Below are 67,596 nucleotides of genomic sequence, written 5' to 3'. Positions count from 1 at the left end.
GTAAGTGTTAAGGGCCAGTGTTTAAACAAAATTTAGTATGAATTGAAAGATTAATGACTAATGTCTTTGAATTTAATCCTGGATTAACTGCAGAAGTTCACATACAGTTGAATTCATAAGTTTACAATCACATTAGCCAAATAAACTCGGCAAAAAAAAAGAAACGCCTCTTTTTCCAGCACTCTATTTTAAAGATACTTTAGGGTTTAAACAATGTTTTCCATGCTTGTTCAATGAACCATTAACAATTAATCAACATGCACGTGTGGGACGGTCGTTAAGACACTAACAGCTTACAGACGGAAGGCAATTAAGGTCACCGTTTATAAAAACGAAAGAAACTTAGGACACTAAAGAGAAGTAAAGGAAGTAGGAAGATGAAAATAGTCCCATGGTGGAATAAAAATTGTGATGAAGCTATTAGAAATAAAAGGAAGGCATTTAGAAGAGTAAGAAGAACACTTAATTTTCAACATTTGATTGAATATAAAAAGGCCCAAGCAGAAGTTAGAAGGGTGGTAAGAAATGCTAAAAGATATTTTTGGAGATCTTTTTGTAGTGAAATAGGGAAAAACACTCCAATTGAAGAGGTATGGAGTATGATTAAAAAGATGAAGGGTATACTGAAAGGAGTTTGAATATCCAGTTTTAAAGATGAGAGAAGAATTAGCTGTAACGGATGAAGAAAAGGCAACAATGTTTCAAAAGGCATTTGTAAAGGTGAACTGCTCTAAAAATTTGTCAGATGAGAGTAGGAGAGTAAGGGAAGAGACTCTTAAAAACACCCGCTGTTAAAGGATAGAAGGGAGGCTATGGACAATTTGATTGATGTTCCTTTTGAAATGAATGAATTAAAGAGAACATTAAGTAGAATGAATGAATCAGCAACTGGAGAAGATGGAGTAAGCTATAGTATGTTGAAACATTTGAGTGAAAATGCATTGGGTGTGGTTTTAGAATTTTTAAATAGAATTTGGATAGAAGGGATTTTGCCTAAAAACTGGAAAGAAGCGATGGTACTGCCTATAAAGAAACCAGGGAAGGATACAAGTGTTCCATTAAACTATAGGCCAATAGCTCTTACATCTCATCTATGTAAAGTAATGGAAAAAATGTTAACTGACAGATTAACGTATTATTTGGAAAAAGGGAAGAGTTTTACACCAAATCAGAGTGGATTTAGGGCGGTAGAGGAACAATGGATCCAGTATTATGTATAGAGTCTGACATAAGGAAAGCATTGATGAGTAAAGAAACAGTGGTGGCAGTCTTTTTGATATAGAGAAAGCTTATGATTTGTTATGGAAAGAAGGATTGCTGGTGAAATTGGGACAATTAGGAATAGGAGGGCGAATGTTTAATTGGATTAAAAATTTCCTTGTAGAAAGAAAGATTAAGGTGAGAGTGGGAGAATGCATATCAACTAATGGAGCATTAGAAAATGGAACTCCACAGGGAAGTGTTATTAGTCCATTGCTCTTTATAATCATGATCAATGATGTGTTCTCAGGGGTGGACAAAAGTATTTGCAGATCATTGTTTGTGGATGATGGAGCTCTATGGTATAGAGGTGCCAATATAAAGTTTATGGTCCAGAAAATGCAAAGGGCATTAAATGAGGTGGAGAAATGGTCATTTAAGTGGGGATTTAAGTTCTCAGTGGAAAAGACCCAGTCCATGTTCTTCACAAATAAAAGAATAGATAACGAATTTAAATTAAAACTGTACAATCAGACATTAGAAAGGGTAAATAAGGTAAGGTTTCTTGGAATATGGTTAGACAGCAGACTCACATGGAAGGGGCATATAGGAAAGATGGAAGAGAAATGTAAAATAGTTTTGAATATAATGCGGTGTGTGTCCGGTCAAGACTGGGGGATGGACCGATTGGCTTTAAAAACCATATACATAACACTAATTAGATCAGTGATGGATTATGGAAGTATTGTTTATGGATCTGCAGCTAAAACTCATTTAGCTAAATTAGATAAAATCCAGGCAAAAGCATTAAGGATTTGTTGTGGAGCATATCCATCATCGCCAGTTTCAGCATTACAGGTAGAAGTAGGTGAAATGCCTCTTCAAATAAGAAGACAACAGTTGATGGGGGTCTACTGGGCAAATCTTAAGGGACAGGACAAATCACATCCCACCTTAAAATTATTAGATCAGTGTTGGGAGTATGGGAAGAAAACAATTAATAGTTTTGGATGGGTGGTAGGGGATCTAGTAAAGGAGATGGGTATAAAGGATTTTAGAATTACACCAAGAGTGATCCTGCCGGCTGTTCCGTTGTGGATATTGCCTCAACCTCTAGTAGATTTGACATTACTGGAATGCAGACAAAAAGAAGGTCAGAGTGAACATGAGGTAATCCAAGTAAGGGAGTATTTGGGTAGAAGGTATGGACACATTATTCAAATATTTACAGATGCATCAAAGAATATAAGTAGCGGACAAGTAGGTATAGCATATGTTATACCAACATTGCAAATCTCAAAGAAGGTAAGGATATCAGATAGGCTATCAGTGTTCACGGGGAAATGATGGCAATTGTGATTGCTTTAAGATGGATTAATGAAACAGGAGTGAAGGATGTAGTAATATGTTCAGATTCCAGTGCAGCCCTCTCAAGTATCGATGCCCAACAGTCTGACACAAGACAAGATTTAGTAATGGAGATTCTCCATGAATTATATTTGTTGCAACAAATAAGGGTGAGGGTACAGTTTTTGTGGGTTCCTGCACATGTGGGTGTGAAAGGGAATGAGGTAGCAGATAAGCTGGCAAAACAAGCAGTTCAGGATACAAAAGTTGAAATAGATATACCATATAGTAGATCAGAAATCAAAGCAATAGTTATAAAGGAAATGTATCAAAGATGGCAGCAGTATTAGGATACTGAAACTAAAGGTAGACATTTGCATGCAATACAGCCAAAAGTAGGGAAAGGAAGGCATTCTAGTACAAATAGAAGAGAGGAGAATATTTTATCAAGACTTAGACTGGGGCATACAGGGCTAAATAAGACAATGCATTTAATATCCAAGCATCCAACAGGGCTTTGTGAATTGTGTGGAGTTAGTGAAACAGTAGAACACGTAATTATGCATTGTGGAAGATATATAGAGGAGAGAGTAATTCTAGTAGAGGAGATAAGGAGAAATGGGGAACAAGATATTTCATTAAAAAATATTTTAAATCCGAAGATAGGAGGGAATGCAATAACAATATTGTTCAAGTTTCTGGAGTGTACAGGCCTAATAGATAGGATATAGGAGTGTGAGGGATGTATACGTGTATGTGTGTATGTATGCATGTGTATATATACTGTATGTGTGTGTGTGTGTGTATATATATATATATATATATATATATATATATATATATAATATATATATATATATAATTTTTATTAAAATGTTTTCCCCTCTCCCCCATCCCTCTGGTGTAGGAAGGGTTACGAGCGAAAGCTAGAGGAGCTGAACACGCAGCGCTGGCTGAAGCAATGACTCTTGTTGGGCTGGAGGATGGGGGGAGGGGAGGTAGTGGTTAGAGTCTCTGGTTCATGATCACAGAAGGTGGCAGTAATGCACGAGTTTTGTTGCGATCTGCCATAAAAAACGAGGAAGAAGAAGAAGAAGACACTAAAGAGAGCTTTCTACTGACTCTAAAAAACACCAAAAGAAAGATGCCCAGGTAAAGATGCCCATACAAAATATAAGTAACTGTATTCCACTACAGTTACAATACAAATCATTGGTAATTAGAATATAGTTACATTCAAAATGTATTTTGATTACTGAAGAGGTTACTTTAAAATTGTATTTTCATTTGTTTAATTTCATATTTAGTCATTTCAGATGGAAAACATTTATTCAAATAAATGATGCGATTCAAAGTGTATTTGAACAGCGGTGAAACGCTTTCTTATGTGTTACATTCATACGAGGAGACCGAGAATTATGTTTGAAGTAAGTTTGGAGCAGAAGAAATAGAAATAAACCTGGTGTTAATTGTCAGCTTTACGCTAAGCTAAAATGCTATTTCTAGACATTTTACATTTAGGACAAAATCATATATATATTTTTTAATCTTTTTTTTTATTGTTTTACTGTAAAAATATCTAAAAATCCTTAAAACAAGATCAATTTTATTTATTTTGTTTTAGAAACAACACTGCATAAGATATTTAGGTTTTTCAGAGAATGTATTTTTTAATGTGTATTTTGTCTTACTGTACTGGCAGAGTTTTTAAAATCTACCAGTGCTGAATAATTAATCCAAAGTATTTAGAATACGTTACTGACATTGAGTAATCTATCGGAATACATTACAAATTACATTTTACAGCATGTATTCTGTAATCTGTAGTGGAATACATTTCAAAATTAACCCCCCCCCCCCCCCCCCCCAACCCTGACAGTGAGACGCCTAAAACAGCACTACAGGGAGACCGGAAGGACAGCTGATCGTCAGTGGCAGACCACGAGTAACAACACCTGTACAGGATCGGTACATCCGAATATCACACCTGCGGGACAGGTACAGGAGGGCAACAACAACTGTCCGAGTTACGCCAGGAATGCCTCAGACTGTCCACAATGGGCTGAGAGAGGCGGGACTGAGGGCTTGTAGGCCTGTTGTAAGGCAGGACCTTACCAGATTTGACCAGCAACAGTGTCGCCTATGGGCACAAACCCACCTTCACTGGACCAGACAGGATTAGCAAAAAGTGCTCTTCACTGATGAGTCGCGGTTTTGTCTCACCAGGGGTGATGGTCGGACTCGTGTTTATCGTCAAAGAAATGAGTGTTACACTGAGGGATCGATTTGGAAGTGGAGGGTCCGTCATGGTCAGGGGCGGTGTGTCACAGCATCATCGGACTAAGCTTGTTGTAATTGCAGGCAATCTCAATGCTGTGCATTACAGGGAAGACATCCTCCTCCCTCATGTGGTACCCTTCCTGCAAGCTCATCCTGACATAACCCTATGGCCACCAGCCATACTGCTCGTTCTGTGCGTGATTTCCTTCAAGACAGAAATGTCAGTGTTATGCCATGGCCAGCGAAGAGCCCGGATCTCAATCCCAGAGGGTGAGGGATGGGGCCATTCCCCCCAGAAATGTCTGGAAACTTGCAAGTGCCTTGGTGGAAGAGTGGGATAACATCTCAGTCAGAACTGGCAAATCTGGTGCAGTCCATGAGGAGGAGATGCACTGTACTAATGCATCTGGTGGCCACACCAGATACTGACTGTTACTTTTGATTTTCGGATTGAGGTCAGGGCTTTAGTGATGGCCACTCCAATGCCTTGTTTTTGTTTTCCTTAAGCCATTTTAACACAACTTTGGAGGTATGCTTGGGGGGTCACTGTCCATGTGGAAGGCCTATTTGTGACTAAGCTTTAACTTCCCGGCTGATGTCTTGAGATATTGCTTTAATATATCCACATAATTTTCCTTCCTCATGATGCCATCTATTTTGTGAAGTGCACCAGTCCCTCCTTCAGCAAAGCACCTCCACAACATGATGCTGCCACCCCCATGTTTCATAGTTGGGATGTTGTTCTTCGGCTTGCATGCCTCACCCTTATTCCTCCAAAGATAACGATGGTCATCATGGCCAAACAGTTCAATTTTGTTTCATCAGACCAAACGAAATTTCTCCAAAAATTAAGATCTTTGACCCCATGTGCACTTGCAAACTGTAGTCTGGCATTTTATATTCCAGTTTTTGAGCAGTGGCTTATTCCTTGCTAAGAAGCCTTTCAGGTTGTGTCAATATAGGACTTGTTTTATTGTGGATATATACTTGTCTACCTGTTGCCTCCAGCATCTTCACAAGGTCCTTTGATGTTGCTCTGGGATTCATTTATATTTTTTGCACCAAACTACATTCATCTCTAGGAGACCGAATGTGTCTGGTTCTTGAGCGGTATGATGGCTGCATGGTCCCATGGTGTTAATACTTGTGTACTATTGTTTGAACAGATAAACGTGGTACCTTTTAGGTGTTTGAAAATTGCTCCCAAAGATGAACCATACTTGTGGAGGTCCACAAGATTTCTTTTGATTTTCCCATGTCAAGCAGAGGCACAGAGTTTGAAGGTAGGCCTTAAAATTCATCCACAGGTACACCACCAATTGGCTAACTGCCTAAAGGCTTGACATAATTTTTTGGAATTTTACAAGCTGCTTAAAGGCACAGTTAACTTAGTGTATGTTAACTTCTGATCCACTGGATTTGTGATATACTCAATTAAAAGTGAAACAATCTGTCTGTAAACAATTGTTGGAAAAATTACTTGTGTCATGCACAAAGTAGATGTACTAAACAACTTGCCAAAACTAGAATTGGCTAAAATGAAGTCTCTGGAGTGGTTAAATTTGTTTTAATGACTCTAATCTAATTGAATGTAAACTTCTGACTTCAACTGTAGATGTATTGTCCTTTGTCAGTTGGCTGAAGAATGCTTTTGTTGGCAATTACTAGATGATCTATGTATTCCATTTTAAGAGTGTAGTCCATCATTAGACCGAGGTGATACAGGCAGAGATCCGTGAGGTGCATCGCAGTACAACCGGCAGGTCATTTCGGTGAGGTCTATCATAAGTCCAAGATTCAGGAAGTATACTGTATGTAGAAGTTTGATAATCTCAAGCAGTGACAAACTCACCCATATCCTCTAATAACCCAAGTAAAGTTTAACTTTCAACCTGCTGAAACTGGTTTACACAGGAAGTTGTTTATATGTGAGGGTGAACATAAAATCGATTCACTTCAGGTTTGTTAAATAAGATAAGCTGTCACAGTGAACCTGTAAATTAGCTATTTATCTAAATTGTCAAAAGCAGACAGAATAAGACCCATTTATTTTTTGGACTGTTTTACTGGCTCAGTGAGGATAAGATGCTTTTAATAATATATGTGCTTTTATAAAAATGCAAATTTGAATTTTACATGACAAATCTGAGAAAGCAAAATTAGAAGCTAAAAGTAGACTCCAATCAAGTCCTTCTCTCCTTCAATAGCAGATCACTCAAAACAGCTTAAACTGCCAAAATTCTAAAAAAAAATATACATGCACCTTTTGTTTACATATAGCACAGATTCGAAATCAATGTTAAAACAGTTGTTCATCAGAAATGGTTATCTTTTCATTTAGTCAAGGCATATTCTCAGTATGGCATAACCTGTATTTATGATTAAAGAACATTAGTTTTCTTCTTTTAACTGTATTTTAAATAGTTTTTAAAGAATTATCGTGTCTTTATGTGACTCTGTGGACTGATCATTTACTCATTCTACTGTTTGTTAGATAAATCAATTCAGCAGGGCTGCTCCTGATACTGTCTCTCTGTGGCAGTGAAAAAGTCCTCCAGTACACTGCGCAGGTATTCAAAGGTCGGTCTGTTATCTGGGTTCTCTGTCCAGCAATGTTTCATGATGTTATAGAGAGCCTCAGGGCAGTTATCAGGGCAAGGCATACGGTACCCTTGCTCAAGGTTTGCAATCACCTCTGGGTTTGTCATTCCTGAAAGATTCAGAGAAATTGTAAGAATGACTCAAATAAATAATAATAATAAAAATAATACTGCCTCAATTTACTCAGTCATGTTGTACCTAAACCCAGATAACTTTCTGTCAAGCCAAACAAAAGATGTTAGAATGAATATCGCAGTCCATCTTTTTTATTAAATGGCACTGAATAATGCCTAACTTTAAAGCATAAAGGAATATATAGCAGGAAGTTAAGCATTTTTGCCATAATGTTGCTAACCACAAAAAATAATTTTGACTCCTCCCTCCTTTTCTTTAAAACAAATTAAAAAAGGCAAGAAATCTAGGGGCACATTCATGGGTAAATTACCTTTTAGTATCTTATGTCTATAGTGACTTTTAAATTTTACTCTCTATTTAAACGGACTGTCTACTAAAAGGGCAGTGAATAGTGCTACAGCAACTTTTGCATTTCTGCAACTGGAGTAAAAGAAATAAGAAAACACACACTAGTTATAGAGAGAATGCACTGTTAAACTTAGGTTAAATGTAACTGTACGTATAAACTACATTTTTACTGAAGCCTCTGACCAAGAGTAACGTCTGGAATAAAAAAGCAAACAGACTGAATAACATAAATGAGCTCACTTTTGCATGATGATGATGACATTGACACTTACACATTTTTACATTTATAAAAGAAAGTTATGTAAAAAATTTACTTCTCAAGGCACAGATATACTTCATATGAAATCATACCCGTTCGTTTATCGATGTCATTTAGAACAAAATCTGGCCAAAAAGTTGTTTTTGTGTTCGTTTCAGTGGTTCATAACAGCTCACCTGGGCAACATTCTAAGCTTCTAACCAGCTGCTTAACACTTTCTTAATGAAGCTCCACCTACTACTTTGTTAATGTTTTCATTAAGTATTTATCTTGAACATGCAGAGTTATTAGTGCTCTACTAAATCTACCTATGTTGTATTATTCCTCTTTTGTTAGTCGCTTTGGATAAAAGCATCTGCCAAATTAATAAATATAAATGTAATGTATTAGCATCAGTACGATCTTTCGCATAGAAACATTTTCCAAGACCATGTCATGCGATTTGTTTTGTTTAGTCTACAAAAGGTATCAAACCACTCAAATGCTGTCCGGTGCCCATTCACACATCTGTCCAAAGTAAGATATGCCTGTCTAATCATCATTCTTTTGTCTTTATTCTGCACATTAACACTGTTATACACTCATATTTGCAGTAGAATCAGTGTTATCATAAATAACAAAAACAGAGTGTAATCGCCACTTATTATGGCCGTGTATAGCGTGTTAGCGCATTAGCATCATGAATTCACAATGTAAAAAAGACAAATTATCTACTGCATATATATTCATTTAAATCATCATGAAGTGGTTAAAACAGCTTATTTTATTGACCATGACTTCTACTCAAAGAATGAGGCAAAAAATGTATAACACATTTTAAGTTTTTTTTAAAATGTACTTCTAAACGCCTCCCACAGTGGTGTAGCGGATGTCTGAATGTTCGCAGACAGTACACCGTTGCTCAGCTGTTTAGAACTTCTTTTTACCCCTGAATGAAGAAGAACTTCTCCGGAAGTATATCTGGGCCTTTTTGAATTAAACATATCTAAAATGTATGTGTGACAGAGCTTTGTCATGACAGTCAACTGTTGATGAGCATCAAACCATGACAAAACGTCCTAATCGCTACCATGGTTTTGTACAAATCAACAAAAATAAAATATTTTCCAGGACATAATTATTTGAGGACATTTAGGTATTTGTCTCTTTTTCCATGACTGGAAAACTGCATAGCAAAATTCCAGGTTTTCCAGGATGTGAGGTTGGGAACGACATGTGGGTGAGTAAATTATGTAAGTATAGTTGGTTAACTATACATTTAAAACAGTATTTTATAAATGCCATGCATAATGCAATTTCCATTTATGTCACATTTCAACATCAAAATGAGGTCAAACAGAAGGCACATTGGGTTTGTTTGTTACCTGGATATGGGATTCTTCCATAGGTAACAATTTCTGTCAACAGCACTCCAAACGACCAGACGTCTGATTTGATCGAAAATGTACCGTAGTTTATAGCCTCGGGTGCCGTCCATTTGATTGGAAACTTCGCTCCTATATGATTTCAAACAAAGACATGTTAATTTACGTATGTTACAAGACTAGCCTTCACAGTAAGATATTGTGACACAGCCTCATTAAAAAGACTGAACGGTGCAGTGCTGATTAGTTCTGATGCCCATCCGGACCTCTTTATAGGCTTTGTTGAACATGCTGAGTTTTACTGGTGATCCAATCCTAAAGTAAACATATACGGGCTTTATTCTGCTTACCTTCTCTGGCTGTATATTCGTTATTTTCAATGACGCGGGCGAGGCCGAAGTCAGCAATCTTGCAAATGAGCTCATCAGACACCAAAATGTTAGCAGCTCTCAAGTCTCGATGGATGTAGTTCTTCTGCTCTATGAAAGCCATTCCCTCTGCGACCTGCAGGGGGCAGTGTAGTGTTACAGCAATAATATGGCTGTGTGTGGTGATGCCTACGTTTAGAATACTACAGTATACTACAATATTACTCTTACTATTTCTGCAGTACATAATGTTCACTGTGCATAGTATGCACATTTGAATACATTGGACCAGAAATGTGCAGTATACAACAGAGCCTACTGGGCTGGGTACTGTATCCAACAATGCAATACGCTGTAACTGACCTTTCATTCCAGGGCGATAAATGAACCGGAAATAACATCAACCAATATTTTTTAAGTTGATTGGACATAATAAATGTTTAAAACTGTGAAATTTATGTATTTATATTCAATGTGATAATTGAATGCCACTTGCTGAGGTCTGGTGACAATGATGCAGCATACAGCTGTTTGAAATGTTTGCTGTTGTATAATCCATGTTTCACAGACCTAAAAATAAACCTTGAAAGCAGAATACATTATATAGTGACCACTATTCACTAGGCTACCATTCCATTTCAAACATATGCCATTTTTATGCACAGATAGAGGTCAGTTCCTGAGATAGGGAGTGTCTTGCTTTTACTTCCCTTGATTTGACTTTTAACCTCCTCTGCTCAACTCCACCCATCAAATACCCACAAGTTTCACACCTAGACACATTAAATGCTGGTTTCCTGCTGTACTTCCTGCTGCTGATGTAACAGCTTTCTTCTTTTCCCTAAATTCAGCTCCAATTTTGACTGATCTCAAAACAGTTGAGTTGTTTTGTTTCACTCTAATCTGAGGTAGATTAATGTTGCTTGAGGTTTGGCATATTTCTGTAATCATGACTGCACTCAGAATGCTCCCAGACAAGCCCCTTGTGTTCCTTTTATGTTCTATCCTCTTTTACAAATGTATTTAAATGTGAAATGTTTGAAGTGATTGTGGCAAGGTAATAATCTCAGATGCATTATGGGTGACAAGGCATTATTGTAGTACTGTACAGGGAGCTATTTTACAACACTGTCATCATTTTTATAAAGTACGTTGCACTATGACACTAAATAAATGTTTAATGCAAAAGATACATAGCCAGATCCTGAGCAGGAGTTTCCATTTTGTCTGTGTGTGTTATAATTGACAATATGCTGCATTTTTGTGCATTTTGGAGCTTCAAAATGTTGGTACCCATTCACTTGCATTGTAAGGACCTACAGAGCTGAGATATTCTTCTAAATATCTTTGTTTGTGTTCAGCAAAATAAAGGAAGTTATAAACATCTGGCATGGCATGAGGGTGAGTAAATTTGATGAGAGAATTTTCATTTTTGGGTGAAGTCTTCCTTTATTTAAATCCCAAACATTCCACCCAAAAAATAGTGGTGATTTTGTGCTTTCGGTTGGAAAATGGCATTTCCCATTCATGGAATATGGAATTTATGAAGAGTTAATGGAAATACCAGAATGATTATTATACAATTACAATTATAATTCTACACAATACTGGACCTGTGTTCATGCCTGATATGTTCCAACAATAATTAGATATTGTCAGTGAAGCATTGAATGTCTCAACAAGAATGACCGTGACCTACAGCTGACCTTTGTATGGCTTATACAATCTATGTGTACAACAGTGTTTTGACAACAAACAAACAAGCAAATGGTTATTTTATGTGTGGTTTGCAAATTTATATTTAATGTGGGCAATAAAAATAACTTTTATTGTATCTGTGTGTTTATGTGGAAGTATACTGCTTTTTTGTTTTTGTATGTATGACCAAATACATTTTGCGTGTGGTTTGCAATCAGATATTTCAGTGTGAGACAGAATGAGAGTTTGTTTTGTATTTGTGTACAAGTAAACACTTAAAATATACTATTTTTGTCCAGTCAGTTCGTAGTTCAGTGCAATGGTAGCAACAAAAGTGTTTTAGTATTAAGTTGTCTAGACTCATTCAAACACACACAGTCATGCTCATTGTTATGTATCAGATCAGCAGTTGAGTAATCCTGGCATCAGTTCACGTGAAGCTTAGTGATACAGAGCAAAAAGTGATAAACAGAGCATATACAAGGATCTTAAAATGTAGTCATGTGAACATTTTGGGGTTTTATCCTTATACAATGATTGCATTATTTGTTCGTAGCTTTTTGTAAATGTACAATTTATGTATGTTTGTATAGATGCTGAAATGTACAATATGTACGTATTGACATCATTTTTATGCTTTAGACGCGTTAAAATATTTACAAATCCTTTATATTAAAAATATTTTTGTATAGTTAAATTCTTATAATTTTATAGATATTTTATATTCCTTAACCCAACCTAAAAACCTAACAAATTTTCCACAATATAAAAATCTACTGGCAAATAAATATGTTTTGTACATTTAATTAATCTCATTGATTAAAATACAATAAAATAAACAATTAATAAAATCAATTCAATTCAGATTGAATAAGGATTCGTAAACATTTGTTCACCTCTAAAGTTTTTCACATGTAAAATGATTAATGTTTTAGATGCTGTCAATGTGACAGTATTGAGTCATGTTCACTTCAGTGTATGTCAGCAACTCTACAGTATGTGTGTTAGAACCACACTTAATGTAAGAATAGCTAAGAATACTCATGAGATCACATTGTATGCCAGTTTGATTCATTGGTGAAAAATTTATCAAAGCCTGTTGTTTTCAAAGTTGATTTGAAACAAAGCATATCGAACAAATGTCATTGATTTGCATTTGTCATTTGATTGAAACCTACCTGGGCGGACATATCGATCAGCATATTGATGGTTAAATTGCATCCTTCTGGAGTCTTCAGAAAATCTACCAGGCAGCCTAAAACCAGAACCAACACAAACATTTCATTACATATACAGTAAAAGTTGTGAAGCGTATATTATGGACTGTTAACCGTAACAAGTTTATTATTCACAAATAATTTCAGGAAATTGCCTTAAAGTAATTAAGCAATTATCTCTTTCTATAAAGGTGCTCTCGGTATTTTATTTCCTCACTAAAAGAGTTTTACTCCTAAAGAACATTATAGCTGTTGCTTTATTCTATATTGACTGGGTCTCCGCATGGGGGCAGCCATGTTATGATCACATGACCAGTCGAATACTACTCACTTAACTCATAGATTAAAGTAATCATGGCTGACTGTGAATAGTGAATTTCTACAATGACATCTGAAACTATTGATTTTAAATGATCCTGCATCCAAGCCTCTAGGTGTCAGTGAAAGTCCAAAATGACACAAACGACAAATTTAAGTGGTCCTATAAAGTTTATGTAACATTAACCTAATTCAAATAAAACAGTTTTGTTTACACTTAAAGGAATAGTTCACCCCAACATTATAAAAACATTTTTATCTCATCATTTACTCACCTTCCTGCCATCCTAGATGTGACTTACTTTCTTCTGCTTAACACAAATGAAGATTTTTAGAAAAATATCTCAGCACTGTAGGTCCATACAATACAAGTGAATTGGGTCCAGAACATTGAAACACAACAAAGCCCATAAAGGAAGCATAAAAGTAATCCATATGACTCCAGAGGTTTAATCAATGTCTTCAGAAGTGATATGATAGGTGTGAGTGAGAAACAGATAAAAATTTAAGTCATTTTTTACTATAAATCCCCACTTTAACTTCCACATTCTTCTCCTTTTTTTTTTTTGTTGATTTGCATTCGTCATGTATATTGACACCTACTGGGCAGGGAGGAGAATTTCTAGTAAAAATGTCTTAAATGTTTATATTTTCTCACCCACACCTATCATATAACTTCTGAAGATATGGGTTTAACCACTGGATTCTTATGGAATATTAAAAGGTTCCTTTATGTGGTTTTTGGAGCTTCGAAGTTCTGACCACCATTCACTTGTATTGTATGAATCTACAGTGCTGAGATATTTTCTAAAAATCTTCAATTGAAAGAAAGTCATATACATCTGGGATGGCATGAGGGTAAGTAAGTTATGAGAGAATTTACATTTTTGGTGTACTATTCCTTTAATAGCTAATGTCAAAAGAATCTATGAAACTATGAAATGTTATTACAGTAACACCTTTATTGAGATTGGTCAGGGTATTTATTATATCCCAGTTAGCTTTATGTGGGACTTGATGGGAAGATTTAATGTTAGAACGGTTTTGTTTAGATTTTTTTAGTTTGTTTTTAGTCATATGTCTTTTAGCCTTTTTTTTTTAAACATTCTTTAACCACAACTGAATCTTACCGGAAGCACTATCTCTATGTAAGTCATTTTAGTTCAAAACCAGAAGGAAAGAGTAGATAGATGAATGCTGTTGTTTTGAAACCTAAAATTGTTCTATTAGGCCTCGTCAGACTTCACAAGAAACAGATTAGATCCAAGAACTAGAACATAACAACTGCAGGAAATTAGTGCAGCCAGTTGGATCAGTCTCAGAGACTTTTGGTGTTAAAGGCCAAAGTTGTTGCTTTAGAGATGGCAGGCTGTGTGAGAAAATGAGCAAAACCAACTGACCCTGAAGGAAATTCCCACAAAGGTGTAGCGGAAAATACCCTATTAGGAATTCAATCAACAAGCACGCTTTAAGTTGTACAGACTCCTTACATCTCCTAATAGCCTTAGTTTAGAGGAAGTTCCCATGTTTTAAATCATTCTGTCATTGTCTCCATTGTTAAAAGGAAACAGGGTGGGAAAAGGTTACATTAACCTCTTCTTTTAAATAACAACACAGACAACAATTAATACATGAATCCTAAACAAAGAATTGTGAGATCTACAAGCTGAGCCCAGTGTTCTATCAGTTTCCTTTAGAAGGGTACACAAAGCAAGTCCATTCATGAGCTGCTGCGCCAACAGCGCACTGACGTTGTGGTAATGCGGCTGCTCCTAGAGTCTTTTGCTATGGTCAGCTTCAATGTGACATTCTAAAGGCCCAATAAACCTCCCAGGGCCAATAAGACCAGCAATTGTGCATTGTGGCATTAAAAAGAGAAAATGTTATAGGGTGTGGAGGACTTTGAGCACCTGTGACCATGATGACCATTTCAGAGTTTGATTTATTGTGGTGAGTTTCTGGCTGGTTGGGTCTGAATTTGAAAGCATCGGCGATACTAGCCCATGGAACAAAGACCTTTCTACCTCACACTGTATCCCCCCACTCTCTCTCTCTCTCTCTCTCTCTCTCTCTCTCTCTCTCTCTCTCTCTCTCTCTCTCGCTCCTTCTGGTTTTGCCTCTCTCAGTCTCTATTCAATGTGATGGAATTCATGCTGTAACTGTGACCCTTCTTTCTGTGAGAGACCAAGACCGGTTTTGACTCAGTGCTTTGCATTGTTCTAAGTAGGTTGCAGTGAGATGTGTGTGTGTGTGTGTGTGTGTGTGTGTGTGTGTGTGTGTGTGTGTGTGTGTGTGTATGAGGGATTTATTATGCATTAGTAGTTTGACAACATTAGGTAATGGAGCTTTAGCTATACAGATAATTAGCTCTTTAAAACATGCTGCTTTAATACTTTAAAGCTGCTTCAAAATTCATCTATTTTTGTCAAATACTTTTGTTCCCCTGACCTAATCAAAATTCAGTAGTCAGATATAATTGAAGATTCAACTCACTCTTTTAGCACAAATAGGAGTGCACTTTTCAGAAATGTTACTGTTATTCAGTATAGGGACATTGTTTAGGACTATCAATCTATCTATCTATGGTATCTATCTATCTACGGTATCTATCTATAGTGGGGGTGTGGTTAACCGGCGATTTGTGAATAGAGAGCGAAATAAGGAGATAAGAACGGTAAGGATCATCACCTGGCAAAATTTGTCGCTAACAGCTGTTTGTCATTGCAGTGAGAGGGGAGACAGGCTTTAAAAGTGAGCCAGATTCCAGTCATAGGGGGAGAGTTATGAGAACTGAGTTGGAGAAAGTCTGTATTGTTTATGTCCTGAGTATGAGTTTCTGAGTGTGACCGCTAAAAAGCTTAAATATTGAGTTTAAAGGAAATAAAAAGATAGTTGAAGTTGGAATGCGCCATCTCTTGCTTCCCCCTTTTCTGGTGCTGAAACCCAGGATTAAGGGAGGAAAAATGCCACCATTGATTCCTCACCTTTGGAGGACGTGGTCAAGACCCTCATCAGCATCCTCCAGACACAGCATCAGGCCCTCCTCGAGCTGCAAACCGAACAGGAGCAGCGATTCATTGAGCTCCTCCAGACCCTGCACAAGGAGGGTGCTGCCACCGTGACACCGGACCCCGTGACCGCCTCGTCCCAGGTTCCACTTGTCAAGATGGGCCTCCTAGGGGATCTGGAGGCCTTCTTGGAGCTCTTTGAGTGGACAGCGGGGGTATGCAGTTGGCCGAGCACCCAGTGGGTGGTCTGGTTAAATCCACTGCTGTCCGGGGAAGCCCAACTCGCAGCGCAGCATTTACCAGTGAAGAACCTCCAGGTGTACACTGACTTGACAAAAGCCATCCGGGAACGGGTCGGACGGACACCAGAGCAAAACACTTTCGCTCCCTGACCATTGGTGAGCACGGCCGCCCGTTCGCCTTTGCCCAACAGCTCTAGGATGCCTGCCGGCGGTGGTTGCTGGCTGAGCAACCCAATGTCGGAGCTGTTATCGATCTGGTGTCACTGGAGCAGTTCATCACTCGACTTCCGAGAGGGACGGAGGAGTGGGACCTGTGCCACCATCCGGCGTCACTCCAAATGGTCATCCAGTTGGCAGAGGACTGCATGGCAGCATATTCGGGAGCCGGCAAGCCCCGAGACCCTTCTCTCTCTCTCTCTCTCTCTCTCTCTCTATCTATCTGTCTCTCTCTCTCTCTCTCTCTCTCTCTCGTCCTCCTGTCTCCCTTCCTCCCAGTTTCCCTTGCCCCTCTCCGCTCTAACTCCCAGGGTGGTGGACCCGCTGTCACGGGTGCAAGCGTGGAGCCTGGGCAGATCTGTTAGAGCTGCGGAGAGCCTGGTCATTTCCGGGACCAATGGAGGTGGGGTTAGTGGTTCAGGTCCCAATACGCTGCAGGCTGCCCCTGATTGAGCTTGGATGTTCCTTATACCTGTGAGTATTAAGGGGGTACATACCAGGCCTTGGTGGATTCAGGTTGCAGCCAAACCTCCATCCATCAATGCCTGGTTCAAGATGATGCTTTGGGGGCTAATCACAAGGTGATGTATGGTGCATGGTGATCTCCATGATTATCCTGTAGTGACCATGATGATTCAATTTCGGGGACAAAACCATAGTGTCGAGGCTGAGGTTAGTTAATTTTGGGCACGAATTGGCCAGTGTTTTCCACATTATTAAGGGAAGTCAGTGCTGATGGGTCCTGTAACAGAGCATTTTGGTGAGTTATTTGTGATGTGCTGGCTAGGGAGGCGGAGCTGAGGCCATCTACATCAGTCCCACATCAGGATGATGAAAGGGAGGGGGAAGTCTCGACTTCCCCAGCCTTTAGAGGATTTCCCACAAGGGATTTTCTCTAGAACAGACAAGCACACTATCGGCCAAGTGAGAGTGATTGATGGTCATCATCTTCAACCAGACATAGCACTCACCTATCTGTATTTTTCTATTACAAATTACAGGTTGTATCAAGTGAAGCAGGATGCTCAGACAAAGGAAGTTATGACCCAGTTATTGATACAAAGAACTATCGGGAAATGTTATTCCAGACCGCTCATTATAATCTGAATGCGGTCACTTAGGGCAGGAAAAGACATTGAAACGTCTAATGGCCCATTTCTATGGGCCGGGCATTCATGGGGATGTTCGTAGATGGTGTGCGGCATGCTGTGAATGTCAGCTGTTGAATCCGCCAGCCACCCAAAGATCCTTTGATCGAGGACCCCTTCGATAGAATTGGCATGGACTTCGTTGGGCCATTAGAGCAGATAGCAAGTGGGCATCGCTTTGTGTTGGTTCTGGTGGACTACACAAGGCGATATCCGGAAACAGTGCCTTTGCGCAACATCTCAGCACATTGTTGTGGAGGCACTCTTCAATATTATCTCCCAAGTTGGGATTCCGAAAGGAATCCTCACTGATCATGGCACTACTTTTATGTCACGTACACTAAGCGAGCTGTACAAATTATTGAGCATTAAATTAATTTGGTTCATCAGGTTCATCAGGCCAGATGGCTCCTCTACCTTAGTCAGGATGGGGCTATGTGGTTGTGGCAGGGCGGATGGCGGGGTCGGGTCGTGATTCTACACACCCAGTCCCTTATCAGGTTAATCAAGCCTCCGAGAGGGATAAAGGCCGAATGCGCAGGATTGTGCGGGAGAGAGAGATAGTTTATGGACATGTCCGTCATGTGTGTTTGTGTCTTTTGTTTAAGTTTATTATTAAAATATTATTTATATTGCCAAGCCGGTTCTCGCCTCCTCCTTTCCGTTGACTGCTTTACAGTGGTTTAAAAATTTTTTATCAACAAACTTATTTGTCAATGGCCCTTGAATGTTGTTATCAAGTTAAAAAAAGGTTAATAATCAGTTCTCATAAGATTAGGAAAAAGTAATGAACTATTATTACCTGATAATTTTATGCAAAGGATGTTTTTTTGAACAATTAAAGGGGTCTTGGGGTTTGTCAGACCCCTAACAGAACATGATTGTTAACCATTTGTTTAATTTACTGTGTCCCATATGACGCACTATACACTATGCACTCTGCTATCTAATGTAAGAATTTTCAAAGTGCTGTATTGTCCCAAATGGAACACTAAAGTTTTTTTACTGTACGAAAATATTCAAAGTTAAACATCTGAATGAAATTACATTTCAAACACACGTGATGTGTTGCTGCTAGATTTAGCTCCTCTGCCAACCTTAGTTCAACACTTAATTCTCAAATAATGTATGTATTCACACAGCTTGGTTTGATGATAAAGCATTCATCTCACATTTGTAAAGTGGTGTCTTCACAGACATTTCGCTAATTGCCATATTCACCATCGAATACAATTGTCAGGCTAACATTGCAGACCTTCTGCTATGTCGGGCAAGCGCATCCAGTGTCCAACATTCCAAACTCCGTTATTTTGGTTAAAGAAGTACACTCAGTACACTTACTTTCATTGGATTTTCTTTCCAAGTCATCTCTAATTCTAAAATGATGGGCAAATCTTTTGAACTAGCAATGGCAGATCCTGATTCGTGGTATAAGTAGTTCCATAAACAAGTGCGGTTTTTTTGTTGTCCAAATTTTTTCATTTATTTGTTTGTTGATCTGTTGAATAAAAGCAATATCACACTCGTTCTGTATGGCCCTAAAATGGCTGTGATTACCTGCAATCACAACCGTGCTGATAAAGGGCCATACAAATCTTTTGCTTGTGTTGTGTGATATAGTTTAAGTATGTTTACAAATATGTGATGTGATGTGATGTGATGACCTATGAGTTCAACACCTCATCCATCTAAGAAAGAGAGTCAGACCACAGAGAATCCTCACATCTGGATATTTAAAAACCATGACAATGCGCTCCATAAAGAGACCAAATAAAGTTGCCCCTTTGAAATACCCTACACACTCAATGAGGATGTTTGATGTTGCCCTGCTAAAAAATCATTCAAGTGAGGGATTGACGCTCCTTTTCAAATACCTTCAAAGCCATGAGCATGCTTTGTTTTCTTAGAAAGTACACTAGTGTGGAACTACTGTGGGTTAACGCATACAAACACACTGCAATGTGAGGAAATGGAGCTCAAGTAGAACTGACGTGACTTTTTAAAACCTGTTAGATCATGCAACCCTGATGAAAGTATAAGCGGATATTTACTCAATGAGTGTGACTGCTTTTGTAAAGGAAGTTCAGGTGGGATACGGGGATGAATCATTTAATACTAGACATAGAGGCTTTGTCATGCACTTATCTCTCCCTTCGCTTGTTTGCATAAGCATGTGTGTGCATGTGTGTGTGTGAGTCTCACCGTTCTCCATATACTCTGTAATGATGTAAATGGGCTCCTGTGTGACTACAGCAAAGAGCCGCACCAGTCGAGGGTGCTGCAGGGTCTTCATCAGGTTTGCCTCAGCCAGGAATGCACTGATGGACATTGTACCAGCCTTCAGACTCTTGATAGCTACCCGACGGTTGTTATTATACAACCCTATACACATTAAGACAGAGAGAGAACAGATGGTTTTTGGCTTATAATAAGGCTTTAGTTCAATAGAGTGAATGAAAACAGTGCTTAACATGATGATGAGTGTAAGAGAGTTTTGGGCCAGCTGACAGAACTGTCACTTGCCCAGACCATATCATATGTCTTTTATCATTGATCACGTAAATGCTTCAATGCCTTGCAAAGTCAAACACATGGTTTTCAGTTATGTATTGAACATTTGTATTGTGAATTGTGATGATTATCTTATCAACAAGATAACATTATCTGGCTAGCACAGATGAGGTGAATTTTGATAGTCTTGTTTCACCTCCACAGTAATCTATTTAAGTTTGAAAATTAAATTTTCAGTTTCCTAACCTCATTGTTTTCCAAAGTGGTTATGGTGGGTGTTTTCAAATATGTGTGGATGAGAGGCATAACTGTAACAAATTCAATGCGTTTCTATTTTTCGAACGGAAATTTGGAAGTTGTGTGTGTTTTGCTTTGTTATGTTTGTTTTTGGTAAAGACAAATTTCTGTTTCATGAAAAATTAGAATTTACTTCTCTATAAAATATAGAGCTAATTAACATTGATAATTTTTTGTGGTGGGCCTTTGACAGTATTGTCATAGCAAGTATAAATCCATTTGTGGCATTAATAAACCTCAAAATAAGTGTGGAATAAACCCAAAACCTCTCATTCAACAAAAACCTTTATTGAATCTATAAGTTATTTACTTTATAGCAAAGTCTGGCTATTTCATTGAGGTCTAAATTAACTTTACTCAAGGGCCACATCCTGCTAATCAAGGCCTTCAGGATTACTTGAAAATGACATCAGCATTTGGGATTCCTCAGCTGCCACACCAGCGGCACCCTCTGGAGATCCTCTAGACAAGGTTTTTCAAACTTTTTGGCATGCGGGGTGCCAGGTGATAATCTGTGTTCCCCTAGCAACAACTTGTAGTCCCCTAGAGGAAAACCCCTGCTCTAGACACCCTTTCAGTTCTCTGAGAAACTTACTGTTAGTTCCTGCAAGAACTCTAAAGACTATCAGTAACTATGTTTCCATCCAAGTTGCAAATTTAATCTATACAAAAACCATAATATTGCAAAACAATGTGCGCATAAAGCATAATTTCCATCCCACGTGTTCAAAAGAACAAAATCGTCTCTTTCAGAGAAAATGTAGACACTCTGACACTTTTAGCAGTATAATACTTATGATTTAGAGCACACAGACAAAACACTGTAAAGAACTTTGTCTCATGTCATGCGTCATGCACACGTGTGCGTTCCTCCTTCCTTATGTCTTTGCATGCGGATCTATAAAATGTTTTTAAAAAACGTCAATAAACCTCCTCTATGTCACAGTTCAAGTTTGTTTTAGATGTATTGCTCTGCAAACTCTATGCATGCTTTGGATTTTTCTAGACACTGTAATTTCAGTATGTCCAGAATAACATTTCAGATGCGATGATTGGTCCACTGGTAAGTCCAGTTATGAACTAGTGGTTCAGTCACATTACTTTTTTGATGCACATCATGTATTCCTAATAAATTCAACAGGAGTTTGTCCGGTAAATGTAGCTGAGTTTCCATCAAAATATTTAATGTTTTTTTTAAGCTAATTTAAAAACAAATTGACTAAAGAAAATATGAATTGTTACACGTTCCCATCCACTACGCCATCGGTTCTCAACCGGTGGGGCGCGCACCCCGGACACTCTCCCGGGGGGGTCGCGAGTAGGCTACGATGGAAGGGAAAAAAACGTGAAAAAAAAATTTTTTGGGCACATTTTTTTTATCACTAAACTACTGTCATAAAAAGTTATAGTTTTGTATATACATAACTCCTGAATAAAAATTAAAATGTGTTTGGACTGATTTAAAAAAAAAAAAAAGTTTTGAACAAATTTGATTGGTTTGTCGATAGTGAGCGCAAATGCAGGTTATAAGCATAAGCGGTTTCATTAAGCGAGTCATTGAGTCGTTCATTCAAACGATTCGTTCAAACGGCCGATTCATCAAGAATGAGACAGATGTTTGTGAATGGGTCATTGAATCTTTGACTCAACCAATTGGTTCACAACACTGAATCATTCAAAACACGATTGAGTATTGCTGTGAGATGCGCTATGCTAAATAAATAACAATACATTGTTGTAACAGCAATATCTCCAAGATTTGTTTTTCACTGTAAAAATGTCATGATTTGCCAATGCAAAGAGAGTGCCGCCACCTTTTCACCCCACTTCAAGCACTGATTATAACACAAACAAATCATCCTCCTGGCGGCTTTTTTTTTTGTCAAAAGCGACAAATCCAGCGACTTTTACTGGTGTTTTTGGAGACTTTTGTGGTGTTTAGAGACTCGAAAGCACGAATCACTCTGCAGTTAGTTTATAAAAAAATAAATACCAACTCAAACTTGAGTCTTTTGTAGAATTTGTAATCTCTTTGATACATCAATGCAAGAATGTTTAAATCACTTTAGAAGGAAGCAAAGAAATTACTGGTCTAACTTCTCCCTCTTTTTAAAGTGTGGAAAAGGGAAAAGAAGTTCAAAGATCGAGACTCCAGCAACACCTGTAGTATATGCAACAACTTTATTGAAGATTTGTTAAATTGGGGTTAGATTGTATACAGTTACTGGTTTGTGGTGGCAAAACTCCATTATTCACTGCAAGGCAGGGCCCCAAAATTTCCTGCTTAGGGCCCCCAGATTTACAGAGCCGGCCCTGGTTAGGCCTACTGTGCTCAATGAACAGCGGGTGCTGCCGTGAGCCCCTCTCCCGTCCAAAAGCACTCACAGGCGGTCAGTCTCTCAGTAGCCTCGCGCAGCAGTCAGAGCAGAGAGGAGACACACACCCCTCCGCATCCAGGCTGCAAATGAATAGCGCATGCACATGGCCGCTGCCGTTCCCGCCCTGGCTTACAGAGCAGGGTATAAATGTAAATGTTCACTCACTCTCACACAAAAATAAATCACTGCATTTAAATTGACTCACGACATAGCTTTCCATTCACTCTAGTCTAGTCTCTTGCCAAGTTCGCGTGTGCCAGCTCTCGCTAGTCTTATCAATCTCGATTTACATAGACCTTTACTACAAAACCCCAACATTCTTTTTAAAGACTAAACCCACAAACATTCTTTTTTAAGATTAGATCAAATCTCAGCCCTAGCCAGTATTTTTTTTTTTAACTGCTAGGCAGTAGCTACACTTAGCTAAAATTACCCACACGACTAAGACACACACACACACACACACACATTGACGAGGACTACAATCGTTAAGTATTAAAATAAAATCTGAATTGTCTGCAAAAGAATTATTTTGTTCGTTTAATTAAAGATTGTGCCTAAGTCCCGACTGATTAGCCCCTGATACGTCTCTCAACATACACCACACACACAGTTACATATTGCCTAAACTTTATTGAAAACACATCAAAATGGAGAAATTTCTTGTGAGGACCAACAAGCCAACTGACGCACCACCAGCTGCAAAAAAGCTTCGAAGGTACGATGAAGCATACCTGCAATTTGGGTTTACAGTCACAGCTGATCTGAGACCTCAGTGTGTCGTGTGTGCCGAGGTGCTGGCAAACGACAGTATGAAGCCCTGCAAATTAAAAAGGCACCTCGAAACAAAGCATGCTGGCATTAAAAATAAACCAGCTGAATATTTTAAAAGAAAGCTTGATGGTCTCCATCAGCAACAGGCAACCATTTTAGTGCACAGCACTGTATCTAAACAGTGTTTGGAGGCATCGTATGTAGTGGCCAAAAGGATCGGTAAACTGGGTAAACCGCATACAATCGCCGAGACTCTCATTTTGCCGGCAGCGCAAGACATGTGCAGAATAATGATAGGCGATAGTGCAGCAGCCAAACTCGGTGCAGTACCACTGTCCAATGACACAGTCGCTAGGAGAATTGTAGACATGTCCAATGATATCAGAGAGCAACTGATAGAGTTCGTAAAAAAGAGTCCTTACTACGCGCTGCAGCTGGACGAATCCACTGATATTGCTGGGCAGGCACAGCTCCTCACCTATGTCAGGTATCTGCGGGACAAGGAGATTGAGGAGGATGTCCTGTTTTGCCGGCCTCTTCAGTCGCACACTACAGGAGAAGCCATTTTCAATGTCCTTGATATTTTTATCCTTGAAAATGGTTTGGCTTGGGACCGATGCGTTGGCCTATGCACGGATGGTGCACAGGCAATGATGGGGCGTGAGCGTGGCCTAGCTGCTCGCGTTCAGCAAGTAGCTCCACTTGTGAAATGGACACATTGCATGGTCCATCGCGAAGCACTAGCTGCTAAAAAAATGCCAGTTCTCTTTGACTCTGTGCTGAACCAATCCGTGAAAATAATAAATCTAATCAAATCACGGCCGCTAAACTCTCGCTTGTTTGGGGTCCTCTGCCAGGAGATGGGGTCAGGGCACGAACAGCTGCTTCTGCACGCTGAAGTTCGCTGGCTCTCCAGGGGGCGGGTGTTACAGCGGTTGTATGAGCTGCGAGAGGAGGTGAAGTGGTTTTTGACAGAAATCAAATCAGATCTGGCGAAGCATCTGGATGACACTATGTGGCTTGCGTCTCTGTCCTATTTGGTCAATATATTTGACCGCTTGAATGGCCTCAACCTGTCTTTGCAAGGCCGCGAAACTCATATTTTGCTCCTTGCAGACAAAGTGCACGCCTTCACACAAAAACTAGACCTCTGGCATGGCCGCATCAGTCGAGGGAACTGCGACATGTTCCCCAGCCTTGCAGACTTTATCACTGATGCAGGCATGTCACACGATTTCTCCTCCCTATTTCAATCAGTGTCTGAGCACCTGTCAGCAATGAGAAAAATATTTGCGACGTACTTTAAAGAGGATTATCGCTCTTTTGCGTGGGTTCGAGATCCGTTTGTGTGCACAGCAAACAAGCTATCAATTGATATGCAGGAACAGCTTATTGAGCTGAAGAGTGACAGTAGACTGAAGGAACTCTTTAGCTCCTGCCCTCTTTCGTCATTCTGGGCAGCATTGATGCAGGAATACCCTGAACTCTGTGACGTCGCCTTGAAGATTCTCCTTCCTTTCACGTCGACATATTTGTGTGAGGCAGGATTCTCAAAAATGACTGCACTCAAAATGAAATACCGCAATCGTGCACAAATCGAGGATGATTTGAGGCTATGTTTATCAAACATTGAGCCAAGAATTGAGGATCTTTGCAAGGCAAAGCAGGCTCAGGTCTCACATTAACATCACCTACCAACAAGCTTCTGTAAAAAAATGCAGATGATGCCTACTATTAGGCCTAGTAATAATAACAATAACAAAGCATTAATTAATATCAGAGGTCTGGTGCCAATTCCCAATTATAGCAATAGCCTAGTAATGATAATAGGCCTACTGATGATGATGATAATAATAATAATAATAATAATAATAACAACAATAAAGCATGTAACCTCATATAATTATATAGCAATAGCCTAGTAATGATGATAGGCCTACTACTACTCATAATAATAATAATAATGCCTGCAAGCTCACATTAGAAGACTGGTGGTACTGCCAATTATAATAATAATAATAATAATAATAATAACAACAATAAAGCATGGGGTGGGGCAGGGCGGGGGGCACTGGGGCCCAGACTGCAATGAACCAGCTTTGGGGGGCCCAGCTTGCAAAAGGTTGAGAACCCCTGCACTACGCTATGCACATTATCTTGAGAGAGCTACCTTTTCATGATGGAGCAACTGAATAAACTTCTTGCTTTGGAAAGAGTTTTATTTCCAGGATTGGAGCAATTGTACATTGTTTTATTGAATTCTGCGTAGTGTAATATCTGATATAATGAATGTAATTTCAAATTGTGCATAAAAATGTAAAGGGAATTAGATGGAAAGCCAGCCTGTGTTTTCATCATAGTCTATACGCATAGCAAATTCTTCTTATTGAATAAAAACATATCCATCTCAAATGTTTATATGCGTATTTTGGAGATTTTATTCGCATCATGGTGTTTCCATCCAGCAGTTTTTATGTGATATCCTAAAATGCTCATAGAAATACGTGGATGAAAACCCAGCTACTGGTTTCTTCAGAAACCTCATCATAAAAGAAAGCTTTTGAGGCTCTTCAGATACATCTTGAAGTTCCTTGAGTTTATAATTATGATACACCTTTGAAGGGTGTCTGGAGGATCTTCAGAGGGTGTTGCATCTGATGAACTACAAATGGTGCCTCGAATTTCTTTTAACTTGTTAAAATGTGGTGCAGAATGGGAACTGAATTCTGCAGGACATGGCTCTCCAGGAGCGTATCTTAATAGTCTTGAATTACTTGCTAGCAGAAACACTGAAAAATAAGTAGCAATGTTAGATGGTACAATGCTCCCATAAAAAAAGTTAGCCTCCGGGTGTTTCGTGAGGATATAATCTGTGAGAAACTCAATCGGTTGTTTTGCTTCACCAAATTTCTTTAGCTTCACATGACATTTTCTGACTGCTTGATAACCAGTTCACTTTATGGCTTTTTTGTGGCGTTCAGTTGTATGATGTTATCACAACTGAAAATGGGGTTTAATGGGCAGAACGTTCTTTTAATTTGAATGAATGAAGTGATTCAAAAGCTAAACAAAAACATAAGCTAAACAAAATGGCAGCTATGTTACGGGCTCTTAAGGTCATGGAGCAGACAGGTAGCAAGGGAAACAAGCTGGTTGCTATGGAAACCAGGGACAGGAAGTGGTTAAAACTAAGGCAATGAAGTGATTTCCATGATTCTATTTTTAGGGCTAACACAAAGACAGTATAACGACTGCAGTTTGCTTATGTTTGGAAACTAAACATATCAACATTTAAACACAAAATCACATGAGGTCATTGTTTGGAACATACACAAAAAAGGTGGAGAAACAATAATATATTTATATTTAATTAACTAATGCTATTGAAAATTATATAGTGTACAGGTAAATGAGTGAACGAAATGGATGGAATTAAAGCATAATAATTGATTTAGAGAGAGAGAGAGAGAGAAAATTCGATTGAAAAATCAAAGAATAAAATAATAATTGTATAATAAATAATAATACTATAAATTATAATGATAATAAAATAAAATGTAATAAAAAGTTAATAAATAAATGTGTGCATGTGAGTGTATCTTAGATCACTGGATGTGGCCAGCCAAAATGATGAATCTGCCAATTCACACTGCTCTGATAACTATGTGGTTTACTGTATTTAATGTTTTGACATGCAAGACATAGATTTGCATAGAGTAACACGCACAACAGCCTGCAGATTTGTGTTAAATGTACCATTTGTTATGGTCCAATTCATCTCTATCAAACATTTCCAGACAAGCGCAGACAGTTCAGGCCCGGATACTGACATACATATGCTTTGTTTCTTCAAACAGAAGTTTTTAATAACTTCTTATGCTTAAATATTTGGGAAAACAAAATGTATTTTCTTTGTGGGCTGTGCTTTGTGTCATTAAGCATGTAAAAAATATAAACCCATTAAATAAGAATACATTTAAACTCAGTTGTTAACAATTCCTGACATTTAATCGTAGAAAACATTCCCTGTCTTAGGTCAGATAGAACCACTACTTTATTTTAAGAATATGAAATATCAGAATAATAGTAGAGAGAATTATTTATTTCAGCTTTTAATTCTTTCATCACATTCACAGTGGGTCAGAAGTTTACATACACTTTGTTAATATTGGGTAGCATTGCCTTTAAATTGTTTAACTTGGGTCAAATGTTTTGGGTTGCCTTCCACAAGCTTCTCACAATTAGTTGCTGGACGTTTGGCCCATTCCTCCAGACAGAACTTGTGTAACTGAGTCAGGCTTGTAGGCCTCCTTGCTCACACACACTTTTTCGGATTGAGGTCAGGGCTTTGTAATGGCCACTCAAATACCTTGACTTTGTTGTCCTTAAGTCCTTTTGCCACAACTTTGAAAGTATGCTTGGGGTCATTGTCCATTTAGAAGACCGATCTTTAACTTCCTGGCTGATGTCTTGAAATGTTGCTTCAAAATATCCACATAATATTACTTCCTCATGATGCCATCTATTTTGTGAAGTGCACCAGTCCCTCCTTCAGCAAAGCACCCCCACAACATGATGCTGCCACCCCCATTCTTCAAGGTTGGGATGGTGTTCTTCGGCTTGCAAACCTCACCCTTTTTCCTCCAAAGATAACAATGGTCATTATGGCCAAACAGTTCAATTTTTGTTTAATCAGACCAGAGGACATTTCTCCAAAAAGTAAGATCTTTGTCCCCATGTGCACTTGCAAACTGTAGTCTGGCTTTTTTTTATGGTGATTTTGGAGCAGCCTTTCAGGTTATGTCGATATAAAACTCGTTTAACTGTGGATATAGATACTTGTCTACCCGTTTCCTCCAGTATCTTCACATGGTCCTTTGCTGTTGTTCTGGGATTGATTTGCACTTTAGCACCAAACTACGTTAATCTCTAGGAGACTGAATGTGTCTCCCTCCTGAGCAGAATGATGGCTGCGTGGTCCCATGGTGCATGTAGTTGTGTTCTATGGTTTGCACAGATGAACGTGGTGCCTTCAGGCATTTGGAAATTGCTCCCAAGGATGAACCAGACTTGTGGAGGTAGATTTCTTTTGATTTTCCCATGATGCCAAGCAGGGCTGACTGGCCATCGGGAGAATCTAGTGGACCGGTGGGTTGGCCGCGAAACGTGCCGAATGATAAGCTAAAATGAGCCGCTGCATTATGCATAATGGACCACAAAACAGTGCAGAAAATGATATGCAGAAAAGGACAGCGAAATCCCAGTCCGATTTGTCTTCCCAGCACTGATGTCAAGCAAAGAAGCACTGAGTTTGAAGGTAGGCCTTAAAATACATCCACAGGTACACCTTCAATTCAGTACATATCCTATCAGAAGCTAATTGGCTAATAGTCCAAAGGCTTGACATCATTTTCAGGAATTTTCCAAGCTTCTAAAAGGCACAGTTAACTTAATGTATGTAAACTTCTGATCCACTGGAATTGTGATATACTCAATTAAAAGTGAAACAATCTGTCTGTAAACAATTGTTGGAAAAATTACTAATTACATTTTGTCATGCACAAAGTAAATGTCCTAAACAACTTGCCAAAACTATAAATTGCTGATATTAAATCTGTGGAGTGGTTAAAAAATTAGTTTTAATGACTTCAACCTAAGCGTTTGTAAATGTTTAACCAAAACTGTGATATTACTGCTTATTTCAGACAATGTATCTTGAATACATATTGTATTTTGCAAAAAATGTACCATTGCCACAAGACAAAATCCACTTACCGGTCTATTCATGATACATTCTCTAAAAACAATCCACAATTTCTTACACCGTTTTGCCTCTTAGGTAAATTGATACTGGTTTAAGGATGTTTAGAGACTGTAACAAGAGTGCACAAGAGTGCAAAATTTAACTTCAGATGTTTATCTATGATGCCTAACTGTAATTTCTTTTCCAGAACTCCATGAGAAACATATGAAATTTTCTTCACATCGTGCCACCAAAAGAAAATGTGAGAAACAAAATCACCTGTCATGCTCAGATGCTGTTGTCTATTTAAAGGGACAGTCCTGAGTATCAATGTAAATATTTGTGTGGTGGTGGGGGTGTGGTCGAGTGAAGGTTTGTGAATGGAGAGCGAGTTGGGAAGAGGAGAGCAGTAAGGATTGTCACCTGTGGGAAATTATTTCTGACAGGGAGATAAAGGAGCAGCCAGAGCCACAGTAGTGAGAGAGAGGAGCTAGTGACCCGAGATGACACTGTCTGTGTTAAAGAGGAGAATTCATTTTATGTTTATGATTGAGTCTCTGAGCATTTTTGTGTTGGTGTGTGTGCTGGAAAGTGACCTATAATAAACAATGCTAAAGAGTGAGCTGTTTCCTGCTTTCTCATTTTCCTTGAAACTGACCTGAGACCTGTCAAAACTTATTGATGGAACAAGTTATGCATGTTAACAATGAACATGTAACAAATATCTATGCATGTACTGATGGAATATAATTAATTTTTCAAATCCTAAAATGCTAAATAACAGCATGAGCTGAGAAATAATTAATTTTATATTAAAGGTAAATGGAAATTGTAACCAAAATACACCTAGGATACAATCTGGAAACCCTGTGTAAATATCAGTTAGCAATTTAAGACTTTCTAAAACTACCTGTGCAGAAATGTCTCAGGATAGACTGAACAACCTGGCACTCTTCTCATTTCACAAATGTTATGGTGACTTATACTCATAACTCATACATTTATACATGTATAATTTATTTTGTTGGTAGTCTTTTTTTTATAATATTTAGCTTGATTCAAATAATATTTGTGTTTGAAAATAAAAATGTATGAATTAGCACTATTAAATATCCATCTAAAATATTTATACGGGATATTATACCCACCACAAACCCAAATTGGTCAGGGGCCCTAAAATAGTTATGTGCCCTGGGCCCAAAACTTGGTGCTACGCCCAAGAGTGTAGATACCAATTCTTCTTACCCATCCACACTTCTCCAAACTGCCCCTGGCCCAGTCTGCGCTCTAGTATGAGAGATTCACGGGGCACTTCCCACTCATCCTGCCACCAGGGCTTCTGAGGTGTTCGTGTCTGAGACGGCTTCACCAAACGAGTGCAGAGTCCATCAGCCTCTCCTGCACAAAGAAAGAGTACATGCTATTTCAACTAGAATACACTTGACCGCTGAGAAGATTTGATCTGATCAGAATGCTCTTCTGAAAGGATATCTGACTAATGGAAAAATGAATAGTTTGGAAAAAGGAAGGGTTTGTGTAAGGCTCTGCTGCTGCACATACGTGAATAATGTTTGACCAGCTCTGAAAGAGAGTTAAAGGAGATCTTGGTGGTGATGTAGAATCCTCCTGCATCCAGGTTACGGATTCTGTAGTGCTTGATGATGTCACCCTGCGTGTGATCCAGGTCCCTCACGGACAGGGAGAAACTACCTGAAGCACCAGAACAACAGGAGAACCCAGAGTCAGAGACTGCCAATTGTGCAAATACTGTTCCCACACATCCACATTCACAACTGTAAAATCTAGTAATTAGTTAACCTTAGAAGGTTTAAGGCAATTGGCATACTTGCCAACATCGAAAGATGATACCCTTCACAGTACTAGCACGTTTCAGCACAATGTGTTGACTTTTCAGACGATCCCTTACTCACGTATGAAAAATGTCCAATTTATATCAATGTTAAATTACGGTCTGGAACAATTTCGCCGTGATGCCATCTGGCCACCTTACAGGACAAATAGCATACTTTACAGCATAAGGGAAATTATTACAGGACTCTCGTTTACCTATATAGCACATAGGATTCTCCTCAGAACTTCTTGGTGCACAAAAATCTTATCTTTTGCAAAACTTGTTTAAAGAAGAATGGCTTAACTTTAACAGTCCAGAGGTAACACTAATCACCCTCATGTTGACTTCATGCAAATCACAACTATCAACCAGCTTCAGCAAAACAACAATAGTTATTAAAATTAAACCAACAATACAATTTTAAATAACAATTATAATTTTTCTACATAAGTTCCCTTGTTTTTTGACCAAACATACATCATTTATTCAAGAGCAAGGCTTGGCTATTCCACACAGCCACAATTTTGTACTTGATCATTTTGAGTTAATAGTACTCAAAACCAAAGTTAAAAGAATGTATTTATTTGAGTTATGATTCCAAAATGTGACCTTTCATGTACTGTTTAATTAGGACCACATAAATGTTTTTATTACTGACAACTTCAGGGAGTAACAACTTAGAGTAATGGTAACTTAATTAAAACTAGTAAGAATAGAAAAAAAATAAGCTGAAGTTGATAACTATAAGGATTTACAGTGAATTTCTAGAATGGAATTCAGAGTCATTTTAGAATGATTTGGAGGAAAGTAATTTAGTAATTTATAAGAAAATGTTCAGCAATTCATGTTGAATTTATTCTGAAAAGTCAAGATAGTCTTTCCTGCATTTTTCCCACTCCTTTTGGCCGATGAATTTCCATAAATGTTTCAGTAATTTATGGTAAATGGGTTAAAGAATTCTACAAATAATTTATAGACTGCTGATCAGGATTTATTTTTTATTTTAATGACCAATATTTGAAATTAATATATTTGTATTATAGACAGTAAATGTTATTATATATATTTTATTGTGTTTTTATTATATTATTTAATATAAACAATTATACTCAGTGTGCAAATATCTTCAATAATAAAAAAAATATGTACGTTCATATATATTATTATTATTATTAGAATTTTTGCCCTTACAAAACTCACAACGACAAGGGTTCTCACATTTTCCCCGCTCACAAAAAGCAATATCTATCTATTGAAGTGTTTTGAAGCTAAACAAAACTAGAAAGATGTATATTCACTTAAAATATTATATTTTCAATGACTGTGGGAACTCTGTATCTAACACTGTGAGTTATTTAAAATAATATCACTTTCATAGTGAATCTAGGAAAGAAAAACATTCTTCCCCTGAACTGTAATGGGATAGCATAAGCTTTGGTGCCTTCATGTTGTGCATTTGGTTTTCTGGGGAAATATATTTGACTATATTTTTGGCATTTCCTACCTGGTGTGGTCTCACTCTCTCTGATGAGGAAGGAGCCCTGTGTGTTACCAGGTGCCAGTAATTGCCTCATGGCATCGTTCCTTGAGAGATTTTTAAAGAACCACCTGCAATGCAACATATTGTCATTCAATGATAATATTCAAGTTTTAATATTATACGTCAAACTTTATACATTTTCAGTTTAAATGTAGAAAAGTTTATTATAGTTTTCATACATTCATCAGTACATTTTGTGTTTGTTCATCCATTGGATCATTAATTTTGGCTTTTGATTGACTGTAAAATTAATAAATTGGGGTGTTTCGCACCTGCTCTCAGAAGAGAGACTGAAAACACACAGATATATACAGTGTCAGCAGGTAATGGAGAGGTTTAATATAGTGATCTACATTTTAAAGTGGGAGGATATAAGAGAAGTGACGTCTGCCACAAGAGGCAGGGAGTACCCTAAATGAATCACACTTTCAGTAACAAGTTTAGGCGGCATTTCCCAGATCTCAATATAGAGAAACTGATTTGATCTTCTCTGTTTGTAACCCTTGTAACAGAATACAAATATTTTTTTAAAATACAAAATGTAAGTAACTGTATTCCACTACAGTTACAATTTAAATAATTGGTAACTATTGGTAATAGTTACATTCAAAATTTATTTTGATTACTGAAGATATTACTTTGCATTTTATTATAATTTGTTTAATTTAATATTTAGTCATTTCAGATGGAAAACATTTATACATATAAATGATGCAATCCAAAGTGTATTTGAACAGCGGTGAAACACTTTCTTATGATGTGCTACATTCATACGAGCAGACAGAGAATTACGTTTTAAGTAAGTTTGGAGTAGAAGAAATAGAAATAAACCTTGTTTTAATTGTCAGCTTTACGCTAGGCTAAAATGCTATTTCTAGTTATTTACCATGCATGTATTACCAGGCACAATAATGTTTTTTTATCAAGAAAATTCACATTTCATCATAATTTCTTTTTTCTAGTAAGACCTTTGATATAGACAAAAACTTTTATTCTTTATAATAATTTTCATATTGTTTTCCTGTAAAAATATCTAAAAATCTTTAAACAAGATCAATTTGATTTATATTGTTTTAGAAACAACACTGCATAAGATATTTAGGTTTTTCAGAGAATGTATTTTTAACATGTGTATTTTGTCTTACTGTACTGGCAGAGTTTTTATAGTCAAAACAAGTCAAAAAATCTACCAGTGCTGAAGAAGTAATCCAAAGTTTTTAGAATATGTTACTTGAGTAATCTAATGGAATAAATTACAAATTATATTTTACAGCATGTATTCTGTAATCTGTAGTGGAATACATTTCAAAAGTAACCCTCCCAACCCTGAAGATACAAAAGGACTTCTTAACAACTACAATTTTAAAACAATTACTCCAGGTAATTTATCGTTTTGCTAACTTCTACTGAATTAGAACGCCCCATCTCTTCAACCACACACCTTCTCTCCAAAACCCGCCCTTCAAAGACACATCAGCCAAAACAGAAAACGTAAAACGCAGAGAACTTTCTCTGACTGACTGAAATTGCCTTAGCTAATTGTTTATGTGCTGTTGCTCTCTAGAGTGCTACATGACTTACGGTTCTGTCTCCATGCTGTTCAGTTTCGCTACAAAATTTTGTGGTATATATCCCCTCTGCCCGGTAGACAGAGACTCTGCCATGTACCATTCAGGGTCATCCCTGAGAGGCAAACAAACAGAACACAATCAGACACAGGACAGTCTTAAAACTCTTAAAAATGCAGAAATTGTGGAAAATAATAGGAGTAACCTTGACTCTGAACTAAAATGTCTTTTACTCCTCGAAAATTCTTAAAGGAATATTCAGTACAATGTTCAGTACAAGTTAACCTCAGTAGACAGTATTTGTGGCATAATGTTGATTACCACAAAAAATTATTAATACTTTGTTTTGTGTTCCTTTTTTTTTTGTAACTAAGTAAAGTACTTACAATGAAATTGAATGGGGCCAATCCGTAAACGTTAGAATGCAAACTGTTTCAAAAGTATAGACATAAACAATATGCATGTTACCATGATTTTAGTGTGTTAAAATCACTTACTAACCTTTTCTGTGTAAAGATATTTCCATTTATACAACTTGTCAGTCATGATGATGTAATGTCAACAAACACTAAAGCCCTAAAATGACTGAGTAAATTATTATTTAAACAACTTTACAGCTCAAATTATACATGGGTTTTAATAGAAGAATTAATGTAATTAAAAAAAATTATAAGGTTCACATTTCTGCCTTCAAACACCATAAATTGGCCACATTCACTTCCATTGTAAGTGTCTCACTGTAACCAAAAAATTTTTTTTTAAAGAAAAGGACGGACGAGTCGAAATTAATTTATGTGGTAAACAATTATGCCACAAATGATGCACTGACTACTTTTATGATACTTTTGGGTCATTTGTAATCTTATAAGTGTAGTCACCGAGTGCCTTTGTATTGCAAAACCATCTAGGGATATTCAATAAAATATCTCCTTTTATGTTTAGAAGAAGAAATAATTGTATATGGGATAGAATGGCATGAGGATGAGTAAATAATGGGTGATCTGTTACATTAAATCAAAAAAAATTAATTGACTCTAAAAGATGTATGATATTTAGTAGCTTTTTTAAGTTATCAGCTGATCATTCATCAAATTATAATAATTTATTGCATGTAAGACTGTTAATTGGTCAAACCTATCTAGTTGCTTTACAGTGAATATCTGTTTTCAACATTACAATCATGAGAAAAAGCTTACGCATTTAGGATTTTCATCTTCTCCCCCTTCGCAAAGCCAAGGTCATCACTGTGACTTGGCTCATATTTGTATATGCCTACCACCAGGTTCTCTAGAATACACAGATTGCAATAGTGAGCTGTCTGATCAGAATCCATGTGGGTGTTCCTCCTGAACCCCTCAGTAAAACCACATGTTTACCACAGGTAAGTAGGGTGTTATCTCACCTGGAAGAGGAGATGATGGTGGAGGTGTGTACTGGGATGGATATGAAATCAGAGGATCAAATGACTGTGAAAGAGAGACAGAGAGTATAAAACAGACATAGAAGATCTATGAATCCAAAAAGTTATTGCTAGAAAACAATGCTTGCAAATTTTATCCCTTTAAGCTCTGAGGGCGTTTTTAAAGATGTCCTGATTTAGAGGCATTCCCAAAATTAAAGACTCTAAAAGGGTGAAGTGTTCGGCAGATTATTTTATAATATAGATTATGATCAATTCTGAGACTCCCAGCCTGTAAGGAACTGCTGAAGCTTGTGCCAAAAATGTACTTTTTTAAATAATTTTTCCAATTTTACATTACCGTACATATCTCTGGGTGTAAATAAGGTGGCTCCAAAGAATTGATTTTGTTTTGTTCCCAGTCATGTCAACTATAACTAGGCACATTTTTGTGTCGATTCAACAAAGCAATCAAAAGTAATAGCATTACAAAAATTATTTATCCCACATATTCAAGTGTCCAAAAACCTCTCCAAACAAATAAAAGATAATCGTTGTACATAAGGGCTTCTAAACATTCAAAAACAGTCACCAGTCACATGTCTCTCTGCCCAAATATGGATAACTTTTTGCACAGACCTAAACCCAATCTGATTGTTTAGTGTTCCGTGGCGCTATCATTACCAATGACGTCATCTGATCCAGGAAAGCTCAAATGTCTTCAGCCAGATTGCTAGATAACAGATGCTGAGAGATGCTGACATTGTGCTTTGTGTCAATTATCTAATGAGCTATGCATCCAGATTACCTTATGTGTGGACTCGTTTGAAAGATAATCGCCTCTAAGTAATGGTTTGTGTTATTTCATGTTCTGTTTATTTTTTGTAAAATTTTAAGCAAAAACACCTGCTCACATGAAACCCACTTAGCTATTACTCGCTATATTTTTGTATGTGTGTAAAAACAATGGGATTTTTGTATTCTACTCTTTAAGAGCTTTCCAACAACATGCGACACACATTGATTAGTTTTAGATTTTTGACGATTAGAAGTATGTTATTATTATTATTGTTGTACATTATTAAACACAAATAAATGCAAAGGCTCCCTATTATGTAAGCAGTTGGCCCATCTGAGGAAAGATTCATGGCTGGACAGACCGGCCGCAGTTGGAACAGATAAAATTCATTCTTAATGTGTAGTTATTTTGTGTTTCTGTTTCTGCTTCCGATGTTTCAACAGCAGTTATCAAATATATCATGCAAATTCAGATTAGCACATTTTCTGTTTTGCTTTCAAGGTTAAACCTTCAACATGCATGTGATCATTTTTCAAAAGGACTTGTGTAACAATTTTATACTGTACATTGTTTTGTTGTCACGTGTGTAATTTAAACCACAATGATTTGTGATATATGTGCATGTCTTTAGCACAAAGAAATACTCTACCACTTCCTTTCTCTCGCTGTCTCTCTCTCTCTTTCCTTCTTCCTCTCTGTTTTCTGTATCTAAGTCTCACATTAAAACTGACATGAGATCAAACTCTTCCCATGTCTCACAATTCTAAACAGAGTGATACGAAATTCCAAAAACTGTCACATTTTCTAATGCATTGCACAGGAGCACAAAGCCTTTCTGCATTAAATCTGGTGGACAATGAGTCAAATAAGTCTTATTTATTAAGGTTACATAATATTCACTACAGCAGATAGAAAGACCAAGACATACCTGATTGGGTGGAGGCTTTGGGCAGTTACACTCATCGCACCATTCGTCTGGATGGTATGAGAATTCATCATCAGGATCAAAGGAGCCGCAGTTCCCCATATTTACTAAGCATGAGATAATGGCAACAACTATAAGGATTATGACTGTATCAGAGATTAATAAATGAATATTTATTTACTGTTTTAGCAATAAGTTTAATCCTTCCAAATCCTGGGAAAAGTTCCAAAGATTGTCAAATGAATAAATACATATATTTTTTGTTTGTATATGCTATAATGTTATCCTTTTTATTAGTTTTTTATTACTGTAATTCAATTAAATTGTTTGAGAAGGCTCACATTTGAACAGACAGAGTATTCATGAAGAGTTTGTTCATCAATAATTTTATCATCAAACAAATCACAAAATTATTACTTGTATTAAAATATAATATAATATATATGTAATGTAATATAAAATAATATAATATAAAAATTTTATTTGGTTGATTTGATTTTAGATTTTTCTTAGTTGATTTAATATTTGAATTCAGAGTAAATGAGACAAACAGCACTTCTGGAGCAGATCTGTAAGGAGCTTTTGTGAATTCTAGACACACTTGTTCCAATACACACACACTGAGAGAACAGATGAATGAACAGATTAGGGATGAGGTGTGTTTTGTGTTTTAGCATTCAACTAGCAGGCATGTGCACCTGGTTGAAGGAGTTTGTGTAACTTAGCTTTGAATAAATATAAGTGTTCCTGGTAAAAATTGAAAATCGATGAATTTTAAAATGGTGTTTTACCAGGCCTGGACAAGTCATGGGAATGAATAGATTATTAAAAGTCTTGAAAGAAACATGTTTTTCTAGTTATGCTGTTCTCAAAGCACTTTCCTCAGCTCTGGTGTACACATTTCCTCAGCTAAATATTGCTCTTGTGTAAAGTTGTGTTGAGCAAAACTTTCTAGCACACTTTAGATGTTCAAATTGTAGGCGATTCACTCTTTTGAGTTATTTTTAAAGAACCGGTCAAAACGGTTCAAAAATTGGTCTGAATGATTATTGAATGATCATTATCCAATAGGTCTATATATATATATATATATATATATATATATATATATATATATATATATATATATATCCTTATCCAGTAATAATCACAAATAGCTGAAAAGGTCATGAAAAATCATGGAAATTAATTGGTGAGAAAGTGTGGGAGTACATTGATAAAAATCACTGTGCATAGGTGTTTATGTATGGATACACTGTCTCTATGGTATTTTATTAATATGCAAACTCACGTCCACAAGCCTTTTCATTCCCATTACACAGATAAATAGGTTAATATGCTAACTCAAATGTGCACGTCCCTGTGCGGTTTGGATCCGTGAGAAATAGCATTGGTCAGGAAAAGTGTAACACTTGGGGTCAAACAGAGCAGTATGAGCTCCTGGGACTGTTTGGGAGCGCAGTCCAAATCAAAGCAGGATCTCCATACAGTCAAGACTTTCCACTGACTACAGGCCAGTTCCTGACCCTACTTATCATCAGTGCAAATGAGTCTCGAGAGGTAAACGGCATGGTCAGATGTTTTGAGCTTGAATGAGCATAGTCAATGTTTGTGTGACATTGTCTCATTTGTTAGACTGAAGTTGAATAACTGTGCAAACTACAGCTGTCTATTAGCTTATTTATCAATTCACTGCTGAATTGAGGTACTGACATTTTAAAAGCTACAGAAGAGCAATATATAAAATTGTATAGAAGTGAGTTTGTTAAATGTATCTTAATGACAATTTGCTGCTTTTGAGTAAGTTTCCCACTGCAGGTATTGGGCCGATTCAGGCCTCAAGTTACTCCCTGTAGTATCTGTTACAGAGGATGTGTTTTTGTAGGGCTGAAATGAAGCCAAATAGACTAAATGCCTCTGGAATCCCACTGACATAATCACAGGTTTTTCTCTTTCTCTCCCTCTCACATGAGTTGATATGCCACTGTGTCTCAACATTCTGTCAGAGAGCAAACAGAAGTCAAACAGACTAAGTAAAGTTTTGATTTCACTCTCTGTGGTTCTATATCATACAGTGGTACCAAGCAGTATCGTTTGATGCTTAAAGGAATATTCCGGGTTCAATACAAGTTAAGCTCAATCAACAGCATTTGTGACAATGTTGATTACCACAAAAATTATACATTTTTTGAATGTATTTTTTAAATGCCAGAATCTGGGTTACAGTGAGGCAATTACAATGGAAGTTAATGGGGCCAGTCCGAAAACATTAATATAATCACTATTTCAAAAGTATAGCCATAAGACATAAAAAATATGTGTAACACAATACAATGTGATAAAATCACTTACTAACGTTTTCTGTGTAAAGTTATAGCTAATTTTACAACTTCATTGCCATGATGATGTAATGTCAACACTAAAATGACAGTAACAACTTTAGAGCTCAAATTGTTTTTACAGAACAATTAATTTAAGTGGTTTTGCAAAATTAAAAGCATCAAATTTTGGCTTTTAAAATTAGCCCCATTCACTTACATTGTTAGTGCCTCACTGTAACTTGAATTTTTGCTTTATTTAAAGAAAAGGAGAGACGAGTCGAAATTAATCAATATTATGCCACAAATGCCGTCGATCGAGTTTAACTTGTATTGAACCTGGAATATTCCTTTAAGCCACACATAAGAATTTGCATTTAAGTTGCATTTATTTTGAACAAATGTTGCACAAATGCTCTTTTCAAGCACATTTCAGGCCAAACTTTGTGGAACATATTTTATGTGGTTACTCTGCTACAACGCCTGTGTGACCTTGAGGGGAACTGACATTTTACATCGCCTAAAAGTCAACCTGAGACCAGTTGTTTAACAGAAATTGTTTCTGAGAAAAAAAATCTAATGTCATTGTTTGCAGATGTCATATTGGTTTGATATTTTGTTATCAATGATAGTCCTACATTTTTGAGTGTGACTTAAGTGTCCAAATACATATTGGGGCCAGTGTATACTGATGCTCTGCTGTCATGTCAAAAGCTAAGATGATCTGTTTCACTTTTTCTAACAGCCCTCTTGTTTAACAAAACAATTACTGTTTAGCATTTACCTTTAAGAACTTACACAATTAAAAACAATATGCACACAATCTTATACTAGTTTGACACAAATGATTGCAACAAAAGCATCTCAGTTACATGCTAAAATCAAATTGTAAACAATCAAATAAATAAGCAAAAAATACAAATGGCAACTTTTAGGTGGTACAAAAACAGGGGGTTTCCTCCTTAAAATTGGTGCACTGTCATTAATGAAATTCCCCTTATTTGAAATACCACAGATGTTTAACTGTGACAATTTTCCTATTCTGTGACTATAGAGAATTAAAAAGATTTGTCTGGATTAAATATTGTTGAATATGGCTTTTGAATTTGAATTCTGAGTCAAAACAGTGATGCTACAGATTTAGATTAAAATTCATGATATTATTCTTGTCTAAACATGAAGTGGAATATAAAACATTATAACAGACATTATATCTGATATGAAATTACTTTGCAAAGTTGAGTTACAAAATGAATTTAGATTATGAAGGAGTCAACAGTGTAGTGTTCTAGCAATTTCTATTGGAACAGAATAATTTTCAGACATGATCTCAATACATACTCACATATTTGTTTCTACTTTAAAACTGTAATATTTTAGGCCTGCTTTAAAAATAAACATAAATGAAATATATGTTAGTAATTGTTAAAAAATGTAAATAATTTAAATGCAAAATTTAAACGTAAAAGAAAGCAAAGACATAAAGGCTAGAAATTTAATTTCATCGCAAATTCTATGTGAAACTTTGAACAGTTCAATTTGAAATGTTGTTTGATTTCTTTCTTTCTCTCTCTCTCTCTCTCTCTCTCTCTCTCTCACTCTCTATCTGTCTATCTCTTTTATTATTTATTAACTTTTTTGAAAGTGTGGATGTTGTCTGCCTCATCCCAGATAGTCTCATGCTTGAGATCATAAAGTCTCATCCAAAGTATAATTTGTTGATTCAAAACAGGCTACTTGATTTTGCCTTTAACAGTTTGATAAGATTGACTAAATTAAACTCTTCTCTACCATTAATTAAGGGAAAAAATGTCAAAGCCTGCTTGGAAAACGTACCTTTTCTGTCGACAGACGTTTCAGATATCAGTGATGGGCCAGTTCAGCATGCATTGCCATGTTGTTAACTTTAAATTTTATGAAAAATACATTTTGCCACACAAAATAACCAAATAAGATTAGACAAACCAGCAGAGTGTGAGCCTCGCTCTGTTTCGAAGACATGTGCTGCTAAAGTGTCTAAAGTCATGTAAGTAACGTCACAGTTTGACTACCCACCTTAACACAGGCACATCATTTGTGAAGGCATCACTCAGACACACACGCACACACGCACACACACCACAGTGGTGCAGAGCAAGCTGATGATAGAGCTTCCTGTTGTTGAGGTGTCTGAGCTGATATTTAACATTTCTTCAGCAGGTGCATTGAGCTCTGAGCAGCTGGTGTGTGTGGAGTAAAGGATTCTGGGTCAAGACTCCCTATGTCACCTGTTTTTTTGGCGCCATGATGTCAAAGAGTGGAAACTTTAACGGCACTAATGGGTTTTGGCTTGCTCTTTTGCTGAAAAATAGCCACGGAATTTCACATTTGAAAATTCAAATTTGAAAGTGTTACATACATAGTGCTGCATCACCGAATATTCTGAGGCCTCTCATGCAATTTAAACTGAAGGCCTCTCCAACAGAAGAGTTTTGACTATAATATATGTGTGTGAATACACAAATGCAACCGGACACATACGCATTCACATACACACAAAGATATTCATACATACTGTACACACACACAGAATTATGGAAAAGGTAGATTTGGAACAGGAAACAGGAATAGGTTGATGAAATAAACATTTTATCACCAGCTACTTGTACAATATGATGATAAGAAATTCCATGTTTCTCTTGATTATCTGTCTGTGTCTCTCTCTCTCTCTGTTTCTCATTCTCTCTGAGCAGACCACACTTTTTTGTTGTGGCATCAGGCTGCAAATAGAGCATGCACTTGCAGGAAGTCACTGCCTAAATTTTCAAAGGAAATGAGGTACATTCTTAGCTTTTCTACTGCAGGAAGACTCATCTTAATTTACACACTTACACCGAACCTGGCTGTCATTTCTATTCATTTTGAACTACTGACCAGTATTTTCATGTGGTGAAAATCTCAGCAGAAAATTGTGTTTTTAATGTGGTTTTGGGGGGTTTCAATGATTGATAATATTGCTTATTTACAATCCATTGATTACCAAAGCTTTCCCAAGAAAGATGCAATGCATAAGGTCAAGGGTCAAAGACGAATTCTGGCAGGTTTTCTTGTTTTCTTTTTAGTTATCTTGAGTGAAAGTCTGAAACAATAGCATGAGTATTATTATAATTTTTTTTCAACACTTGGGGGTCTTTTGGTTTTGGGTTTTATTGGGGGTGGGGGTTTGATGGGTGCAGAGCATTTAAAAAGACAGTTACATATTAACAGACTCACGTGTGAGAAAAGCTCTGTAGTTAACTGATTCACTCATTAAAATGTTCCTTTGATGATATGAGTTTCTGAACTCATGCCTACTGAAATATTAGGCTGTATTTTTTAAGTTTTGCAGAGGGATGCATTCTAGAAAAAAAAGCTTCTTAGAACTGATGTTGGCCTGATCGTATTCTTCACGTGCACAGAACTGTTTTAGGGGTAATATTTTACAATAAGGTTCCATTTGTTAACATTAGTGAACAACATTAGTCAACATGAACTAACAATGAACAATACTTTTACAGTATTTATTCATCTTAGTTAATGTTAATTTCAACACATAGTAACAAATTTTTTAAATAAATAATTGCATTTGTTAAAATAAGTTAATGAACTAACATAAACTAACAATGAACAATTGTATTTTTATTAATTATAACAAAGATTAATAAATGCTGTAAACAATGTTATTAGTTTGATCATGATTCCAAATGCATAAACCAATGTTAACGAATGGAACATTATTGTAAAGTGTTGTAGGCTACATTTGGAATGTACAGTATGAGGGAAAGTGTATATTTTAGATGCTGTGAGTTTTTTTAAACTTAGAAGTTTTTTTTCTCCACAATTCTGAAGTCCTTTTTACCTTTGCTAGTACATTTTAAATTGTTCTGCCATGTGATAAAATGGATTTTCATGGTGTGCAATGTCTAAAGGTTGATGTTAGGTAATTCCATCTAACATTTAATAACTTTTAATAACTTTTAAAATGTATGTAACTAATGGGAACATTTCTAATTTGAGATAACACTTAATTGTCATTTTCAGTTTTGTTCAAGGTGATTAAATCATTTGTTTTTCAATAACTGCGCAATAAGTGAAAGGATAGTAGAGGGGAGTGGGTTCGTTTGTTTATAGAATCCTTGAGATGTATGAAAATGACAAATGTGATTGAAATGAACAAGCAATGCACACTTTTCTGAAGTGATTATTAATTTGTTACTGAAAAAAGCATATTGCTGTTTCAAATGTATTTGCATAAGTTGACCATTTTTGCCCTTTAACTATTGCCCCTATATCTACACTATACCACTACCACCCAGGAGCCCCCTCACCACCTTTTTAAATGAATTCTAAACAAAACAACCATACGTAATTATTTCTTTGTAACACAAACTACGTATATTGCTCCATCAATATTCAATATAAAGAAAAGTATTTTTCAATCTTAACACACTTTGAGACCAGAAAAAGCACATTTTCCTCAATAGGTGCCTATAGACCCACTAAACCATTTAAATATTCTACATAGTCTGTCAATCAATGTTCAAAAAAATAATAATTATAAAAGAATTAGCAAAATTATGTTTCAAATAGTTGTAGTGTATAGCACACATCAGGACATCAACTGTCCCAAAGTATTTAATATCAACCACCCTACCCTTTTATGTATCAGAACAATAAAAAAAATTCAGACATCAAAGGTAAATCTTCAGAAAGAAGAGAAGCGAGCTCTAACTTTTTGTATTCAGTTCAAATAAAATAGTTAATGAACACAATTCGAGGTTGAATGCAAAGCAGATGGAAAAACTCAACCTTTTTCTTTGTCCGATTTTGTGCTCAAGTTCAAAGTAGGTTATCAAGATGGTTTCATTTTAGCTTTACAAAGGAGAGTGACACTTCTATGGCAGTGTTTGTTTATTCTGTCTAAGGGGGTGATCTGCACTGAGCCTGTAGCGAAACTGTATCTGGAACACAACCAAACACCTTTTGTGTCTTCGCAGGTGACGTAAACTGAATCATGTCTCTTTGGTGGAGGAATCTAAAGCCCTCAGGTGAACTATTCAATGAAAGTAGTGAAAACCTGCTCAACATCACTCGAACCTATCATAAAGGTGCACCTATCATGATACGCAGCTCCACCTGTTGTTCTAGCCCCAAGAACCCACCATCTCAGCTTGTATTTCAGCCTGGCTTTTAGACATCTCGTCCTGGATGAAGGAACACCACCTTCAGCTCAACCTTGCCAAGACCGAACTTCTTGTAATCCCTGCTAACCCATCTGTTTACCACAACCTCAAACTTTATCTTGGTTCAAATATGTTAACTCCAACTAGGATGGCACATTTGCACATTTTGTCAGCCAGTCCTGTCACAACATTCACAATCGATAAAGCAGTTTGTCCTTTGTTTGACTCATTTTTGTGATGAATTCAGCCTATTCTGATACATACAGATAAATATCTTTGATGCTAATGATGCATCTATTTTCATTCATGTGATCAAACTGCATAATGACAAAAAAGTGCAAGAATCTGAACAAGCAAGATAAGAGCTTATGTGTATTGCTGCTCTAAACAGTTTTGATAATCTCACACAAACACACACACGCGCACACACACAAATATATTTATAAATTCAATTTATTTACAAATAAAAAAATGTTGGGCAAATATAAAGCAACAATGGAGTTTATAAAATTCATATATTTTAATTTATTGTTGTGAATGAGTAACAGTGAATGAGTTCTCCTTTCTTTTAGATTACAAAAATACCCTTCTTAACACTAGCTGTAAGGCATCTGTGGTTTATTTACAGTAGATATTTTAGCCCTTTGTACTAGAATAGTAAGTCATTGTGTTTGGTTTCACTTAACATGCTGATTACATTTTACTGTACTGTAGCAAAGTTTATTTAATGTAGTGTGATAAAAAAGCAGTACACAGAAAATACTATTTCTTCACGTATTAAGGTCCATATTCAGTGTCAATTTAAAACTTTATGAAGTTAAGTGCAGGTAATGTACACTGAACTCTATGAACACTTATTAAAATCTATTGATCACTGTGTAAATGGAAATTGCCCAACCATATATTTTATATATAAATCCAAAAATGTACCCTCACATCTAAACTGCAACTTATTCTAGATAAAACACCTTTGTTGACATTGGGCTTAAAAGAACAGAAACTGACATTAGCTTCTCATGAACTCATTAAAGCTCTGAGCCCTCCAGTGTGGTTATATTTGGGTTTACATTTTTTCAAATTATTACTTCATGTTCTTAATTGGTTTTAATTTTTTATTTATCTTTTATTTTCTTTCAAATGTATATGTAAAGCACTTTGAATTGCCATTGTGTATGAAATGTGCTAAATTTGCCATGCCTTTAAGAGATAAGTTGACAGAATGATTGAACACAAATTCTCACTTCCTCCAAGGCTGCTGTTCGGGACAGCAGCCAAGCTGACAGTAGTCTTTCCTCCCCCGAGCAGCCAGGAACACTGATGGAAATGTGTTCCAATTTTACATGCCTTTTGATGCCGAAGAAGGCTCTTCCTGATTCTCAGATATTTTTAAAATGTAAATATAAACTCTTTCTCAACTCTGCTCTAAATATGTCATGACATCACACTAGTGGTGAGTCCACTTTGACTAGTTCTGAAGTGCAGGTTGAATTGCAGTATATGAGATCTAGGTTGGTGCTAATACCATATAATATTTATAATATATAATTAATGAACAAAATTCAAGAATGGAAAGTGATATGAAGAAAACAATTTTTTTTTTAATTTGGAGTCCAACCTTAATGCTCAATTAATGAAAATGTTGGTTTCCAGTGCAAGAAACATCCCAAAATTTCGGAAGTGAGTTGTGTTGGTAAACCTTTCAACACAGCGAGAACCGTCTGGAGTTGAGGTTCATCTTTGTGAGACCGAGATGTTTAAGAGGGGTGGATAGAGCAAAGGCAGCTTTCATGGGGATGTCACACAGCAGATCAGACTCCTCCTCACACTCCTCCAGTTCAAACTTGGCATCATCCAGCATCTCTTTGTGACGGTGACACACCTGCTCCACCTTCAGCCTGTGGATCTCCCCCCGCAAGCGAATCAACTGACGTGCAAGACGGTTATCCTGCATCTGCATCTCCCTCTGAGGAGAGAGAAAGGGGAAGCTTATTTATGATATTTTTCATTCCCAGGAGACAATTTTATAGATTCCATAACTCTAACTTCACTTATCAACATAAAAGATTTGAGAAGTATTCAACAGGTTTTGTTATGACAAAAACACAAAAAAGAGTGTTTTATTTACTTTCATGTGATCTCAGATGGTAGCTTTACCTCCAGCCTTATCTCACATAAAACCGGCAAGTGTGTGCCGATTTTTCTTTAGCCGAAATCGTTATACATTGACCGAATTTGAAAACACTGCCCCAGAGGCTAAAGCAGTAAGTGATTCAGAGCATATAAACAAGTGTAGAAAAGATATAACAAGATATAAACAGACATCCATTTACATCCAGGAAAAGTTGCCAGAAACCAGTTGTAAAAAGCCCAAATCTAACCCTAACAATTAGTGGAGACAAAATGCAATGTTAGGGATAAAAGCACAATCTCCTTATCATGCTCATGATTGTTTACACAAATGTTATTACTTCTTCGTTTGAATGGGGATTGAACTGTGGTCTCCCATGCAACTGATGCAACACACTACCAGTCATGCCACAAGGGAAAGTAATTGTCAAAATATGTCTGATGGGAAATAGGGCATGTCAGTGAGTTGGCATACTGTTGCCGATCCTAGGGTACCAGAACTTTTGAGAACAGCATGCTGACTTCCCATGTGATCATGATGTCATTACCTCACATGTTGCTGTGCACTACAGCTATAACCAAAGAGTCTCTAAAAACCAGTAGTAATTATGAGCTTATAATTATTCAGAACAGCAGTCATACAACAGGACTGGGCAACACCGAATAATGCACACCTCTCTGTCAAACACCAACTCTGCACCTGTGTGGCATTTAAAGGGATAGTTCACCCAAACGCAAAGATTTTTAGAAGAATATCTCAGCTCTGTTGGTCCATACAATACAAGTGAATGGGTTCCAAAATATTGAAGCTCCGAAAAGCAAATAAAGGTAGCATAAAATTCATCTTTATGACTCCACTGGTTAAATCTTTATCTTCATAAGCGATATGGTGTGGGTGAGAAACGGATCAATATTCCTTTTTTACAAGTCCTTTTTTACAATCAATTCCCACTTTCACTTTCAAATTCTTCTTTTTTTTTGGCAGGGAGAATAATTTATAGTAAAAAGGACTTAAATATTGATCTGTTTCTCACCCACACCTATTATATCGCTTTTGAAGATATGAATTTAACCACTGGAGTCGTATTGATTACTTTTGTGCTACCTTTATGTGCTTTTTGGAGCTTCAAACTTTTGTACCCATTCACTTGCATTGTATGGACAAATTCTTCTACAAATCTTTGTGTTCAGCAGAAGAAAGTCATACACATCTGGGATGGCATGAGGGAGAGATAATGAAGAGAGAATTTTAATTTTTGGGTGAACTATTCCTTTAAGCCTGAATGGAACATGCCAGCTGTGCCCAACGTGAGACATTGCTAACAGATTTCAGTGTGTTATTGCTCCATATTTACATCTGAATCACTTGGCAAGATAGATGAATAGATACTGCCTTTGCCCGATTAATATGTAATCATGTAATCCATAATAAAGTAACTTTAATCTTATTATGAGTACTTTCAAATGTAATTTAATATAATTATAAATTATTTTTGTAATCTGATTCCATTATGATTTTTACATCAGTGAAAGCCTTCCATGAACATACATATTACGTGTTTTATATTGCCATATATGACATTTCTGATTAGATGATAGATAGATAGATAGATAGACAGACAGACAGACAGACAGACAGACAGACAGACAGACAGACAGATAGAAAAAGTAATCGTAAAAAAAAAAAAAACCGTATATTACCAGTTCGCTTCGGAGCCACTCTAAAGCGTCGTCTATAGTATCAAAGCCGCAAATGTTCTTATAAGGGATCCCATCTTTCCAAGTGTCGGATAGATTTGTGTCCTTCTCCACAGATCCGGAGCTGACATTTGAACTTTGTGTGGCATCAGCCCACGGGCGAGTCTGCAGTCGCTCCTTCCATTCCAGGTACGACGGTCTGCGTGTCTGGAGTTTGAGTTTCTTTGTCAGTGCTTTCACGCTATCCAAATCCCCCGATTCTCCATCGGAGCTTCCGTCTGCGCCCAGCTCTCTGAACTCCATCACTGGAAGTCTGTTTTCACTTAAAGTGGGCGAGACTGTGGCTGCTCAGACATGTACACTGTGTCTGATCATATGCACGAGGGATTAATCTCATTTTAAGAGGTGTGCTAAATGTTTATATAGAGTGAAAAGTGACCGCCCACGTTCTGCAGCTTAATGAAAATGTATCAGTATTTGGATCGGAGACACGGTCTGAACTTGTATGTTACGGCCAGACGAGTGTCATTCAACTGTCAAAGCATCACTGACCACCCTTGGGGTGTCCTTTCTCTGAATTTAAAAAAGAAAAAAGAGATAAACGCAGCGCCACGAACAGAGCAGAAAGCAGATTTTTCGAGACGCCCTTTTAAAAAGTTTAAGTTCTTTTGAATTACACACGGCGTCTTAAAACCCTGAAAAAATATAGCGAGTTTTGGCGCACTGACAGACGTCTGAAAAAAACGCGTTTGGTGCGAATGGCTCCTCAATAAACAATTAGGCTGAGGTAAATTTGTTTTATTTATTGAACAGACACGTTTCATAAAACTATTTGGTTTCACAACGAAAATTATGATATGACAAAGGCATTAAATTAAATTATGACCAACAAGGGGCTACTGAAAATAATCTTCATGTAAAGTAGGCTAGGTATATTTAAATGCGACAGCACACAGACTCACTTGAGGTTTGCTCGTTTTTGATGTACAGCTAAATGTCTCCATCTTTCGCTCATGGTGAGGAAACGGTGAAAAAATGAGCGCCTTTAGGGATAAACAAGTAATGACATGCTAACTGGCTAAACGGGTTTGTGCCATTATAGCTGTATTATTATCATTAATTATATATTAATCGGTTTTAATTTTTTTAATGCGGACCAAACGGGTTAATTTTCCATTTAAATATGTCCAATATATAATGTAAAAAGAATATTTCATCCCAACGGATCCTTAATAAAAGCGTAAATCTAGTAAATGTTGGCTGCCCCGACGTTGTAAAAAACAGTAGACTACACATAAAGCTAGCTTGGACCTAAAGCTTGACATAAAACAGATGTTAAATAAGATGTTGCATAAAATAATTTTATTTAACATAACATTTTAATGGAATTTATTACATTTTAATTTAATGTTAATATACACTCACTGTGCACTTTATCAGGAATAAAGTGCCGGACGTGGTCTTCTGCTGTTGTAGCCCATCGGCCTCAAGGTGTGACATGTGCATTCTGAGATGTACAATACAATTGTACAGAGTGGTTATCTGAGTTACCATAGCTTTTAACCAGTCTGGCCATTCACCTTGACCTCTCTCAACACAAGGTTTTTCCAACAGCAAAACTGCCTCTCACTGGATGTTTTTGGTTTTGACACCATTCTGAGTAAATTCTAGAGATTGTTGTGCATGAAAATCTCAGAAGATCAGCAGCACTTAAAGAAATACTCAAACCAGCCCATCTGGCACCAACAAACATGACATGGTCGAAATCACTGAGATCACATTTTTTTTCCCATTCTAATGGTTGATGAGAACATTAACTGAAGTTCCTGACCTGTATCTGCTTGATTTTATGCATTGCACTGCTGGCACACGATTGGCTGATTAGATAATCTCGTGAATAAATTGGTGTACAGGTCTTCTTAATAAATCTCTCAGTAAGTGTATGTAAAATAATTTCATTTAATATTGGCATTGCATTACAAAAGCACTGCATTGAATGGACATTTATAAATCAACTAGCTTAGCACATCAACCTAAAAAACAAAAAAATATCAATATAAAATAACAGACAATAAATTTGAAATGTGGATATTTGCTGCCTTGTCTATTTTGACATAGGCCTACTGTAATATTCATAGTAGTATTTGCCAATCAGATTCATGAAAGTGGTGGTCACTTCAAAACATGAAAGCTAAAATATCCCAAATTCATTCATAACAAGAAAGGTGAACATGAACATTTTATGAATACGACATAAAATAACTAAATGAAGAGGGCTGGACTACTGGATCATTGAGGCTATGGTAAAGGAAATTAAAGCAGATAAGCAAACAAACATCTTATCAGTCTTCCAATCAGACAGACACACCTACACTGTAAAAAAAAAACTTTTTTTTTTTTTTACAGTTTTTGCCAATAAATTTTACAGTGTTTTCCCTGTTTTTTTAAATGACAGAAATGTTTTATTACAATTACAACAAAAAACTGTTAATTGACATGTGTAACATAATTTATCAGAGAAACTATGTATAAATGGAATACACTACATATCTGATTTTAACAGATTTTCAATGATAATTTTAACAAAACTAACCGTAAAAATAAAGTTTTTTTTATTAACCTGCTGGCCTCTTTTAACACATGAAATGAAATACTGTAACAACTGTGTCCATTTCTGACACCCCTTAGTTTGTCACAGATTATCAGAGATCTGTTAAAAAGAGAGATTGAAAGTATATTTACTTTCAATAAAATAAGTTTAGCTGTTTAAAAAAAAAGACCGTTGAAATTTAAATAATAAGCTACGAAAACCAATGCAAAAGAAAAATCACAAACCTCTGTGTTCAGCAAATCATTTTCAGGGCAATAATTATTTAAGCCAATCAGAACTGACACCACTGCGAAGTGGGTGCACGCAGAAAGAAGCGCGCGACATGAAGGATGAAGACAGTGGCGCGTTGGTGAAATATTCTGCTGTTTTCGAGGAAGCAACACGTGTGAGAGGTAACGTCACGTTAGCTAAACTGCAAAAAAAGTTTAAGTACTGTTATAAAAACATTGTGTGTGTATATATATTTATATTATCTGTACTTAAACTTTTTTTTTATCATTCTTTAAAGATAAATTGTCTGTGTTTTAGAGGTGTAGGCCTATGACTGTATTTTAACAATTAATGTATGTTAAAATTAAAAGATTTCATAGTATTATAAGGAGATTTTTGTGTAGAATAACAGTAATAAACCGTAATTATAGGATAAGAAATTACTGTTTTTTTACAGTGTGTATCTGTTTTTTTCCTGACAGTATTTTTCTGTTTTTAAACAGACATTTTCTGGCGCCCCTGCTGCCAGAAAATTACCGTTGTTTTACGGGGTTTTTTTTTTACAGTGCACACCATCTCACCTTCTCAAACGTGACCTGCACCAAAATCACAACATTGCTGTGGTGTATCCGGAGTTAAAAGGAAAGTATATATTAAAGTTAATAATGTCAATAATAGGGATTTTCATGGTATTTAACCTTTAGAATTAAGAGTTTACTTTCCGATTGGTTATCGCGGGAGCGAATCGAAGGTCCCGTGGATAAACAAGTGGTCGGAGCGGTGAATGCTCGGGAGTGTAATCGTTCTGAGCTGTGTTTGTGCATGCTGTCGCGTGATAATGACTACGGTGTCCTTAGCGCTACAAGAGGCCAAACTTGCTGACGGGCTGCCCACACTGGATTTATATTGTATTGTTAGTTTAGCTGAGCTAGGGATTACTCTGAGGACTTCATTGGCCAGCCCAGTGAGATGTTATTGTTTGTTTGTTGTGTAAGATAATTTAACCCAGGTAATTCACTATAAAGGAAATATGTCTCATAACACATAACTTAGCATAATATAGTTGAAATAGCTAAAGTTATCTGTTCATACATATTAAATAACTGAGACAAATGAACTGTGACATGTGTTGCCATTTAATTGTTCATGCTGGTTCAACTTCAGGCAATTCTTCAGAGAATATAATCTTCTCACATTAACCCAATTCAACATTGAGCTGTCTGTAACTGTGTTTAAAAGGTTTAAATGTTACATTTAACATAAACATGTAAATTCAACACACATAGTGCTGCACAGTAAATAAAACTGGGTGATCATTGATGCTGTCTAATGTAGAAGATACACGGGAAAAAGTGGAAACCTGCTATTGTTATTGTAAATAGTGCTAATAGACAGTCTGCCAAAAACACTTCAACAAACACGCCTGTTTAGGGTTGTTTATTAGTATAATTTTTTTTTCATAATGCTAAGATGTAATTTCCAAAAACTATTGATTGAGAATGAAATACTGAGTAGGAAATTATTTGAAAAATTTTCTTTTTCTGGAATGTTTTTAAAAATGTTCTTGAGATTTTAGATCATACTATTTTATATATGTCATAATTTGTATATTATATATATATATATATATATATATATATATATATATATATATATATATATATATATATATATATAGGACTGAAAGAAAATCCGCTCAAAGGCCCTCACAGCGCTAGGAGAGAGCTTGCTCCGCACCGCTGCCAATCCTACGATCCACCTAGCAAGCATGACGCTCGGCTTTTAGGAATGAATAGAAAATGCTCTCAGCTTCGCTCACAATGTGCCAGTGGTAACGTAGGGTCAGACTGGATGAACTTGCTAATGCTAGCTGCCTTGCTAACAATTAGGTTACGTCGGACACCAGATTGATTCCATCCGCACCGCAAGACTTTATGACAACGGTTGCGCCCTCTTATCGTCTCTAGTGAAGAGCGCGACAGAACAACAGTGATGTGGACAACAGCTCTGATCTTTCTGCGCTGTAATCTTGAATATTGTTCTCTAGCAACAAACATGCATCATTTCTGCCCTGTCCCGCTCCGCACGCATTGCCTCTTTTCCCTGCACGTGTGTAGACATGAAGCGTCACATGAGTTAACGTGGTTTCAAAGCACCTTTTAGACCATAACGTTTTTCCCTTCTAAATGTATCTTTATTAATCAGCATGTTACGAGCCTTTAATAATAAACAAATCGATTTGTGTTCTAATTTTGTGAAAATTAATTACATGTCTGGAATGGAAAAGGAAAAACTAAAATTACTAGTTGGTAGACTAGTCTCTCACTTTAATGAAAATATACAAATGTTTTCAAAATTTTCACTCGGGACACCCCTGAACCCACATTTAGCATCATTCCACAGTCACAAGGGCTTCTATGCCCCATACTGTGTATCTGAATCTAAAGAAATATAAAATATATTTCATTTTAATGTAAAAATATTCCAACAAATTCTGGACTGCTGTCACTATGCTTCAGAACAAACAGATGATCTTTTAACATTCATTTTCAATTGATAAACTGTAAAAGACGGTAAAATTGGTAAAAGATCCCACAGACCCCACTGCTCTGGCCGCCTCTGGACCCCCTGTGCAGTTTTGTAGAGACTAATTTGACTGTTTAGATTTAATTTTTTCATCTTTTCTTCCATCAACTTTGAAATAAAAAAAAAAGTGCAATGTGTAAATGTATATCGTGATAAATATCGATATCGAACAATATGAAAAAGATTATCACGATAACGATTTTGGCCATATCGCCCAGCCCTATATATTTGTGACGAGGCAGGCAAAGAATGAGGATCTAAGTGCAGCTTTATTAAAATAAACGAGAAAACTCAGAATAAAGAAAAACACAGGGAACCTAGCAAAGAGCATAACAAAACAAAATATGTAAGAACTGACATATGACACAGGGAAACCAAGGGCTTAAATACACAAGGGAACAAACAAAGGAATGAGGAACACCTGGGAAAACAGTCAGGGACTGAGAAATAATCAGGGAGAACCAAATCAAGGAATAAAACTACAAAGGACTACAAAACTAACAGGAAACAGTAACTAAACAAGAATTTCAACATAAAAGTACAAAAACAAAAGACAACAGGGAATGTGACAATATTATAGAGCCTTAATTTTGAAACAACACATGTGGTCAGCATAATGCAAAAGTTGAATGCAACCATTACAGTTGAAGTCAGAAGTTTACATACAACTTTAAACTTAGTTTTTCACAATTCCTGACGTTTAAAAACAGAAAATTCCCTGTCTTAGGTCAGTTAGGATCACTACTTTATTTTAAGAATGTGAAATGTCAGAATAATAGTAGAGAGAATTATTTATTTCAGATTTAATTTCTTTCATCACATTCCCAGTGGGTCAGAAGTTTACACACACTTTGTTAGTATTGGGTAGCATTGCCTTTAAATTGTTGAAATTGCTTATCACAGTAAGTTGCTAAAATGTTTGCCCATTCCTCCAGAAAGAACAGGTCTAACCGAGTCAGGTTTGTAGACCTCCTTGCTTGCACACGCTTTTTCAGTTCTGCCCACAAATTTTCTATCGGATTGAGGTCAGGACTTTGTGATGGCCACTCCCAATACCTTGACTTCGTTGCCTTAAGCCATTTTGCCACAACTTTGGAGGTATGCTTGGGGTCATTGTCCATGTGGAAGACTCATTTGCAACTGAGCTTTAACTTGCTGGTTGATGTCTTGAGGTGTTGCTTCAATATATCCACATCATTTTCCTTCCACATGATGCCATCTATTTTGTGAAGTGCACCAGTCCCTCCTGCAGCAAAGCACAGCATCAACATGATGCTGCCACCCCCATGCTCCACGGTTGGGATGGTGTTATTTCAGCTAGCAAGCCTCACCCTTTTTCCTCCAAACATAACAATGGTCATTATGGCCAAACAGTTCAATTTATGTTTCATCAGACCAGAGGACATTTCTCCAAAAAGATGTGCACTTGCAAACTCAAGTCTGGCTTTTTTTATGGTGGTTTTGGAGCAGTGGTTTCTTCCTAGATGAGCAGCCTTCAGATTATGTCAATATAGGACTTGTTTTACTCTGGATATAGATTCTTTCCTACCTGTTTCCTCCAGCATCTTCACAACATCATTTGCTGTTGTTCTGGGATTGATTTGCACTTTTCGCACCAAACTACATTCATCTCTAGGAGACAGAATGTGTCTGATGGCTGCGTTGTCCCATGGTGTTTATACTTGCGTAGTATTGTTTATACAGATGAACTTGGTACCTTAAGGCATTTGGAAATTGCTCCCAAGCATGAACCAGACTTGTGGAGGTCCACAATTGTTTTTCTGAGGTCTTGGCTGATTTCTTTTGATTTTACCATTATGTCAAGCAAAGAGTCTCTGAGTTTGAAGGTAGGCCTCAAAATACATCCACAGGTACAGCCACGGCCAAAAGTATTGGCAGTGACATACATTTTGTGTTTTGCAGTGTTTGCTGCTTCAGTATTGGTAGAGTATTTTTTCACATGTTTCTATGGTATACTGGAAAACAATGATAAGCGTTTCATAAGTTTTAAAGACTTTTATTGGCAAAAACCCTAAATTTATGCAAAGAGTCAATATTTACAGTGTTGACCCTTGTTCTTCATAACCTCTGAAATTCGCTCTGGCATGCTGGATATCAGCTTCTGGGCCAAATCCTGACTGATGGTGATCAATTCTTGACTTATTAGTACTCCGATATGATCAAAATCTGTGGGCTTATGCTTGTCCTTTTGACGATTGACCACAGATTCTCGGGGATTTGCCTGGCCACAGATCCAAAATTTTAATGTAATGTTCACCGAGCCACTTCATTATCACTCTTGCTCATTATCACGGAGAGGTGGTTGCGTAGTGGGCTAATGCACACAACTGTTAATCAGAAGGTCGTTGGTTCGAACCCCACAGCCACCACCATTGTGTCCTTGAGCAAGGCACTTAACTCCAGGTTGCTCCGGGGGGATTGTCCCTGTACTAAGGGCTCTGTAAGTCGCTTTGGATAAAAGCATCTGCCAAATGCATAAATGTAAATGCCTTGTGACATAGTGCTCCATCATGCTGGAAAATGCACGGATCATCACCAAATTGCTCCTGGATCATAGGGAGAATTTCCTCTTGCAGGACGTTTTGATACTATTCTTTCTTCATGGCAGTGTTTTTGGGCAGGATTGTGAGAGAGCCCACTCCCTTAGATGAAAAGCAACCCCACACATGGATGGTCTCAGGATGCTTCACTGTTGGCACAACACAGGACTCTTTTTTGGGGTTTTCTACTGTGGATAGTACCTGGTACCTGATACTTTTTTAGTACCACCTCGGTCGAGGTTCCAAGCGAACCGAGCCGATACTAAATGTGACGTCAAAATCCTGCAGATCATTGATTGGCCAGGGAGAATCGTCACTACCAGTGTCAGAGGATTTCCGACAAGGGACATCAACCCGCTAGGTTTAAAGTTAGCAACAGCGATAACAATGTCATTTGTTCATGCGCCTTTCAAATTGTGAAAAAAGAAATGGCTGTGCTCAAAACCACGGTCAATAAACGAGGTGAAGACTTTCCTCTCGTTAGCGAAGAAAGAAACAACGCAAAACTAAAAAGTCTCTCAGGAAGTGTCTCAGCTGTTGACCGCACACGGCTACCACCGGACCTACCAACAATGTAAGGAAAAGTGAAAAAAACTTAAAAGTGACTACAGAACCATCAAGGAAAAGTGGAAGTGGTTTGACCAAATGGACGCTTTCTAAACCGGCGAGCAATGGGAGGGAGAGTGCCCTGGCCGCAGCCATGATAGAGGATGGTAGGTTTTGTTACGTTAACTTTATACTCCACTTGAAAGCTTCACTTTATTTAGTTGACCAGCTACTGGAAGTGTTGTGTTATTGTTTTGGTCAGTTTGTGTCTAGTTTAAGATTATGTCACGGCAGTAGAGCCGGCGCAACTATGATGATCAGCCTATAATCCCACCCACGTTGATGCGGCACTAAACTGCAGTGGAAATGCAAGCTCAGAAAAGTAAAGCGAGTAGAGGTGAGGCGAGTCGAACCATAACGTGCAGTGGAAATTGCCTATGGTAACGAATTTTGAGAGAGCCCACTCCCTTGGATGAAAAGCTACCCCACATGTGGAAGGTCTCAGGATGCTTCACAGTTGGCACGACACAGGGATCATGGTAGCATTCACCTTTTCTTCTCCGGACTATCAATTTTCCAGATGTCCCAAACAGTCGGAAGGGGGCTTCATCAGAGAAAATATCTTTGCACCAGTCTTCTGCTGTCCAATCCTTGTACTTCCTTCAGAATTTCAGTCAGTCCTTGATGTTTTTCTTGGAGAGAAGTGGCTTCTTTGCTGCACTTCTTGACACCAGGCTATTGTCCAAAAGTCTTTGCCTCACTGTGCGTGCAGATGCACTCACACCAACCTGTTGCAAATATTTATCAAGCCCTGCACTGGTGCTGACATGATTCTGTAGCTGACTTCTCAGGAGGAGACGGTCCTGGCGCTTGCTGGACACTCTAGGACATCCTGAAGCCTTCTTCACTGCAGTTGAACCTCTCTCCTCGAAGTTCTTGATGATCCCTTAAATGGTTCTTTCAGGTGCAATATTCTTTGCAGCAATTTCCTTGCATGTGAGGCCATTTTTCTTTAGAGGTAACCATTGCTAACAAGAACACAATGATTGTAAGCACTTCTTCCCTCCTTTTATAGCAAACAGCCTACTCTTATAATCCAATCATAATGATAGAGTGATTTCACCTGACTAGTACTCGTTCACACTTTCCCAGGTGCTGCTGATATGATTACTGAAATTATATTGGCTGGTAATTTTGTGCCAGGACCAAAAAACAGTGAAATGTGGGTTTTTGTGATAAAATTTTTAGCCAATGAAGCTTTTTGTAATGATTTAAAATGCATCTGATCACTGCACAATAATCTAGAATCAATGTGAATCAACACCACAACAACTGAAGCAGAAAAATTGCAAAATACAAAATTTATGTCACTGCCAATACTTTTGGCCACGGCTGTACACCTCCAATTGACTCCAATTAGCCTATCTGCAAAATCCACAACGTGGATTGCCAAGGACTGACGTCCAATCAACATCGTTGAAGACCAGGGCCTGAAAGAAGTGATCAGGATTGCCACTTCCGACCCATCGTTCGAGTTACCATCAAGATCAACAATCATGTCCAGGATTCACAAACTGTACATTAACGAAAAGAAATGCATACCGGAGCTGCTATCACAAACAATGAATGTTGCATTGACTGGGGACCACTGGACATCGGTAAGCGTTCATAATTATTTGGGTACAACTGCGCATCTCATCGAGATGACCCTGGTTAAGCTGTGCGCTTTAAGGATGCATTCACTTCAGTGATGTGCGGTGATGTCTTAAAGAGGCTAGGCATTGAGGCATTGAAAGCCAGATTACCTGATTTATTGTTTAAGCTAATAATACGTAATAACAGTGAACGTTACGAACAAGCGCGGCATATCAAGAAATGTACAAATCAGGATGTATATCGTGTACTCTCTCTCTCTCTCTCTCTCTCTCTCTCTCTCTCTACACACACACACACATTTATCAGTCGACTCGTCCACCTCCACAGCAACAAAGGGGGGCGCATTTAGGTCACTCCTAATGTCAGCGAGGAGCACGTCTGCCACTGAGTCGATCAGATCATTTTGTATTCTGTTAGATGTTCCAGAAAATACAGTAGATGTACGTAGATGTCTAGCCAACCTCTCATCTTTCTCAGCTAGCACATCCAGCAACTCGATGTAATTGCCCCTATTGCTAGAGCTAGCGCTTTCATCATTGCCACGAAATGCAAGCTCTTGCTTTGCAAGGAAGCAGGTCGCATTTATCAGATCCTTCAAAACCTCTCGGTTTTCCTTTACCTTTTCATTGTGGTAGGTTATATTCAGCTTCCTTTTCTCGTCAAGTGCAAGGTTGATCCAAGATTTTCCAAAGGTTTTCAGTGTAATTTGACACTGGATGTGAGCTGACGACTTTTCATGCTTGGTTAAAGCTGCGGGCAGGTTGTTCAAATCACAATATCCCGCTGAAGTCCAAACAGTCTGACTGGTTGAAAAAAGCAGGCAGGGATAGCAGTACAGCCGCTGATTGTTAGACCAGCCACATAGCCAATCTTTTCTTACATACCAATCAGTTTGAAATGATCGGATAATTTTTGGGCCCTTTTGCTGTACTAGTCCATCTAAGGCTGGCGTAGACCTCCCTCTTGCAACTAATTCATATTTGGAATTCAAATCGAGCTTGGAAAAATTTCTTAATTCCATGATTACAGCCGGTGCTGCCATTTTGATTTTGAATTTGGCGGGGATTAGGCATGTACGCTAGCTGTGGTGTAATGACGTTAGCTACTCAAATGTCCAGGAATATCTCGATTTTAATTGGTCCATGTCTGATACGTAACGGAGATGATTACGGGCATAACATATTTACGTCAAAAGGCACAGCATATTTGTGCTTTTTGCCGTACATGTTAAAGAATACAGGATCGAAGTGCGCATGCGCAACATGGGTTTTCCGCTTGTCGTCTGCAATGAATGGACCATAAAAGCACTGCTTATTCTACCATTTGTTTAGATTTGTCATCATAATGTCTAAACAATTGGAATAACACACATATTGCATATATAAATCACAAGAATAAAAAGTAAAAATACAAATACTAGTTTATTATTTAATAAATATTTTATTTTTGAATTTTGGCAGGGTAGGCAGTGCCTGGTTTGCCTACCCAGACCGCACATCAGTGTCTTTCTTCACACAGAATTTTTATTTTTGGGTGAACAATCCCTTTAAGGCTAAATTTGTACAGCTGTATTATTTTGCTTACATTACTGCTTATTATTTTGATTAATTTGCTTAAATACATGCTTCACCATCAGGTGTATAATATAATGTGTATTTATTAATAAATTAGTTACAGTATTGCCCTAAACACATGCATTGATTTGTACACATATGCACTGATTGATACACACATGCATTGGTCAAAATAAAGTTCTAGAATATTATGCGCGAACATCTTTTTTAACTCTCGATCCTCTATTAATGAACTCCCTCTTTAAAATGTCGTTACGACTTACCCTTTATGTCAGTTTTTAACTAGTAACAATAGGAAAATGAAGATAACATTGTTCTTGTGATTAATATATGCTTCTCTGAACCGTTTATTTTAGATTCGGTTTGATGTCTGATTTATTTCTATTAAACAGAAAAAGAAACGACATGCTGTCAGGTGTTCGGGTTTGTGTCGGCTCACTGTGTGAAAGTTGGCCGGTCCTTGGCATGAGCTTGTCGGCGCGTCAGATCAGCAGATGGCCGAGACATCTCACAGACAGGCCTCGCACCCTCATCACATCATAAATAACCCACACGTCTAAATAACGTGTGACAAACCTAAGCTCAAACTCTAATGTTTTGGTGGCATATCAACTACGTCACGTCTTCTTTGCTTTCAGTGCCTTGTACAGTAAGAGACAATTATATTGAATTCCAGGACAATAGGTTGGGTATACAGTGTTAAAAGCGCTCCGCGTGCGCATAACGGAGCGCGCGGCTGTTTTGTCTCTGTGCTGTTGCGTGTAAAAAGAGAGTAAATGGATTTTACAGTCGAAGTGGAGCTGAAAAATAACAATGCACAATAACAATCACGGAATCTATTTCAAAGTTACTTAAACGTCTATTTATAACTGTCACAGCCATTTGTCCGCTTTTCAATCTTCTAGAATAAACAAATAGACATCATTTGCACGTGAATAACAAATATAGAACATCTGGGTTCACCAAATTCGTTGGTTTAAATTTTTTCAATTATGGACATTGGTTTCACACAGTGAATATTAGTTTATTTGATATTTAATTAAAACGTAGACTATAGACTAAAATACTTGGTGTAGCAAAAACAAAAGTAGTTGACTTAACCTAACCTGAATGTATCTGTTCAAATAAATCTATTGAATCTTGCAGCTTGTTTCTAGCTAACAACAAATACAGATGCATAACATACTGTATGTTTTTGTTTTGTAGAATAAGTATAATTCTGCTGAAAGTTTTATAGATCCCTGAAAAGTCATTAAACTGATGATCTCAGTATTTGCCGCATGAGTATTTATGATGATTTGTCAATGGTGTTGTGCCAAACCTCGACCTAACCATTTAGCGCCACTCTTCTCCACAATGGTAAGTCAAAAAAGGTTAAACGTTACAGAAACTCCTCAATAGTCCCATTAGTAACAGATACAGAAATAAATTTATTTTACCATATCTACTTCCCTGTAAATTTTTTATTCAGTTTAACAATCTCTACATCAGGGGTCTGTTTTAATAATATAAATATTCGTCTCTGGCTTGCTTTTGCTCGTATGTCAATGATGCCGAGATGCCGAGATCTACTTTTGTATTTTATTTAATCACTGAGAAGGTTTACCTGCAAAGTAGCACCAAACATCACAAGCAGCCTCAAGAATGGACAGAGTGGCCGTATAACACTATTCCTTGAGCAGATCGCTAAGTTTGTTCAAAGGAAAAAGTGGGACGTGCATGGTTGCCAGATTGCACAAAATAAGTATATCATTAGGAATATTTGCAATTTTAGCAAGTATTAATTTCAAACTGGGGGTGTTGCGTCTCTTATCTGGCAACCCTGAGCATGTTAAACGCTTGTGGAGACGCGTTAGGTCCCAATGCATGTTAACTGAAAAATCCAATGAAAAATTAAAAAGATCTTACGATAAATGAGCCGCGGGCCACATTAAACCATGTGGAGGGCCTGCTCCCGTTGCCCTTGTCTTCCTTGAAGGGATAGTTCCTCATCATTTAATCACACTCATGCCATCTAAGATGTGTATGACTTTCTTACTTCTGCTGAACACAAAGATTTTTAAAAGAATATCTCCTCCATAGATTCTTTCAATGCAAGTGAACGGTGACCAGACCTTTGAAGATCAAAAAATGACATCAATTTATTATGAAATTATCCATATGACACCAGTATTTTAATATATGTCTTCTGAAGTGATGCAATCACTTTGGGTGAGAAAAATATCAACATTTAAATCCTTTTTTACTATAAATCTCCACTTTCACGTTGTGAAAGGAAAAGGGGAGATTTATAGAAAGAAAGATCTTAAATATGTTTCTTTCGTGAATTCGAATCCAAGGTGTGCTGAGTGACATATGGTGTAACCTCCTTGTGGTTGCGATTAGTGGTTCTCGCTCTCATTGGGGCACATGGTAAGTTGTGCGTGTATCACGGAGTGTAGCATGACCCTCCACATGCTGTGGTGTTATGCACAATGAGCCACGTGATAAATTGCGCGGATTGAAAGTCTCAAAAGTGGAGGCAACTGAGACTTGTCCTCCGCCATCCAGATTGAGGTGAGTAACTATGCCACCAGGAGGACCTACTAACAAGTGGGAATTGGGCATTCCAAATTGGGAGAAAAGGCAATGTATATATATATATATATATACACTCACCTAAAGGATTATTAGGAACACCTGTTCAATTTCTCATTAATGCAATTATCTAATCAACCAATCACATGGCAGTTGCTTCAATGCATTTAGGGGTGTGGTCCTGGTCAAGACAATCTCCTGAACTCCAAACTGAATGTTAGAATGGGAAAGAAAGGTGATTTAAGCAATTTTGAGCGTGGCATGGTTGTTGGTGCCAGACGGGCCAGTCTGAGTATTTCACAATCTGCTCAGTTACTGGGATTTTCACACACACAACCATTTCTAGGGTTTACAAAGAATGGTGTGAAAAGGGAAATACATCCAGTATGCGGCAGTCCTGTGGGCGAAAATGCCTTGTTGATGCTAGAGGTCAGAGGAGAATGGGCCGACTGATTCAAGCTGATAGAAGAGCAACTTTGCCTGAAATAACCACTCGTTACAACCGAGGTATGCAGCAAAGCATTTGTGAAGCCACAACACGCACAACCTTGAGGCGGATGGGCTACAACAGTAGAAGACCCCACCGGGTACCACTCATCTCCACTACAAATAGGAAAAAGAGGCTACAATTTGCAAGAGCTCAGCAAAATTGGACAGTTGAAGACTGGAAAAATGTTGCCTGGTCTGATGAGTCTCGATTTCTGTTGAGACATTCAGATGGTAGAGTCAGAATTTGGCGTAAACAGAATGAGAACATGGATCCATCATGCCTTGTTACCACTGTGCAGGCTGGTGGTGTAATGGTGTGGGGGATGTTTTCTTGGCACACTTTAGGCCCCTTAGTGCCTACCTGAGCATTGTTTCTGACCATGTCCATCCCTTTATGGCCACCATGTACCCATCCTCTGATGGCTACTTCCAGCAGGATAATGCACCATGTCACAAAGCTCGAATCATTTCAAATTGGTTTCTTGAACATGACAATGAGTTCACTGTACTAAAATGGCCCCCACAGTCACCAGATCTCAACCCAATAGAGCATCTTTGGGATGTGGTGGAACGGGAGCTTCGTGCCCTGGATGTGCATCCCACAAATCTCCATCAACTGCAAGATGCTATCCTATCAATATGGGCCAAGATTTCTAAAGAATGCTTTCAGCACCTTGTTGAATCAATGCCACGTAGAATTAAGGCAGTTCTGAAGGCGAAAGGGGGGCAAACACAGTATTAGTATGGTGTTCCTAATAATCCTTTAGGTGAGTGTATATATATATATATATATATATATAAGACAAACAAACAAACAAACTCTCAGTTAGAATTGGAAGGCTAAGTAAGGGTTTTCTTAGCTTAAGGGTATCGGTTGGTGCTCTTCAACTGAATTCAGAGCATTTTGAAGCAAGTAAAAACAATAGGATCGTACAGATAGACTATCTCACCACAATGATAAATGTGTAGGTAATAATAGCTTTGAAATGTAACTATGGCTGTTGTCACATATTAAAAGCGAGATAATAATTTCTTAATTGCATAAATTAACCAAAACTATGTTGGAAAAAACAACAACAGAAGTTAGTGAACAACAACAGTATGCAATTAAACATTATTCAAAACACTTAGAGGGGATGCCACTTGAAGGGCCGTTCCAAACAAAAGTTCATTTTTTTCACAAAGGGACCATTTACAAGACATTTAGTGTAATGTAATACTCCATTCAGAGTGCCCGCATCAAGCGCTCTGTCCTTCGTAGTGAGTAGGGCATAGGGGTGATCTCTTTCGATTGGCGTTCGCCCTTAGTCCGGTCACATGGCCGCTCAAAATCTCCGGAAGTGAGGTAAAAGCTGCTGGGGTGAGGTGCATTGTGGGACAGTGTGCCATATTGTCACACGATAGAAGGAAATGGACGCGGGTTTTTTCCGCGTAAGTCTTATTTTATTCTTCCAATAGCGTATAATAAAGTTTCAATATGATGTTTTGGGTATGTAATTTGCCAGTCCGCTTGTGGGTTGTGCTGTTTTAAAGCTGTATTTGGTATTTTAGTTGGAGTGTGGTTGTAATGGCGGCTGCATGAGAGAAACAGAACATACTCCGTGTAACAGCGACACATTCCAACAGATTAAAACAAATTAACATGTTAAATTTTATATTTTCGACATATTCATTCCAAATAAAGCCCATATAACTCAAGTCAGCTGTGTTCATTTATACAGTCAATATCATGTGAGTTAGCATGATATTAGCTGCGCCACACAAAACAGACTAATTCAGTTATGTGTTTCTATAATAATGGACTGTGTAAGTCACTTAAAATGTAAATATTCATTTTAAGATTAGATTATATTTATCAGTGTCAAACTGAAACGTCTCATTCTGGAATAAGATACATCTCACATTAGCCTCTACATATACAGCTATTACCCTCATATTTATTAAATATGTATTGGCAGTAAATGTATTATATACTGTTTAAACGATGTTTTAATTGAGTTCATGTTGTTTCAGGGCACCAGTGCGGAGCAGGATAACCGCTTCAGCAACAAACACAAGAAGCTTTTGAAGCAGCTGAAGTTTGCAGAATGTCTAGAAAAGAAGGTAGAAAATATTATGAACCAAGTGTTTAAATTTTCTCTCTGTGCTAATTTCCATGTGGTAAAAAAATTATAGTGTTTGATTCTTCCTAGACTTCAAGAAAGAAATTAAGTACTGACAATCATCACTGTGATCTTAAAAGTGCACTCAGTCATTTTTTCCTCATTAAAAACCACTCGTATTAAAACATCTGCTCAAGTCATATCAGTGACTTCATAAAAGCTGTTTTATGCTACATGGAGAGGGTCCACACATGGGGTCTGCCATTTTAGAATCACATGACCAGCCTAATACTACTCGCTTAATCTCAGTTACCATCCTGCTATTTGACACTTTCACTCATTGATTAAAGTAATCATGACTGATGGCGAATACTACTTTTTCTACAATGCCATCTGAACCGAAAACTATTGATTTAAAATGATGCTGCATCCAAGTGTCAGTTTAAGATGACACAAAAGTTACTGAGTGCACCTTTAAGTAATGAAACAGCTTTGTTTATGATTTCCATAACACTTTACAATAAGGTTCTATTTAAGGAAATGGGTAACAATAGGGCTGCAAAATTAATCGAAAACTAATCGCAGTTACGATTACAGCTGCCACGATTATGTAATTGTGAAAATTGATGATTACAGCAATCAATTTAAGTCTTCTCTTGTTGCATCAATGGTTTATATTTACAACATGTTTTTGCAACGGTTTAGAATTCTAACCAATCACTAACATGTCTGTTGAGCAATGAAACGGCAATGGCCAATCAGAGCCGCTTGGATTAGTCCTCCGTCCTATCTGTAATGACAACTGATCCTAATGCGCAAGTTTTAAATGCCCAGATGCTTGCTTTATGTTCTTGTTCTGTTCGTGCAGCACATGAAAATTAATACTGAAGAAACAACACCGGACACTTGAAAAGAAACTGTAGAACGAGAGCGAAAAGCATTTTGCATATTGCACCGCTCGCTTTGAACATATTTCTCCTGCAACTTTTAACGACCAACTGAACTTGATTATCGTCTAAAATGTATTTTAGCTTCATAATGCAAATGTATATTTTCTGAAGTAGAAGTAAATGCGATCCAAGGTAAAGAGGGTTAGATTTAAACATTTTAAAATGTTCAAAAGCTCGTTTTCTGAAAGTGCACTCAGCATTGGACAAATAGTTCTGAAAGTTTATAGTCTTGAAAAAAGTGCAGAACATTCAGCTGACTGTTTTTGTCTACAGAACAGGGTAAAGCTAATTTATGTTTGTGTAAAGGAATATATAGGTCTAAAAATAGATATTGTTTTTTCGTTTGGTAATTATTTTTTTTAATGTAATGCTTTTCGTTTGGTAATCTATTTTATTTAATACAGAAAATTTTGCCTGAAATTTTTCAAAAGTAAAACTAAACAATACTTTAATAGAATTGGGCTGTAAATTTTCCAACAAAAAAAAAAGCACTAATGCTTTTCACCTAGTATTGTGTATTTATTTTTAGTTTAAAACATATTTGTGCACAGAAATTATGTTTTGTAGGCTAATTCCATGACTGCCATCTATTTTTTTTTTAATTATGTGGAAAAGAAACTTTAATAAATAAACGGATGGATACTGGGATTTAAATTTATCGTAAACAGTGGCCATTCATTTGTTCAATGTCCACGACATATTTGTGTTGGCACTCCTGGAAGTATCAAATTTGCAGATCGGCTCTGTGACGTAAAGATCAATTCATAATCACGTACAATAAAGTGGCTTTCAATACTGTTATGATAACACAGGCTAACGATTGGGGCAAACTCTGTCATGTGACACAAATATTTA

General features: G+C 37.2%; 3 protein-coding genes across 4 annotated transcripts in view; 1 reads left to right on the top strand and 2 right to left on the bottom strand.

The window, feature by feature from the left end:
* Positions 1–6,865: 6,865 nt before the first annotated feature.
* On the bottom strand, positions 6,866–42,011 carry LOC127656700 (tyrosine-protein kinase Lck-like). 2 transcript variants are annotated; one of them, XM_052145149.1, is made up of 13 exons: positions 41,909–42,011; positions 37,539–37,642; positions 35,815–35,878; positions 35,609–35,699; positions 34,426–34,527; positions 32,809–32,912; positions 31,013–31,162; positions 30,698–30,850; positions 19,952–20,131; positions 12,779–12,855; positions 9,885–10,038; positions 9,535–9,666; positions 6,866–7,537 (listed from the first exon to the last, which is right to left on the bottom strand). In XM_052145149.1, exons 2-13 carry the CDS (start codon positions 37,635–37,637, stop codon positions 7,332–7,334), a joined length of 1,512 nt encoding a protein of 503 aa, XP_052001109.1. In that variant the 5' UTR covers positions 37,638–37,642; positions 41,909–42,011; the 3' UTR covers positions 6,866–7,331. The 2 variants fall into 2 exon arrangements, with proteins under 2 accessions (XP_052001109.1, XP_052001108.1); XM_052145148.1 differs by lacking the exon at positions 41,909–42,011 and adding an exon at positions 41,690–41,861.
* A 3,524-nt stretch (positions 42,012–45,535) lies between these two features.
* LOC127657205 (protein FAM167A-like) lies at positions 45,536–49,254 on the bottom strand. The gene is made up of 2 exons (XM_052145895.1): positions 48,883–49,254; positions 45,536–47,017 (listed from the first exon to the last, which is right to left on the bottom strand). Exons 1-2 carry the CDS (start codon positions 49,180–49,182, stop codon positions 46,754–46,756), a joined length of 564 nt encoding a protein of 187 aa, XP_052001855.1. The 5' UTR covers positions 49,183–49,254; the 3' UTR covers positions 45,536–46,753.
* A 15,790-nt stretch (positions 49,255–65,044) lies between these two features.
* LOC127656699 (serine/arginine repetitive matrix protein 1-like) overlaps positions 65,045–67,596 on the top strand; it is a 26,373-nt gene continuing 23,821 nt past the window's right edge. The window contains exons 1-2 of the mRNA XM_052145146.1: positions 65,045–65,120; positions 65,703–65,792. Coding sequence (XP_052001106.1) covers positions 65,100–65,120; positions 65,703–65,792 — 111 coding nt within the window. The 5' untranslated portion in view covers positions 65,045–65,099. The remainder of the gene's footprint in view (positions 65,121–65,702; positions 65,793–67,596) is intronic.

The sequence above is a fragment of the Xyrauchen texanus genome, chromosome 16, assembly GCF_025860055.1.
Source record: "Xyrauchen texanus isolate HMW12.3.18 chromosome 16, RBS_HiC_50CHRs, whole genome shotgun sequence".
In the NCBI taxonomy this organism is placed as follows: Eukaryota; Metazoa; Chordata; class Actinopteri; order Cypriniformes; family Catostomidae; genus Xyrauchen; species Xyrauchen texanus.
Note: the sequence above shows the minus strand (reverse complement) of the source record. Positions and strands in the feature narration are given on the sequence as shown.

Coding starts and splice junctions, on each gene's coding strand:
- LOC127656700 (XM_052145149.1), bottom strand. CDS start 37,637: ATGGGGAACTGCGGCTCCTTTGATCCTGATGATGAATTCTCATACCAT. Junction 30,851..31,012: donor GCTGGTCAAACATTATTCAC/GTATGTGCAGCA, acceptor TTCTTTGTGCAG/GAGAGGCTGATGGACTCTGC. Junction 12,856..19,951: donor TACAGAGTATATGGAGAACG/GTGAGACTCACA, acceptor TTCTGGTTTTAG/GCTGCCTGGTAGATTTTCTG.
- LOC127657205 (XM_052145895.1), bottom strand. CDS start 49,182: ATGGAGTTCAGAGAGCTGGGCGCAGACGGAAGCTCCGATGGAGAATCG. Junction 47,018..48,882: donor AGTGGCTCCGAAGCGAACTG/GTAATATACGGT, acceptor CTCTCTCCTCAG/AGGGAGATGCAGATGCAGGA.